At 35.7% G+C, this 60,948-nt stretch overlaps 1 protein-coding gene across 1 annotated transcript; it reads left to right on the top strand.

The window, feature by feature from the left end:
- The first annotated feature begins 290 nt into the window (after window positions 1–290).
- LOC131038918 (protein SUPPRESSOR OF GENE SILENCING 3 homolog) lies at window positions 291–38,143 on the top strand. The gene is made up of 4 exons (XM_057971501.2): window positions 291–1,107; window positions 37,003–37,303; window positions 37,440–37,678; window positions 37,877–38,143. The coding sequence occupies exons 1-4, from the start codon at window positions 592–594 to the stop codon at window positions 37,967–37,969; spliced, it is 1,149 nt and encodes a 382-aa protein (XP_057827484.1). The 5' UTR covers window positions 291–591; the 3' UTR covers window positions 37,970–38,143.
- Window positions 38,144–60,948: the final 22,805 nt, after the last annotated feature.

Genomic DNA, 60,948 nt, shown 5'->3' with positions numbered 1-60,948 from the left:
TTTTTACTTCCCTTATTACCATAGTTACTACTTAGCTGTAAAGTAGAATTCTTCTACTGTAGTGATTGAGGAATATAAGTAGACTTTTCTGCAACTCATTACAGTGACTGAAGAATATAATTTCAAAATCTCCTTAGTTTGTAGAATATTATTTCAAAATCTGCTTAGTTTGTAGAATATCTTAAAGACGAAGGCATTCATTGGAATAATATGCAAAGTGGATTTCATTGGACCACATGAGAGCAGGAGGAATCATACAGAAAGCAAGGCACCCAGATGAGGTTCCTAGAAATTGTCTTACAAAAATATAATAATATATAGTTTTTATTCGTTTATACAGTATATAAAAGCTGAAACCATTGTAACAGCTCCAGATTGCCTACATTTCTTATTTCTTGAAGTAGTCTCTGATTGAAGACGTTTAAGTATCTACAATCTATTAGATTTGGAAGAGCTGTTTCCGGATTAGATTGTGTAATAGTTTTTGGCAGTTTCCAGATTAGATTGTGTGGTAGTTTCTGGTAGTTTTCGAATTAGATTGTGTGATAATTTCTAGTAGTTTCCAGATTAGATTGTGTGGTAGTTCTCACCATGTCAAAGACCCTGCAAAAAAGAGGCTTTAGAGCATCCATGCCTGGTGTTAAGACCTCAAAAGGAAAGGGAAAAATAGTTTCCCAAACCTCTGGTTTGGAGGGGAAGAATGAGAATGAGGACACCCACCAAGTTATGAAGAATTTTAAGGTTTTTAAAAGCCTCTTTGAGTCCTTGGAGCCCTTGAGTTTGAGGAATATAAATAATAAGGAATGGGGTTGTCCTGCTTGTAAAGGAGGCGATTCAAAGGTCAAGGTTAGTGATCGTTATAAGGGTATACAAGGTCTTATAGAGCATGCCAAGGTTACAAAGTCTTGTAATGTCGGTTGGCACCAAAAACTCGTTAAGGTTTTGGAAGAAGAGGTAAAGAGAAGGAAAGTTGCATGTACCATGGCTCAGCATGTTTATGGCAAGTGGTTGGGTCTGGAGAACGCATGTGGTGAGTGCGAGATTGTATGGCCTCCTATCATAATTATTCAGAACACAAACCTTGATCTTTCAGACAATCAACAACGGGTACGTATCAATGTCTTAATGTGTACTCTATTTTTAGTTATTGTATACAATCTGAAATTTTAAGGATTAAAATTATTTCAGAATAAATTTATAGTTTAATTAAATAAACTAGAGCATTGTTTTCCATTATCTTTTTAGCTTGTCCAATAATTTTATGCATCAAATGTTCTAATTTAATAAAAGATATTCTGTTTAGTAATATTATTTGTCAAACATAATATCATTTTTTATGTCTTATTGAAAGAATTTAGTAAAATCCATGGATCAATACTTGATCATGACCTTCAACTTTATGTCTTATTAAATGATATTTTTTTCAATCTACTTACTTCTAACTTCATAAATCAATGATTCCTTTATCAAATACATTTAACGATTTTCAATTTTTTTAATTAAATATTCTACATTTTTAAAATTAAATAATGTCATTATTTATAAATTAAAAAATCAATGATTGTTTATCAATTACATTTTATGACTTCTCTTTTTAAACTAAATATCCTACATTTAAATAATGCCATGTCAAAATAAACACTCATTGTGCAAGGTTAAAAAGTAGTTTTCCTATAGAAGATGATACTTATATTGCTTTCTTGGTTAACAAAAATGTATAAAAATATAATTATTAATTTTGGAACACAAAGCCTTTATAGTGTTTGTTTAAAAGATGCATTCTCAAAAATCATAGGATAGGGAACATTTTTCTACCATCCGAAGTCATCAAATAAGTTATGCTATGCTATTATTTTGTCCTTATGACTCGTGGATATATATATAATTTTATATATTATTTTTTCAATTCATTCATATATCGCTATTATATAAAAAATATTATAAATTAAAAAATTAAAATATTCTTTTAATGTTTATATTTTTATATTTACATGATATTTTAATGTAATTGTGAATAGTGGTTTTAGTTCTACCTAAACTTCAAATTTAAAACAAGGTAAACATAAATCATTGAATTATCAACACATGAAGAATATATAATAAATAGTATGAGATAACATTTCATCATTCTAGTGTTGCCTGGATGGTTGTTTGTCATAGGCGGAAGGGAAAATCTGCACCCCTTCCCCAACTCCCCCTTCATCAAGTTTTGGATATTTCTCCCCTCTTGAGTTGGGTTGGGTTGTTGCAGGTTTGATAGGTTGGTTTGTTTGGCTTGTCCATCTTTGTTTGTTTGGGGTTTGCACCCTTGCTTGGCCTGTTTAATTTTGATAGCCTTTTGGCTTTGTAAAGGGTCAGCGCCCTAGTTAACACTGCTTTATTAATCAAAAACATTTCATCATTATAATCTTCCAATGCAATAAATTACAATGATCCCAAATAAAATATCAAGAACAAAAAGACTCTTTGCACATGCTAGTTGTAGCAACATAATGACTTTGCTTAGATTTTTTTGTCTCCCCTTATTCTGTCTATTGACCCCCTATTAACATTGACAAAAACATCAACCTAGATACTTAAAAGGCACATGAAGTAGTTATGGAAGTTGAATGGTTTGTCTCCTTTTTGTAATTGATCTAAATCAACATACGGACAATACTTCACATTACTTCTTTTGAAGTGTGGATGAGTATTAATGATCAAGCAAAGTATCGCCAACCAAGTGAGTATGCCATTATATGAGCTACCCAAACTTAGAGAGTCATGCAAGGCTCCAAGAATGCACAAGAATATTTTTTGTAGGTGACTTTTATTTTACATCCATCTATGCCTAGTGGGAAAACTCTAACCTTAGTGCAAGTCTTTACTGATACTAGACTACGTTATTATGCACGTGCAAGGTTTGTCCAAATTACTTATCATATAATCTATTTTGGGGTGATAAGAATTTTCTTGTGTGCGTAAATTCTCTTACATCAAACACCTTGAGTAAGTGAAATAAATCATCAACTCTAGCTTTCACATTTCAAGAGGTCTTTGATTGATGATTTGTCATGCTTATCAATTTTAGATGTGTACAACTACTTCATATTTTTAGGTCTATAACCAATCCTTTTGGGAAAATATTCCTTATGTCGTTCTTGCATGCCTTCTTGGTTCTAGTATCAATCACAATCATTTTAATATTTGTGATTATTTTTTTAGAGTTGGAATAATGTAAGATGGATTATATAATAAATATTAAACCATATTTTTCCTTATTTGACAAAGGCATCACATCAAGATGAGTCACGTGGAAGGCAAGGCACCTAGATGAGGTTCCAAAAAATTTAATTAAATAATAATAATAATATATGTTTTTTCCTTAAGATAGTATACAAAATCTAAAATCATTGTAACAACTCCACATTTCCAACATTTCTTTTCCCAAATTTATGACTCATTTGAGGTAGTTTCTAATTTATATCACCCATTTGTAACTTAAGATAAGCCCCTTGCTCTCACCATGTCAAAGCTTGTGCAAAATGGTGGCTTTAGAGGAGACATGCCTACTTTGGAGTGGAAGACTGAGATTAAAGATAATCACTAACTTATGAAAATTTTAAAGTTTTTCAAGGCCTTTTGATTCCATAGAATCCTTAGGTGTCAAGACTATAAATAATAAGGATTGGAGTTTTCCTATTTGCAAAGGAAGGAACTCAAAGATCAATGCCAATGACCATTATAAGGGTATACAAGACCTTATAGAGCATGCCAAGATCACAAAGTATTGTAAAGGTGGTTGGCACCAAAAAATTGTTACCAAAAAATTGTTAAGGTCTTTGAATAAGAGGTAAAAAGGAGGAGAGTTACATGTATTGTGGCCCAACATGTAATTGGCAAGTGGATGTGTCTAGAGAATGCATGTGGTGAGTACGAGATTGTTTGACCTACTATAGTAGTTATTCATAACACTAATTTTGATCTTTTAGATAATCAATAATAGATATATATTAAAATCCTAATTTTTTGAGTTTATTAACCTAATATATTTTTTAAGATTAAAATAATTAAAATCAATTTCAAAATAAATTTATATTTAAATTAAATAAACTATTCATTCTCCAAACTCTTGTTAGCTTGTCCATTAATTATATGTATCAAATGTTCTGATTTAATAGATATTATTTTTTTTGGTAAGATTATTGACAATCTCAAAAAACAAAAATAAAATCATTTTGTATGTTACTTAGAGGATTCAATAATTTTTTTAGATCAATAATCAACCAACACCGAAATTGAATTCAACATATATATAATTTTGTGTAGAATTTCTAATATGATAATGCTTTATTAAACAACGTTTCTTTAATCCTACACAAAATTTCGATAACAAATATAAGATATAAATTGGACCATTACAATTTTTGACACTACAGTTACCAATTTTTATTTTTTATTTGTCATTTCTGTTTATTTTGGTTTGGTTAGGTTGTTTGGAGGTAGTTTTTCACTTTTTGGTGGTAATTATGTGCGTTGGGGAAACGGTCTATAGAAAAATAATACAACATGTTTGGAAAGCGGAGAAAAAGAAACCAATCAGAGATCGATTGGGGGAAGGAAGGGGAAAATATGCACAAAGGAGAATCATAGAGGTGGCAGAGAGGTTGGACCGAACGGGATTAAGAGAACGACAAATGCGAGATATAGAGAGGATGAGGACAAAATGGGGGTAATAGAGAGATTGATCTCTGGAAGGTATTGAGTAGAACAAACCCAACAGACAAAGGATTGAGTGAATAGATTTTTGGTTTAGGCTATCTGAATAAAGACGAGCATCTATTGTTTGCAATCATCATTTCTTATGTTGCTGAAATAAGATGAACATATGGGCATTATGTTGTCTATTTGGTAGATGTACTTATGTTTGATTTCTTGCCCTCACATTACCATATAGTTCATTACTCTATTAATCTCATGTAGTTCCTATCACATCAGTAGTCATTTTGCAAGTTCCAGATGTTATTGAAGGCAACAATAGTTGGAATTTATTTAGTTGTGGAAATTGTCCATCGTTAGAATGCTATTAGAGCCGGAGGTTTTGAGTGTGTATGCCAAACGTCGAACAGGAGGCAGCCTATGCCAAGACTTATAAGTATAGGAGAGAAGAAGTGTGAGTGTAGATTGCTTAGTAGGTGCAAAGGAGAAGAAGTGTGAGTGTAGATTGCCAAGTAGGTACAAAGGATTGTAGCAATGAGAAGGATGGGGATTGGTGTAAGAAGACCCGTGGTATGGGTAGAGTAGAGCAAGTATTGAAAGAGGAAGATCTCCTTCATGATTATGAATATAAGTGCGAGGTCGGAAAAGTTGAAGGTAAGACAACATGAGAAGTTAGAAAAGAGTAATGAGAAGCTAGGGTGAGCAACATAAGAATTGTATGATAAAGGCATGAAGAGTGGAGAGGAAAAAGAAGGATCGATTGAAGAGGAAGAAGCAAAAGTTGTAGCTAAGGTAGAGGTTGTCGAAAGTGAAAAAAGATGTGACTGTGAGTGTATAAGATTCAATTGTTCTCGTAGTGAAAGAGTATGTTGATGTTGTCGTAAATGGTGAAGACAAAGATGGTTTGTTGTTGCGGATGTTGGCAATAGAAAAATAATGTCTAGAATTAAAGATGGATGATGAAGGTGAGTTTTTTAGTTTTGAGGTAGTTTTTTAGTTTTGGGCGGCAGTTATGTGTTGGGGAAATAGTCTACACAAGAAACAATGCATCATAGTTGGAAAGAGGAGAAAAATAAACCAATAAGAGATCGATTGGTGGGGGGGGGAGGAGTAAGGGGAAAATATGCAAAGAGGAGAGTCATAAACCACACACATTAATCCTAGAGAATATCAGTTAATTGTGAGTGTTTAACGCTTTTACATCTAGAAATCAAAGCTTAGTGTGTGTGATTTAAACCATTCAGAATCATAGAGGAGAGGTTGGACCGGACGAGATTGAAAGTACAACAAATGCAAGACAAAGAGGATGAGCATGGGTGATCCGGGAGTCACCTAGTAGAACAATGTGGTGGAGGAAGAGAGTATCAACGATTGGATAAAAGGAATCATGAAGAGTAAGGAGAGTTAGAATGGGTGTAGTAGAGAGAGATTGATCTCTAGAAGGTATCGAGTAAAAAACCCGACAGACAGATGATCAAGCGAATAGATTTCTGGTTTATGTTATTTGAATATAAAGATGGGTATCTATTGTTTGTAATCATCATTTCACATGTTGCTGAAATAAGATGAACATCTAGGTGTTATGATGTCTATTTGGTAGATGTACTTAACTTTGATGTCCCGTCCTCACATTAGTTCCAGTAGTAATTTTTGTGATTGTCACAAGTTCCTAATGCCGTTGAAGGCAAAAATAGTTGGCATTTGTTTGGTTGTGGAAATCACCCATCATCATTTTATCATATGTCTAGTTCATTAAAAGATCCTTACATTTTTAAAGTTGGACAAAAATTCAAATTTAGAAAGATGAAAATAAACCTAGATGTATCTATAATAATCATCAATAAAAGTGACACAATATCAAAATTTACCATTCATTAGATTAAAGACATTCAAACAATGGTTTCTTATAATTGCTTAGCTTTGTAATTTCCAAAGTGAAATCATTGAGGTTGATGATTAAACCTCTACAAATTCCCAAAGATAATTTATAATAAAATAAAATCTTTCACATAAGAATTAAGTAACCAATTTACTATAAATTTTATTATTTTATTAGATGCAAATGAATAATGATTGCTCATTATAATAAATAAATAATGAGTAATTTTGGTCATAAAGACAATTATGAAAAACTAGCTTTGAAAACATAGGTTAGGATATATATTATCATAAAATTTATATATATATATTTTTTGATCGGTAAAAGGCCGAGGCCAGAAAATTTTTATTATTCATTTTTGAAATTATACATAACTCCACTCATGCGGGCGCCGGTAGGAAAGAGTGGAGGCGAGAAAACCTCCGGCCTTGCCCGGGACCATAGTCCAGCAAATTTCTTATAAAAGTTACAGTATTGGTACATGAAAACCCCGGGCCAGGGTGATCAGGTGGGAGGGTTATTTATTTTCCCTTCCCTTACAAGCCCAAAAGTAATGTTTTCAATAGCCATTTAATCATATTCCTCTTTGATTATGGAGTTGTTCTTTAGTTATTTAGAGTCGCTCCTTAATTGCCCGTGATAACCTGTTAGGCCTGCATTGTCAGTTACTCAAACACTTGGCAATTTTGTTAGTGTCATCCGGACATTTATATCATTTGACAATTTATTGCTAGATACAAACCCTCAAGTCATTTCCAGAGCAGACATATCCACTAAGATTATAAAATAATAAAATTTAAGAGACGTAATTGAAGTGCCGCTTACGACTAGGATAGAACAAGATTGCCCAGAGGCCCGACCAACCAAATAATCCTCAGTTTTCCAACTCTTGTTTATGCTCCTCGACGTTATCCTTAATAAAGGGTAAAATCCAGGCTACAACAACAAGAGTAGGAAAAGGAGATTCAGCTAGTCCAGCCTGCCTTACCCTGTAGTTTTATAGCAAAAGGAGATGACGGAATGGATGGCTATTCACAGTTTGCATGGTAGCCACATAAAGTTCACCGATTTAAAAAATGACATGGAGATATCAAAATATAGAAAACATCAGCAGATGGCATTAAAACTTCAGCAGGTGGCATTCAAAATAAATCAAAATAAACCTTTCAAGTAAATACCACTGGTATTATGCAACCAGATACTTGTAAATATCTAGAGTATTTATTTAACTATTTCAATAGCTGGGTATTCAAAGCAAAATGCTGATGTATATCTATATAGTCAATATTCCTTCATGCCAATTAAGTCACAGTAATTTGTAGGATTAATATCATGCTAATTTAGTGTCTTATATGTTACTTAAGTTTGTTTTTAAAGATTCGATACTATTTGCTATCTAAACCCTAGTTTCTGTTAACTGTAGATTGAACCCTGTTTTACTTAGAAGTCTACAAAGATCACCCCTATGACCTGATACTTAAGTTTCAATTTAAGCCCAAGCCATATAGCTCTGTATTAATATCAAAAATGGAACCAAGCTTCCCCAGAAAGCAGAGCCACATCATTCCGCCCCAGAAGACGAAGAAGAGGCAATTTCCTCCTCCAGAACCAGACCCTCGGCTCTGAGGAAGTCCTCAAACCATGTAGGTTTAGGAGGGAGTCTCACATGGAATAAGAAAAGCAGAAAGTTAACATTTCTGTTGATTACCTCAATCCTTTCCGCAGATACAGACACACCATCCGTGGAAATGATAGGGAGTCGAGGCACCGACCTATTATTCTGAATGAGACTGTCATAATTCCTCGGCCGCGGAATAGTCCCTTCGTTGTCAAACTAAAACCCGCTCAAGATCGCCCAAAATAGAGGCCGAGAAGACCTCTCTACACAGAGCACTAGTATCTTCACGATTTTTGGTGGAACACATAGTCACAACGAGAAACATGGCGGCCACGTCCGTGTTGGCCTTGGTTCTGTCCAAATTTGTGAGAAAATCCGGGCCCATGATGTTCTCAACTGCATCAATCACCAAGGTGTGAGGGAGACGCATAATGCGCTTGAGGCGGTCTCGAGTGATGGCCCCTTCAAAGGTCATTTGTCTCTTTGAACTACAAAGTTTAATCGGGGTATCCATCGCCTGATAATTCACAACATGGGGTCTCAGGAAAAATGCAGAACATCAACTGTTGAAATTGAAGCTAAGGTTGGTAGCCGAATGATTTAAAAGAGCTAAGTTAGCTCATTCTAAAAACATTCACGCCAAGACCCCACTTTGGAAGGATTTCATTGGTTACAAAATAACACATATCCTTGAATGATGCACCGACTGAGGTGAAATCGTGTTGAAGAGCTCGAAATAATTTTGACAGAAGAGCAAGCGCGTACGCTTCATACTGAAGCTCTGACATATCATAATTATTAGGACTACATGTGGATCTTGCCATTTTATAATGTTAATTAATCCATAACTGTGGGTTATTTAATCCATATTCTGGGCATCATCGATCGCTCAATTAATGATCGACCTCTGATTTATGAGTAAAAGGACGTATAGGCCACTGATAGAGATACTCAAGATTTTAAATGTAGAACCCTAATCATTTGTATTTAACTGGAAATTTCTATATTTGTTTTTTGGTTAAGATAGAGTACATTTCTAGCAAGAAAATTGAGAGTTTTGGGTAATTTGGATAACCAAGTTAATATATATGGTAAATATACTTATATATATATATATATATATATATATATATATATATATATATATATATATATATATATATATATATATATATATATATATATATATATATATATATATATGCAGGTATCTATATAGTCCAAATGAGAGATTTAAAAATATATGTTTGTTATTATAATGTATAGTGAAAAATTATATATACCTATATACTTATTATATATATATATGTGTGCGTGTGTGCGTGCGTGTGTGTGTGTGTGTGTGTGTGTGTGTGTATTTATATATGTGTATATATATATATATATGTAAATAAATATAGATGTATATATAAGCATGAATAAGATGATGTTTATATGTGAGTATGAAAATATATGATTTTAATTGTATGTCTATATATATTAGTGTTTATATATATAAATGGATCTATATATATATACAAAGATTAATAGGTGTGTTTGATGACTCGTCATAGAGTTTGACTGCAGGCTTTAGAGATTGAGGAGGTTGTGGTGAAGCTATTAAGAAAGTTAGACGATGTCTGTTGAGTCATAGATACTTATAATCAGCTCCTGCTAATATGACAACCATTAGTTGTAATAATTTTTAAGGGTTAATGTTGGGAGTTACATGAATTATTGTCTTGCCATCAGCCCCCATATTGGCGAGGGAGTCAGCTCTTCTATTGCCTTCCCTGTAAATGTGGTTAAAGATGACCCTATCAAATGTTTTTATGTTTGTCATAATTTTAGCCAGGGAAGCATTTAGTCTCCAATCAGGCATAACCCCTTTTCTAAGGGCATTGATGATAATAGCCAAATCCCCTTCAATGACAATCCTCTTAATATTAAGTATAATGCCTAAGTTTATTCCTACATCAAGAGCTTGCATTTCTGCAACATTATTTGTGCATGATCCACAGGGAGAGCCATAAAGGTCACCTCGTCCCCATTTGAATTGTGGAGGCTGCAACCCAGACCCACCTTCCCAAGGTTACCCCGCGAGGCACCATCAACGTTTAATTTAAACCAACCACTGATAGGAGGGATCCATTTACACTCTTTGCGAGAAAGCCCATTTGATGGGGGACCTTTACCAATGAAGGGGGGAATCTTTAGACCTTTCCATCTTAGTCCCATTTTTTCATCCTAGTATGACATATTGATGTCTCTCTGATAATTTAGGGTTTGGTTATTTATTATTTCAACTATGGTGGCTTCAATTTTATTGATCAGTTGGTACCATTGCATTTTACTGTCTTTGAAAATCCTCCTATTTCTCTCCTTCTAAATTTCCCAGATCATTATAGATGGGGCAATGATCCATAAATTTTCAAACATGCAGCCAATGTTCCAGATTGGCCATGCGTGGAAAAGATCCAAAATATTATTAGGAATAGGGGAATACTAGATCAACTGCTTTCTTAACCAGCCCCAACAATTATGAGCGTAATCGCAGGTCACCAAAAGGTGATTAGAATTTTCTTCATCCTTTTCACATAAAGGACACCTGCTCGGTCCTTCATATCCAAGTTTCCTAAAAGTATCAGAAGTGAGGATTCAGTTTTGAATAGCCAACCATGCAAACAAACCTGCTTTCGGAAGGCACCTTTTATTCCCACACAAAGTTAAGGGTAGATTGGGGCGAGGGATATGATTTTTATTTAGCATGTGTTTGTAGCCCTCCTTTGTTTCATATCTTCCCTTTTTGGATCCAACCCATATCAATTTGTCAGAATCAGGAGCTAGGGTAATATTTCTTGAGGCCAGGATCTTAGATAGGAAGGATCTCTCCTGGGTCAGAATATCAAGATGCTTCATTGATTTCCATCTCCATTTTTTCAGACGACCTATGCTAAATTCTTCAATGTAATCTTTTACATGAGTACTCCAGAGACCTTCAAGGGTGGGTATGATTGAGTTGAAATTAGGAAGAGTGTTGAAGGGGGGGAAGGCTCCCCAAGAGTCTCTCCAAAACAGGGCATCCTGCCCATTGCCAATGCACCAAGTTAACTTATCAGATATGATGCTTCTGCAGTCTAACATGAAGTTCCAGATTCTAGAGCCCTTAGGGGGGTGAGCAGTCCTAAAGATGCATATAGGATCTAGGTTGTGCAGATATTTGTTAAAAAGGGCACGTGCCCATTTAGCGTTGGGGTTAGAATACATCCTCCATACTAACTTGGCCCCCAACGCTTTGCTCTAGATGAAAAGTTCTTTGATGCCTAAACCTCCCATTTCCTTGGGTAAGCAAATCTTGTCCCAAGTAATCAACGGAAGTCTAACCTTGTCTTTAGAACCTTGCCAGAAAAAAGTCCTTATATGTCTAGTAATCTCCTTCCTCTTGGATGCAGGGAGATCCATACATGAGAGTTGGAAAATAGGCATGGCCGGGAGGACCGCCTTGATCATAGTGGCCTTCCGTGTAGAGGAAAGACATTTACCTTTCCAAGAGGATATTCTGTTTGTAATCTTGTTCACAACCTGATTCCAGAGATTGGAGGATCTAGTACCTTTGTCTATGGGGAGACCCAAGTATTTACATGGCAATTCTCCTACTTTATATTTAATGATTTTCAGAATTTTTATTCGAAGTTCGTTATTTGTGTTAAAGAAGGTTATATTAGACTTCATAGTATTAATTTCTTGACCAGAGATGCTAGTGTAGTTATTCAAGATTTTTTTAATTGTTTTAGCCTCCATAGGGCTGCTTAACCCAAACAACATGGTATCATCAACAAATTGTTGATGGGTGATGGGCTCCATGTTAGAGGTGATTTTGATACCAACAAGCTGAGCCTTTTCTCTGGCCCAATTAATCATTCTCCCAAGAGATTCAACCATTATAATGAAGAGGAAGGGGGAGAGGGGATCCCCTTGTCTGAGGCCTCTAGAAATTTCAAAGAAGCCTTCCGAGGCCCCATTGACAAGGATTGAGATCCTTGGAGTAGCGATACATTCAAAGACCAAATTAATCCATTGCCTATTAAACCCAAAAGCATCCAGACATTTGCATAGAAAGTGCCAATCGACTTTATCATATGCTTTCTTGATGTCCAATTTAATCAACATACTAGGTGCTTTGTTGTTTTGTATTGTGTGAATAGCTTCCTGAGCAATGATTATACCATCATAAATGGATCTATTAGGCACAAAACCTGTCTGTTCCTCACTAATTATTATGGGGAGGAGGGTCAGTAATCTGTTTGCCATTGTTTTAGTGAGTAATTTATAGAGAGTGTTACATAAGGCTATTGGGCGATAGTCCTCAAAACTATCCATGATCTCCTTCTTTGGGATTAGGGCTATGAATGTATTGTTAAGTTCTCTGAGAATTTTCCCAGAGTTTCTTATCCCCTCTAAGGCCTCAATAATTTCCAAACCCATGAAGCCCCAACATTTTTGATAAAAATGAGCCGGGAACCCATCAGGACCGGGAGCCTTATCTAGACCCATTTGGAATAAGGCTGATTCTACTTCTTCTATTGTTAATTTTTTGTTAAGCATTAAGTTATGTTCTTTTGATATTAATTTCGAGATATTTTTTAAAAAGTCACTCTCCTTAGTCCATTTAGAGCCCTCCCTATTATTAAGGATAGTCTCAAAATACCCCACAGCAGCTTCAGCAATAAGCTCAGGGTTATCAGTAAAGTCCCCCGATGCCAATTTGATCTTGTTGATTCTGTTTATAGTTCTACGATGTTTAGTGCTATTATGAAAAAAACTCGTATTTCTGTCACCGGATTCAAGCCAGTTATCCCGTGATTTCTGTTTCCAATAAATTTCTTCACGAGCTAAAATTTCTTCATAACGAGCCAAATTGATTTTTTCCCTTTGATATAAGATATTGTTCATCCCATACTTGATCACCTCTTCATTGATAATCTCCATCTCCTTTTCAAACTCTGTTTTTTGTGAAAAGATATTTCCAAAGTGTTCTTTATTCCACAATGTTAATTGTTGCTTAATCTTTTTAAGTTTGGTTACTACTCTAAAAGTCTTGGAACCTAAGACTTTAGTGTCATTCCACCAATTTTCAATAAGTTGTAATAGATTTTCATCTCTGAGCCACATTTGTTCAAAGCGAAAGGGGGTTTTTGTCAGTTTTAGAGCTTCTGTTATTATTAGTTGGACTGGGAAATGATCTGATCCGGAGAGGGGGAGGACAGAGGTTTCAGTAGACTGTGATAGATTTCCAAATAGGAAGAATTTATCCAGTTTTTCTGCAATGTTGCAGTAGCCTTGTCTTCTGTTGTTCCAGGTAAAGGCTTCGCTCCTGGCTGTTAATTCCAGCAAGTTACATTTATGCATCCAATTCCTGAAATCTAAGCATGATTGAGTCATTTTGTTATTGCCACCCCACTTTTCCTTGGGATCCAAAATTGCATTGAAGTCCCCACCAATTAGGCAGGTTTGTTCAGTTTCGTTTAGAAGGAAATTCTCAATCTCATCCCAGACTTGTTTTTTTGCCTGTGTTTGTGTGGGGCCATAAACATTAATTAATGTGAAATTTAAGTTGCTTTTGATGCTTACAACCCTTCCACACATCCAATTCGGGGTCTTTCTTATAAGTTTGAAGGAAACTTGCCTCGGGTCCCAAATGATGGCCAGTCCACCAGATGCTCCAGAGGCAGTTTGCCCTTCAAGTTGTCTGATACCTATTTTTCTCTTTAAGTTTGTTAATTCACTGTTATTTAGTTTGGTTTCTTGTATTAAGAATAATTTTGGGTTGTATTTGGCAATGCATCATTTTACGATATACTGCTTGTTAGGAGCATTCATGCCCCTAACATTCCATGTAAGGAGTTTCATAGTTCATTGGGAAGGTTCTTCCCCTTCCCTACCTCAAAAAGATTAGTAATTTTAGTCTGACCCACCGCACTACCAGCCCTGGTGAGTAATTCAGAAATGGATTTCCTTCCACGCTTTTTTTGGTCAGCAGCAAAGTCAGGGGGGGGGAGCAGCGCTCCATAGTGTTAGCGATCCCCAGGCAATCCACATTTTCGCTTGCCACATCACAAAAGGGAGGGATGACCATATCCACAGAGATGTGTTTGCACAACTCTCTGGCTAACAATGTTTTCTGCAGTGCAAGTTCTTCCTCATCAGCTATTTTATTAATAAATAACTCAATAAGGTCATCTGTAACAGAGTTACCCACACACTCAAGTATGCATTTATCTTCAAGGGCTCTTCTTTCAACTACACCCATCACCATGGAACTATTATCTATTGTGTGATTTTTTCCCTTTTTGTTCTTTTGTTTTTTGTTTCTACCTTTGCCTTTTTTGTTCTTATTCTTTTTCTTTTCTTTTTTCTTTTTATTTTTATCCCTATCTTCCATACTTAGAGCCAGGTTGCTTAGTGTTTTATTTTCCTCCAATGTGATCTTATTTTGAGCTGATAAAGCTTCCTGGTGAATGGGGGTGGTTTCAAAGATAAGGGAGCCATTAGTTTCCCCTTCAATGTTTAAATCAATAAGAGCAATGTCGGCTGCTGGTGTGGAAATCGGCAATAAATTTTGTTTATTCTGAGGAGCTATCCTCCTTTGTTCCTCAACTGGTGCAGCAAGTGATATTTCATTTTCCTTACATTCTGATATCCTATGTGTGTTATTTGTTTCCATAGACCCAAGATATTCTTTGTTAAACATGAAATCTCCCATAGGGTTGAATTTAATGTTCAAATCCACCCCCATAGATGCCTTAATGCATGTTTTCTTAGACCCCTGAAAAGGGGAGATTCCAGTCCTTGGAGTGAAGTCTTTCGCGGGGATCTCTGGTTTGATTTCATAAATTGAGTGGTTTGTGATAATTTTGATGGGATCAAATATTGATTTACCTATCTCAATGTTGGCTAAAATTTTGATATCAGAGGATTCCAGATAGTTATCCTCCAAACTCTCAAAACCTCCTATAAAATTTCCTAATTTTTTAAGGACATTATTATGGATTAATTCAATCGGCATATTAGGAAATTGAATCCACTTTGGAACCCTAGTTTTATCAACATCTTTAGGGGAAAAATTAGGTTTCCAATTGAAAAATTTGAAGTAGTAGCCCTTAAAATATCTATGATTATTTTTAAGTAAATTGTTTTTAAGATCCACAGTATTGCAATTGATAAATAAAAAATCATTCTCTAAGCTTATGATACTTATCTGATTCCCGTGAAGGATTTCAGCCATTGCTGGATCTCCGAGGATGAAGCGCCAAAACCGAACCATTTGCCAAAGAGCCCACAAGCATTGTAACATTCCCACAATTCATTGGTATGATTATTACTTATAATCATAATATTATCTGTATTGAAGCCGGACGACTTTTGAAAGTTTAAAGGACCTTGCTTAGGGTAGAAATCCTCCCTTCTTCTGGTGTAAAAATTTGGGATATATGATGAGGGTTTTCTAACCCCAAGTTTGGTTCTGTTTGCTCCAGAAGCCACATTTACATGGTTCCTCGAGAGAGTCTCTGTCTGCAAGATAGGAGATCTTGTTTTGTTAGGGCATCCGGATGATAATATATCTCTTGAGTAATTGAGGGGAGCCTGCTACTTCTGAAATAAAGTAGTTTTCTGAGTTTTATAGGGAGGCTCTACCATTCTTGTAGTTTGTTGCCGTGTACTCACCACCGGAGAAGCTGAGGGAACTTCTGAATGAGTTAGGGCAGGGAAACGACCAAACAAAACCCCCAGGGCTCTTCTACTAATTTCATTGAGCTTTAGAGTTGTTAAATTAGTCCCTATAACTTTAGGGGTAAGGACATTAAGACAATTCTCTAGGCAGGTAGCACCATTTTGATCCTCCAGAGGAGAAAAACTGTTCTTCCATTGCCCGAGATGCTTCCAAACCCGGGTAGAAGTCGCTGGGGTTTCGCTAAAGAGATTCTGCTTTTCGCAGATGTATTCGTAGTTTTCATTTTTTTTTTCATAGTGTTCTTATAAAATTTATATTGATCCTATGAATTGAGACACAAATAAGTACATGATCTAAGTACGCTAGAGTGAATAGGATCTAATAAGAAATAATTAGGTGATATACCTTTTTCACACAAACATCCCCCTTAAGTGCAACTTAGGGAGTGTGATAGAATTCAAATATGCGTTGATGGCAAATGCATAGATAGGTATTGGCTATAATGATTGATGAGGAATGCTGGCAAATGTTGGCATTAATGTCAACTAGGTCAAGCAGTTATAGGTTGCAAAGGAACTGGTAAAGAGGCGGTTTCATGTTCTACATCATTGATGTGTGCAAGTTGCAGAATTGAAAAATGTCAAAATCCTTCTTTCTGCAGATGTCAACATGATAGGTTAAAGGTCTTGGCGAAATGGTCTTGAAGAAGCAATATCGGCGAGACTCCCGAGTTGTCTGGCCAATCTGAGTAGTGCTGGAGAAGTCCCTTTCAGTGATCTGATCGATGTAACTCTGGCTAATCTACGTAGTGATCCTAAATTTTCCTTGGTCAGTGTGGTCAATGAGACTCTGGCCGATGAGTTGATAGGATTTTTCATTGGGGTGTCTCAAGGTGTCGGTAAGTGTTTCACCAATAGAGCGTCTTTGGCCAATGGTGTATGTGGTTGGAGTGACTCTGGCTGATGATTGGCCAAAGGATGTCAATGGGCTGAAGCTGGATATCGACAAAGACATACTGATAGGAGGTCCTATTGTGGAAAATAAATTTGCATCGTCATCGAGAAGAGTCAGACCGATGCCATTGGAGCAGTTGTGAAAAGGCTATAGCGAAGTGTCTGGCCGATGGATGGTCATCGGAGTGAGTTATAAAAAATAGAGTGATATTCCAGGAGTCCGATCGATAGTTAAAGACATGTCGATGGAGCTATAAGGAGAAACATCAGGATGAGTCACCCTGATGCAAACAACATGACAAGCCAAGTTGATTGGCGAGACTGATACCGTCGGGATGAAATCATAATGGACATGCCGACTATGTATGTCACCCCAAAAAAGAAGAATGTGAATGACATTGGCAAGACATCCATTTATTATCTTGACAAGGTAGAACGAGAAATGTCCTCATCGGCCAGACTTGATCAAATCAAGAGGAAATATTTGATGTTAGCCTGATAACAGCAATGAAAGGATATCAACGTGACTCTCAGTGATGAATGTGAGGGAAGAAAAATCCAAGAGATAGAGGGGATTAGAGAGAGTTTCCCTGATGAGAAAACCTTCCAAAGCACAATGTCATCAAGCCAATCGACATGATCGCTAGTTTCCAGCCTGATGTGTATCTGCATAGCTGACTGACATAGATGTTTTTGATGCCACATTTGTAGCCCAATTGGCACAGAGATCTACGAGGTAGTTGACTGATGTTGATTAAGTGATTTGGACATCGATTGTGAAGACATGTGGTTCCCTGATGGTCAAAGAGGAAATCCGATTTAGAGATGTCAGTGATGAAAAGTTTGAACTGGGTTGTCATCGATCCAATTAGAACAGGAGGATGGAGAATGCATTAATGGCGACCTGAGTGTACTCTATTGTTGCGGCTTGAGATGTTCTATAGCGAGGAGATTAGATCTTTTCGGACAGTGGATGAAGATGGATGAATGGTCCATTTGGGTGGGTGTTAGAGCCTAATAACACGACATATCAATCTGATCTGGTTGTTGAGGCTGAAACTTTGAGGGAGTAACATTTAATACATGTAGGTGCAGAGAAAGTTGCAACTCACTTGCAAGACTTGAGAAGATCATCAAACAAGATCTCACACCTGAGATTACCAAAAATAGTAAGTCTAGAACATAGGATAATTTGATCACAGAAGAATTATGTGAAGATGCATTTAAGATGGATGGATCTCTGGCAAAAAGGAATGTTCAGAGAATCAAATCTTCTTGTACCACATGTTGCATATTCAATATTGCTCCTGACAAGCTGGTTGAGGAGAAGAAGGAAAAATAAAATGAGTTTATATGTAGTGCACTTGTTCAAATAGTAGGGTGCTGGAATAAAATGCAAGTTAGTGTGAGAAGAACAAAGAGATACTAAGTTCCTAAGATAGTGTTTATGCAAAAAAATAGAGTGTGTTGATGAGCAGTGTTAATTAGGCAGAATAAAGTCATCAAAGGTACAATATCTCATAGCAGCAGAGTATGTGTGATTCATAAGAGTTGCAAATCACATTTGCAACAAGGATCTCTATTGTATTTAATCTTAAACCACTGTATTTCTCTGAGTGGGTACTTAGAGAAGGGGTAGGTTCTCCCTTGAGTAGGTGCTAAAAAAGAATAAGGGGTTGGTGCTCCTTAGGTTGGTACCCTAAACATATTGTAATCAATTTTCTTATCGTGAGGATGGATTGGAGCAATAGACTCCAACAACTATTCTCACCGAGGTTTTTCCCACATTAGGTTTTCCTTGTACATCTTGTGTTGTGGTTTGACTTGTGTGTCTGTATTCTTAATTAGTTTACAATTTCAGTATTTGCACACATAGTTAAATTTTTTTAAATACACTGATTCACCCCTCTCAGTGTCCACTTGTGCTCTTCAATTAGTATCAGAGCCCAGGTTCCCTTGTGGTAAAAATCTTTCTCTAGCTTGGGTAGATCCTTCTTTGTGAAAACAATGGATAGGAATGAATCCTTCTCTAAAGCACCTATCTTTGATGGTACCAACTATGCCTTCTGGGGTAAAAAAATGGAAATCTACCTGTCTTCCGTTGGATTTGATGTTTGGATGTCAATAAAAAATGGTTATACTGTTCCTCAAGTTCCTCCTATCGACCCTGATGCTAAAAGAGAATATGAGATCAATGCTAAAGCTAAGAATGCAATCTTAAGTGGTTTGTCAGATACAAAGTTTGTCAAAGTCATGCATTGCACATCAAAAAAAGAAATTTAGGACAATATGCATAGTGTATATGAAGGAGATACCAAAGTGAAAGAATCCAAACTACAAAATCTAAGAGCTCAGTTTGAAAATATAAAAGTGAAATAAGAAGAAAAGATAGTCGATTATCTGCAAAAAGTGGATGAGACTATGAGTGCTATAAGAGGACTTGGAGAGGATGTCAAAGATGAAGTTACTGTCAAGAAGGTTTTGAGATCATTAACCTCAAAATATGACACAAAGGTCTCTTCTATTGAGGAAGCTAAAGACTTAAAAAATTTATGTATGGATGAATTATTAGGCTCCTTATTAGCATATGAAATGAGGAAAGTAGGCATTGAATCTTCAAAGAGAGAGGCTGCATTTACTTCGACAAAGAAAGGGAGAGATCAAGCTACCAATGAGGAAGAAAATGAATCAGATGCTGCTGAAGCTAACTTTGTTAGAAAGCTCAAGAAAGGATCAGGCAAGTATAGAGGAAAGCTACCTGTCAAATGTTTTGACTGTGGTAAAATAGGACATTTTGCTGCTAAGTGTCCCTATAAGAAGAAGGAAGATAATAATGTGGAAGGTGTCAAGGATAAGGGTAAAAGGTTTTATAAATCAAGAAGAAGAAACTTTCAAAAGAAGAAAGTTCTTTACTCAATTGATAGTGATGTCTCTAATGACGAAAGTGAGTCAGTTGAGGAATACAGTGAAGATGAAAAACAAACCAGTGTCTTCATGGCTCAAGAGATCCTTAATGAGAAACATAGTGGTGGTCAATCTGAAAATATAGATGACAATGCGGGAGAAGATGCAAATGATGTGGTTGACCTTGAAGGAGAATTGGTTTGTGCTCTTGAAGAACTTGACAAAGTAAGAAAAGAGTTCAAGAAATACAAGAAGTTTGTCATAAGGGAGCATGACTTACTAAACAAGGACATAGAAGAATCAAATAGCAATCTTGCTCCCATAACTACTCAGTTGGAAGAAACCAAAAGAATGTATGAAGTGACAAAATCAAATTTAGAGGCCAAGGAGAAAAAGTATCAATAGTTGGAGGAAGAAATTGTGTCTTAGGGAAGAACTTGAAAGTGCAAAGATGAAATCAAGATTAGTATCAAGTATGAGGGCATCACTGATGCATTGGACAAAATGTTGAACAAGCAAAAGCACTCAAAAGATATAGAAGGTGTTGGATTTGATGTTGGTCAATATTCTCCCAGTAAAGACTAAACAAATAAAGAGATATTTTTTGTCTCTTTAAGTGAAAATGGAAATGAACAAACTTTCACTATCAACAAGCCCATTGAGAAGAAGACATATGTTGCTGCTACAAAGAGCAGGCATTCTAATCCAAAAGGAAAAGCCAATATGGATGATGGAGGATTCACAAGGTCAAGGATATGATAAAGATCTCAAGAAGACTAAGTTATGCTGCTCCAAGAAGACAAATGAGAAATAAATTCAACAATGATTGGTATGCACCCCAATTCCATGGCTATTGCTACAAATGTGGTACATATGATCATAGAATTGTTGATTGTAGATTAATGCATAGGTCTCCTCCTAGTTTTGAAAGTAGAAATCCATTTGCTTCTCTTGTAGATGTAAATGGCATTTGTCATCATTGTAATGGGTATGGTCATAGAAGTTATGAGTGTAAAAGAAATACATTTTAGTCCTACAATAGTTTTTCAAATTCATCATTCAATGTGGATATAAAATGCTATGATTGTCAAAATTTGGGTCACATTGCAAAACATTTCAAGCTTAGGACAACTAAGCAAAAGAAGATAATGTCTGATGATATGATGAATCAATAAGGATCCAGACATCTACTGAGAGTGGGGGGGGGAGGGCGGTGAATCAGTAGATAGAATAACATACAAAACTTTCACCAAACTCAAAAACCCAACTCATAAATCAATCTCTAAACAAACTAGTTCAAACACTGAACTACAAACTGCAACTGCACTATCAAGTTAACCGGTTTACTGGCATAACAAAATAACAGTTTAACAACTCTGAAATTCTCAAACCATTTAACCAAAACATCAAACCACTTTACTAACAATAGTATAAGCACATTTTAGATTACTTCCGGTCATCTTAACACATCTAAGTGGAATTATCAGTTAATAAAATTAACCATATCAAAACATAACCACAAAAACCATTCACCACTTGACACAATGATTTTTGACGTGGAAACCCAAATGGGAAAAACCACGGTGGGGATGAATACCCACAAGTATTCTGAACTCTTTTGAATTTCGCCATGTTAGGAGCCAAGCCTTGTTAGAATCTTTACAAAAATGTCCCATTAGGAATAGATCCTATTAGGGACCACCCGGTTAAGGGATTGTCTATAATGCCCCGTTAAAAGCAATACTCTATTCGGAGTAACCTCGATAGAGGATTTGAAATACAAGCTAATGGATCATCTGGTTAGAGGATTTAGAAAGCACTAAGCATGTTAAAGCTTACCCAGTTAAGGGATTTAACTGTTGTAATTGTTAGAGAACAACATGGTTTTGCTAATTTGGTAAATAGCACTACTCTGCTCGATCAGATCCTTTTCATGCTCCTATATTCCTTCACACATACTGCAGATACTCCTTCTGGTTCGGCAATCAATCACAGTGACACTTAACCAAAATTGCCAACACTACAACAAAACAACTCATCGACCTTATAGGCAAAACAATAGGTTGGTAACACATCACAAACCTAAGATCTCATAGAGATTACAAACAAATCGGTTCAAACATGACTGTTGGATTACATAGCAATCATTCCACATTGTACAAGAGAACCTTGACCGCTCCTTGATCATCGCTTCATCGAATCCTGTAACTCATCACGTGGTTTCCTCTTCATGCAATGTAGTCGCTCATTCCCAAGATAAAATAGTTATCTCTACGCGCCAAAACAACTTTGAAACTCATCACATGCAACATGCATACGTGGCATAATCATCACCGATCACCGTTTATAATAAATCAACACAACTAATTTACCAAGCTCCATCGGTTAGGGTTTGGCACATCAACAGGTAGGGTTATCGGTTGATCTCATTGCTTCTAAAGTAATATCGGTTTCCTTCACTAACTCAACTACCGGTTGCATAACAAATCCATTACCCATTGCAATTGACATCAATGACAATACTTAAACTTCATTAATGCAATCTTCAATCAAATGCCAACAGTGTCAACCTTGGAACTTGAAGCAAAGTTAGATCAGAAAATAACAACATAAAAGAAGAAAGAAACCAACTGAGTTTGGGTTGAAAAGGGTAAGGACAAGGCTGAGTCTAGTTTGATTGTTGAAACTGCCCTGCATGTTGAAAGGAAAAACTTATGGGTAGTAGACAATGGGTGCTCCAACCACATGAATGGTGATAAGAAGAAATTAATTAAACTTAAAGATTGGAATGGTGGCTCAATGAGGTTTGGAGACAACTCGTCAATCAAGATAAAAGGCAAGGGTACACTAAACATTGATGGAAAGTTAAAAGCTCATGATGTATACTATGTGGAAGGTCTAAAACACAATCTATTGAGTGTGAGTCAAATGTGTGATAAAGGATGCATGTTCACTTTTGAGTCAATAGGATGTGAAATCAGAAAGGAAAGCACTGGTAAACTTTTTGATGAAGGCAAAAGGATAGATGGAAATGTATACAACTTGAAAGAATGCTTTGAATCTCAACGAATGATATGACAAGTTGTTGAAAGTTGGTTGTGGCATAGAAGGCTTGGTCACATTAATTTTGACAATATTGTTAAGGTGAGCAAGAGAGGGCATGTTAGGCACATACCTCAGATTATCAAACCAACAAGCACTTTTTATGATTAGTGTCAAAGAGGAAAACAAACTAAAGAGAGTTTCAAGACAAAGGAGTACTCAACTACATGACCTTTAGAGCTTTTGCATACTGATTTGTATAGACCAACCAGAACAAGAGCTCTCAATGGTGATAAATATTTCATGTTGCTTATTGATGATTTTTCAAGAATGACATGGGCCACCTTCTTGCAAGACAAGTCACAAACATTTGAAATATTCAAAATTTTTAGAATAATGGTTGAGAAGGAAAGTAGATATGTAGCTGAAGTGTTTAAGATTAGACCATGGAGGTGAGTTCACATCAAATGAATTTGAAGATCATTGTGAGAGACATGGAATCAGAAGACAAGTTTCAGCCCCCAGGACACCACAACAAAATGGTGTTGTGGAAAGGAAGAACAGGACAGTCAAGGAGATGGCAAGAACAATGTTAAATGAGGAAAATCTACTTGATACATACTGGAAGGAGGTAGTCCATACTACTATATACACATTAAATAGAGTTCAACTGAGAGTGAACAACATAATGACACCTTATAAGTTATGGCATGATAGGAAAATTTCAATCAAGTATTTCAAAGTGTTTGGTAGCAAATGCTTTATCAAAGAGATGAAGATGGATTGGGGAGATTTTATTAAAGAAGTGATGAAGGTATCTTCTTGGGGTACTCCACTCACAACAAGGCCTACATGTGTATCAACAAGAGGTTGAAGAAAGTGGTAGAAAGTGTTAATGTGAAAGTAGATGAGGATTTTCATAAAGGAAGAAAAACTGCAGTAAATCAGATTGAAGATTCACATATTGAAGATGAAGAGAAATCTAAAAGTGAACAAGAAGGGGGCACCTAACAAGACTCCAAATAGATTGTGTAGAAGAATCACCCCGAGGATCAGATTATTGGAAACATAAATGAGGGTGTACAAACAAGAAGAAGACTTACAAGAAATAATGAACAAGTAAACTTCTGCCTTATGAATGAGATGAAGCCCAAGACATATGATGAGGCCAACAAGAGTGATAATTGGATGAAGGCAATGCAAGAAGAGCTGCAATAGATAGAAATGAATAAGACTTGGGAATTAGTTCCTAGACCAGCAGATAAAAATGTCATTGGGACTAAATAGGTCTATAGGAACAAGATGAATGAAGAAGGGAAAGTAATAATAAACAAATCTATATTGGTATGCAAGGGATATGCTCAAGTAGAGGGCATATATTTTGAAGAGACTTTTGCTCTTGTTGCAAGAATTGTTCTTGGCATTTTTCAGCATATAAAGGATATAAGGCTTATCAAATGGATGTCAACTCTACATTATTGAATGGTAATATTGAGGAAGAAGTATACATTGAGAAACCTGAAGGTTTTCATCTTCATGAGGATGAAAAATTTGTATGCAGGTTGAAGAAGGCATTATATGGTCTAAAACAGGCCACTAGAGCATGGTATTCTAGGTTGGACACGTATCTACATCAACAAGGTTTCAAAAAGGGATGTGATGACAACAACTTGTACATAAAAACAAATGGTAATCATATGATCGTAGTTGTTGTGTATGTGGATTATATTATTTTTGCATGCAATAAATATATCCTATGCAAGGAATTCATTGATAAAATGCAGTTTGAGTTTGAGATGTCTTTACTTGGAGAGCTATCATACTTTCTTGGTTTGCAAATTTCTTAGTTACAAAAGGGCATATTTATATCACAAACCAAGTATGCAAAGGACATATTGAAATTTTTTCAAATGGAGGATGACAAGCTAGTTAGTACCCCCATTGTGACAGGATGTAAGTTAAACAAAGATGATAAGTCACCAAGTGTAGATCAGACCTTGTATAGATCCATGATTAATAGCCTATTGTACCTCATAGCTTCAAGGCCTGATATTTTGCAAGTAGTGTGCATGGTAGCTAGATTCCAATATTCTCCAAAGCAATCACATGTGAATGCAGTTAGAAGAATCTTCAAGTATCTTCAAGGAACACTTAGTTATGGCTTATGGTATCCAAAGAAAGGAGATTTCACATTACAAGCATATACTAATATTGTTTGGGCAGGTTGTGTAGATGACAGGAAGAACACCGGTGGTGGAGCTTTCTTCCTTGGAGACAAATTTGTTTCATGGCATAACAAGAAGCAAGATTCTATCTCTCTATCCACAACTGAAGCAGAGTATATAGCTGCCGCCACATGTTGCTCACAAATTTTGTGGATGAAACAGACCTTAAAGGATATCCAGGTATCATTTTCAGATCCTATTGTCATTATGTGTGACAACTCAAGTGCCATCAAAATTTCAAAGAATCCTATCATGCACTCAAGAACAAAGCATATTGCAATCAAATATCATTTTCTCAGGGAAAAGGTTGCAGAGAAAGAAGTACATATTGAATTTGTTCCCACAAATAAGTAGGTTGCAAACATTTTCACAAAATTTCTGCCTAAGGATACCTTTCAGTATCTCAAACACAAGCTGGGTGTTGTCTCACCCTCCTTCAACACTTAAGTGTATTTTTGAGGTCTATGGTTCAAGGGGAGCATACTGTTTTACTATTTTTCATTCTTGAACCTCACGTTTGTCTCAGGGGGGGTTCTGAAATTTTTGTAAGTAGTATTGGCATTGTTTTTTATATTGTAATAATGATTCATCTAGCCTTCAGGCGCAACTAGTAGTTCCAGTTTATGCACATTACTAGTAAGATATAAATATTTTTGTTTAGGGGGAGAAGAATGTCTATCAGGCCCTTTGCCATTGTTGTCAAAGGAGGAGAAGAACAAGTTTGTGTGTATTGACATCAATACCAAAGGGGGATATTGTTGGCAAATATTGTCATTGATGTCAACTAGGTCAAGCAATTGTAGGTTGCAGAGGAACTAGTAAAGAGGTGGTTTCATGTTCTACAACATTGATGTGTGCAAGTTGCAAAATTGAAAAATGTAAAAATCCTTCTTTCTACATATGTTGACATGATAGGTTAATGGTCTTGGCGAAATGGTTTTGAAGAAGAAATATCGGTGATACTCTTGAGTTGTCTGACTGATTTGAGCAGTGCTGGAGAAGTCCCTTTCGGTGACCTGATCGGTCTAACTCTGGCCAATCTGCATAGTGATCCTGAATTTTCCTTGGTCATTGTGATCGGGGAGACTTTGGCCAATGAGTTGATAGGAATTGTCATCGGGGTGTGTCAAGGTTTCGGTAAGTGTTTCACTGACAAAGCTTCTTTGGTCGATGGTGTATGTAGTTGGAGTGACTCTGGCCGATGATTGGCCAAGGGTGCTAATGGGCTGAAGCTAGACATCGACAAGAGACATATCGATAGGAGGTCCTATTGTGGAAAATAAATTTGCATCGTCATCGGGAAGAGTTAGGCCAATGCCATTGGAGTAGTTGTGAAAAGGATATCAAGAAGTGTCTGGCCAATGGATGATCATCGAGGTGAGTTATAAAAACAGAGTGATATTCCAGGAGTCTAGTTGATAGTTAAAGTCATGTCGATGGAGCTACAAGGAGAAACATCAGGATGAGTCACCTCGATGCGAACAACATGACAAGACAAGCTGATCGATGAGACTGAGACCATCAGATGAAATCGTAATGGACAGGCTGACTATGTATGTCACCCCAACAAAGAAGAATGTCTAGGACATCGGTAAGACATCCATTTGTCATCCCGAAAAGGTAGAACGAGAAATATCCTCGTTAGCTAGACTTGATCAAATCGGGAGGAAACATTTTATGTTAGCCCGACCATATGAGTCAAACCGATAATAACAATGAAAGGATATCAGTGTGACTCTCAATGATGACCGTGAGTGAAGCAAAATCCAAGAGATAGAGGGGATCAAAGAGAGTTTCCCCGATGAGAAAAACTTTCAAAGCACAAGGTCATCGAGCCAATCGACATGATCACTAGTTGTCAGCCTGATGTGTATCTGTAGAGTTTACTGACATAGATGTTTTTGATGCCACATCTGCATCCCGATTGACACAGAGATCTATGTGGTAGTTGAATGACAATGATTAAGTGATTTTGACACCTATTGTGAAGACATGTGGTTTCTGGATGGTCAAAGAGGAAATTTGATTCGTAGATGTCGGTGATGAAAAGTTTGAGTGAGGTTGTCATCGATCCAGTCAGAGTAGGAGGATGGAGAATGCATTAATGGCAACGTGAGTGTAGTCTGTTGTTGCGGCTTGAGATGTTCCATAGTGAGGAGATTAGATCTTTTTGAACAATGGATGCAAATGGATGAATGGTCCATGTGGGTGGCTATAAGAGCCTAATGACATGACATATCGATCCAATCTAGTTGTTGAGGCTGAAACTCTAAGGGAGAAATATTTAATGCCTGCAACTATAGAGCAAGTTGAAACTCACTTGCAAGACTCGAGACGATCATCAAACAAGATCTGAAACCTGAGATTACCAAAAAAAGGAAGTGTAGAACTGAGGATTATCTGATCAGAGAAGAATTCTGTGAAGATGGATTTTAGATGGATGGATCTCTGGCAAAAAAGAATGTTCAGAGAATCAAATCTTCTTGTACCACATGTTGCATATTCAATACTACTCCTGACAAGTTGGTTGAGGAGAAGGGAAAGAAAGATGAGTTTATATGTAGTGCACTTGTACAAATAGTAGGGTGCTAGAATTGGATGTGAGTTAGTGTGAGAAGAACATAGAGATACTAAGTTCCTGAGATGGTGTTTATGCAGAAAAATAGAGTGTGTTGATGAGCAGTGTTAATTAGGTAGAATAAAGTCATCAAAGGTACAATATCTCATAGCAACAGAGTATGTGTGATTCATAAGAGTTTTTTTTTGGCAAAAGGCAAGAAGCCTAGTGTATATTTATATTAATATTTAATAAATTTTTTACAATGTATTAAAAACGGGGGGGGGGGGGGGGGCTCTTATTAGCCATATTTTTTCTAACATTTTCAACAAAAAGTAACAAGTATTCTAGGCCTAAACAACTTCTAGGGTTATCTATGCATATCAGATTAGGCTGGCTTCCATAAGACAAAAAATGGAAGCCATAACACATGCTAAACTAGGATTACATATGGAGATTTTATATTACATCCTTGAGACAAAACTGGAAGTAGTATTCCAAAAAAACATACTGGATATCGTTCATTCTTCCATGGCTATTGGAGCAATAATGTTCATATCTCGATGCTCTTGAGCTCCTCCTGCAGGCATATCTCTATCATGTTTATCTGGTATTCATGAGGGATTATTAACATCATGATCAAATTGGGGATCCCCCATTCTTGGCATATCATTGATGTCCAAAACAACTTGTTACTGAGGTCAAGTTGCATCTCTGGTCCTTTCATTGCTTAGCAGTATTAGCAGATCATTGACTTTTTTCTTGACGCTGTCAATTAAATTGCGGCCAAAGGTTTTGTGGTACCTTTCTAGTGACATTTGGAGAAATCTAAAATTATGCATCTCCAGGGTGTTCTTAATGCTATCATATAGTGAAACATATGCACGACCATTTTGGAGTAAATACCTTGGAAAAAGACCCCCTATTTCAGCTTCACCCTCCCACATATCATACTTTTGAACAACAATAATTAACTTATTATTAGGAAGGTAAACATAACAAACCACTCTTTCAGCTATACTCTCCAGTAATTCCAATGACTGCAAAAAATCCAGTGCATTTGAGAGGAAAATTGAAACTAATTGGGAGGGGAAAATAAGCCTACTTTCTTGAGGAAAAAAAGGTTCCTCTCCTATGATCCTTTTCACACTTCTCCTTATATGGTTGCTTTGAACATTAAAGACTTGTCCAAGGATTTTGTCTATAATGTGGCCAGAATATGGGCACTCCCAGCCTTCCACCAATATCATGACTCTATAATTATGTGGCTTATAATCCATCTTGCATTGGTAATTCCTCTATATAATCTTCTTGTTGAGGTCACAAAAACTTTAAAATCTCTGTAAATTAGTTCTGCCAACTCAGTAAATCCTTTGTTATCCTTCTTCTATAGTTGCCACTGAATGCTCCTTAACTAGAGTTGTGCCTTCACATTCACTCGAGAACCTTTGCCTTCACACTAATTCTATTTGCATAATATTTCAACTAGCTCACCATCTGTTTGTTACTACTTTCAGCAGTTCTGTGAATACAATACCAGGTACCAATCCATATTTATCTTGGTAGTTGAGTGATGGCATGCTTATGAAGAACCCATCACATGTCTAAAAAATACTACATGTGGAAATGGCAGAGTATTTGGCATTCAATCTACACGAGTGGCCGTAGCTATGAAAAGAAAGCTCGCACGTGGGTAATAATGAGGCTTTTCGGTAAATGATATGATCCTAGGCTTCAAATCAAAAGCTATTATTCCTATCAGCTCACAATGATTATTTAATTGCCTTTATCATCATTTAGGATTTTCTAGAGGTGAGAGAATAAATTAACATCAATGCTCCCATTTAGTGATTCGACTTCCACACGGTCACATCCCATATTTGCCAGCCTGTCCACCAATTTGTTTCCCTCTCTATATGTATGTGATATGACATACATTTTAAAAGAATCCAGTATATCCCATATTTGGCTAAGAACATAGCTAATATTCCAACTACGGGACTTTTTGAATTTGCATGCATTGGTGATGAATGTGGAATCACCTTCAATATGTATTTTGGACATCCTTATATTTTTTGCTAGAGATAGCCTGTATAACAGAGCTTGGGCTTCTACAAGATTGTTTGTTCCTTGTGGTAGTGAAGATGATTTGAAAGCTAAAAACTCCCCTAAATGATTTATAATACACACTCCTGCCCCTGAATCACCTGGGTTACCCCTTGATGATCCATCAAAGTTGATCTTTGCAAAGTCGGGTTGAGGGGGTTTCTAGACTGTATATGCTCTAGTAATTCTTAGTTTACCTACTGAAGGATGGATACCATTGATTGGAAGACATATATCCTTCCATTTTTTTCATTAGCTCACCATCCCATGAAGTGAATAATGCACTACTCTTCTGATGTTTCTACACATAGGTGTTTACTAGCTCAGTAATTGATTTTTCTATTTCATAAAACACTTTTTCTATAGGTGAGGTATGTTGTCTGAAAATCCTCTTGTTTCGTTCCCACCATATTGACCACATGACTGTAGCTGGAATGATTGTCCATATACATGAGAAAAGAGAGGATTTCAAGAGAGTGGGCCAAGTCTAAAAGAACTCCCAAATTGTGTTTGGAAGAGGCATAGATAGCTCTAGTTATAGCATAACAAAACACCAACACTGTTGTGCAAATGGGCATTGGATAAATAGGTGATCCACATTTTCAAATTCCTGATCACACAGTACACATTTAAACTGTTGTGCTATTTGAAGCTTGTCAAGCTTGTCACTAGTAAGGATTCTTTTCTTTAGTGCCAACCAAGAGAAGCACCCTGCTTTCAACATTATTGCATTATTCCAACAAAAGGAAAATACTCTGTGAGTCTATTGGTGGTTCATCATGTGCTGAAGTGATGAATAGCCATTGTGGACTATATAATTTCCATTTGCAGATGGGGCCCATATGAGTTTGTCCTCATTATTTTTCAAGTAAACTATTTTCTATGAAAATACTAATCGAAGTAGCTTTTTTAGTTCTTCAATTTCAACATCATTGATATCCTTCCACAAGACTTCCCCTGAATAAAGAGTGACTCCACTTACATAATTTACTAGCTTATATCCCCATCGTGTGATGAATATCGATATCACTTGTTGTAGTTGATTATTCATGGGGGGTAACCATTCCACAAATCGAACCAAAAATTAATTGACTCCCCATTATGAACTTGCTAAGATATTTATTTTGTCGCTACATCCCTGGAGGATATCATAAAGTTCCACATTATTGAACCATCCAGAGGATTTGAGGTGGAAAAAATTCTAAGAGGATTGCTTGAATCTAGGTATTTGGCTTGCATGATTTGGCACCACTTTGATTCTAAGTTTGTATACATTCTCCATACTAGATTTCCTCCAAAAGCTCTGTTTCGCTTAACTAAATCATGCAACCCTACCTCACCCATTTCGCTTAACTTAATGAGGTTAATGAGATCTTTTTGTCTTCTGACAAGTTCCCTTTCCAGAGAAAGGTTCTAATGATCTTTTGAATTTGCATAATTACAAACTTCGAAGCTTTAAGAATTGAAATATAGTAGTTAGGAATGACAGTTAGGACATATTTAATAAGTAAAATCTGACCTGCAAGAGACAACTACCGAGCCTTGCATGATGATATACTATACTTAAACCTTTCAACCATAATTTTCCAATAGGAGATCTTATTAGCTCCCATGAATAAAGGTATACCCAATTATATACTTGGTAAGTCACCTACCTTAAAGCCAAGAATTTTAATGATCTTTTCCCTAATGAGAGCCTTGGTATTAAGAATGTATATTGTAGATTTATGAGTATTGACCTACTGACCTGATACTAATGTGTATAGCTCCAAAGCCTTCTTCATTTGATTTTCTTCTTGAACTGTCGACTTAGCATATAGAAATGTATCATCAACGAAGAGAGAATGTGTAACAGATATGGATGTTTTTGATAAGTGTATCCCTTGCCAAAGACCTCTATCATGATTGGATTTGATCAATCTACTGAAGGCTTCTGCCATAACGATAAACAAGAAAGGAGATAAACGATCTCCTTGCCTTGCTCCTTGGTTAGATGCAAAAAAACCTACTGGGGTTCCATTTATAATTACTGAAAAGTGAGCTCCTGAGATACATGCTTTTATCCATTTACACCATTTTTTAGAGAACCCAAACTTATGCAAGAATTTTACTAGAAAGTTCCATTTCACCTTATCAGAAGCTTTCATCATGTCAATCTTGACAATAAAGGATGGTAGGTGTGAAGTGTTGACTGAGTGCAGGACCTCATGTGCTATTAGTGCCCCTTCAATAGTTTCCTTTCCTGGGACAAAACCACCTTGTTCTGGAGAGACAATGTTTGGTATTAAATGTTGTAATCTCATATAGATGGCCTTGGTGATAATCTTGTAGATAGTATTGCACAAAGAGATTTGTCTAAGATCTGCAATATTTTTGGCTCTTTTCGGGAGAATAGAAATGTTTGTAACACTGAAATTCTTTAGAATTGTACTACTTTTTCTTGACTGTTCAATTGCAGCCAACAGATCAAAACCTAGTACATCCCAACACCTTTGAAAAAACAATGCAGTAAATCCATCAGGGCCTAGCGCTTTATCCACAACTAGTGAGAATACTACTTTCTTAACCTCTTCAATAGTGAATGGTTTCATTAGGTATTCATTGTCTTGTTGTGTAATAAGTTGTGGGATGACATCCAAAATTTCTATTTCATCTTGATTGGAGACTGAATTAGGTGCATTGGTGGGGGCTAAAAGATTTCTGAAAAAACTATCTCCTTCGTTTTGAATGTCTAAAGCATTGGTGATTTTGTTACCTGTATTAGCTTCATTAATGGTGTATATTATTGATGCTACATGCTTGGTATTATTGTCCCCTTCCTTTAGCCATTAACTCCTTGGATTTGTACCTCCAATAGATTTCCTCTCTCTTGCTCTGTTCTTCCCAAGTCTCTTGTAACTATTTTTGCTTTTCATATGTGACTGAATCCGGGCCATGTAGAATTATATCCTCCTGAATTTCTTCTAACTACTTTTCAATTGATCTTTTCTCAACAAAAATGTTTTTTAAAACTTCCACATTCCACACTTTTATTTTTCTCTTAACATATTGAATTTTCCTGTCTAACTGGAACATTTCTATACCCTTTTGATAAGGAGAACTTACCCACCATTGCCTTAGAAGTGGAAGAAAGTGTGGATGTCTGAACCACATTTTTTCAAACTTGAAAGAGGGGTGATGCACACAAGGTTTGTGACCATTCATAATTTGTAATGAAATGGCATAGTGGTCTAAACATACAAGAGGCAATATATCAGATTCCATTTTAACATTTTCAAGAAGCTATTGTTGGGATATGAGAAACCTGTCAAGTTGTTCTGCAATTTGTAAGAAGTTCTTTCTTCTATTTGTCCATGTAAACTGACCCTTTATAGGAATTACATCTTTTAGGTCATTATCAGAAATGAAGGATACAAATCTTGAATTATTTTTTTTTGGGGACAAATTCCACCTTTTTTCTCTAGGGAAGAAGTAATTGCATTAAAATCTCCTCCCAAGATGACATTATGGTTTGCATATTGTTGAATGAAGTTTGTTAGTATATACCATAGTCTTTTTTTCTCATGAGTAGGAGTCGGCCCATAAACATTGATCAACTTAAAAGACATCAAATCTTTGAATGCTAATAACCTGCCAATTATTTCCTTCATTTAGTGTCTCTGCAATTACTGTTTTTGGGTTCCACAAAGTAATAAGCCCCCCAGAGGCTCCTGTTGCTGGAACATGAGCTGATTTCAATTTTGACCATTTGCAGACTGTTTCTAGGGAAGTGTCATGAGAGATTTTTGTTTCTTGTAACATTACGATACCTGCCCCTGATGAGTCAATTTGTTTCTTGACTCTCTTCTCATGTTAGAGGCATTAATACCTGTGACATTCCATGAGATAATGTTCATTGTTATCGAGGAGAGCAACATGCCCTCCTTAGTCTTTTGGATATAGAGAATTTCCCATCAAGATTAGTTTGGATACCAACCTCTATTTCCTCCTTTGTTTTTGTCTTATTAGATTTCTTTCCCATGTGTTTTTTTTTTGGACTTTGACTTTGGATAGGGGATTGCATAATTAAAAGAGTTTGGGAGTAATCAAAAGTTGAATCTATTAACTTCTCATTGACATCTTGATGACCCTTATCTGGTATTAAGAATGTATATTGTAGATTTATGAGTATTGACCTTCTGACTTGATACTGATGTGTATAGCTCCAGAGCCTTCTTCATTTGATTTGCTTCTTGAACTGTTGACTTAGCATATATCAATGTATCATCAGCGAAGAGAGAATGTGTAATAGCTATGGATGTATTTGGTAAGTGTATCCCTTGCCAAAGACCTCTGTCATGATTGGATTTGATCAATATACTGAAGGCTTCTGCCATAATGATAAACAAGAAAGGAGATAAAGGATCTCCTTGCCTTACTCCTTGGGTAGCTACAAAAAAACCTACTAGGGTTCCATTTATAGTACTTTGAATATTTGATTTGTCATTTTTCTGATTGGAATCACATGTATGACCAGACATCAAACACATTATAGGATTAGAAGAATGATCTCCACAAACTATAACTATTTCATAATGACCTTCTTGACACTGAGAATTAGAATGATCCTATCTATTAGTGCAATTCATTTGTGAATCCATGTTTTCTTGACTTTGAATATCTGATTTGTCAATTTCCTGATTGGCTTCACATGTATGACCAGAAATCGAACGCATTAGAGGATCAGAAGAGGGATAATCACAAACTATAACTGTTTCACATTGACCTTCTTGACACTGAAAATTAAAATGACCCAAAGAATCTGATAGATGGTCCACTTCTACTGGCTTTTGAATAAGAATCTCTTGCTTCCATGTGCCAAATTTGGAAATAATAGATAAAGTACTGGGAAATGGCTTTGCTACTTCTAGCAGCAAGCGTACTTTAACTATAAGATGATTCAATTCATAAGGGATAAGATCATGTTGGATGCAAATTCCTATCTTATTTGCCAGGATTTCAATGAGATCCAAATCCCTAAACTCCAAAGGTAAAGTAGGGAAAGAGATCCAAAATGGGGCAGATTTGCAAATAACCTCATCCACCTTAAAATTTGGGATCCAAGGAATAGTAAAAAGACCATAATCTTTGCAGAACCACCCCTTAAATCTATGAGCAAGATCCCTATCTTCTTTTGAATGAAAAATAGTAATGAAGAAACCTACCCCATTATCAATATAAAAAATATCTTTAAGCCCTTTCCATTTTTCTGCTGCCCATGTTTGTAAATCTGAAAAAGAGGGGATAAAATTCCAAAACTTACCAATTAATGCTCTATCTCGAAGATGTGATACTTGTGGCATAATCAAGTGGTCTGAAATTGTAACCCTTGGCACAACATCATCTCAGTTTGCATTGCTCTTCTCCTGTTCATTTTTCTTCAAGACCATCTTTTGTTCTTTATTCCTCAAGACCATAAGCTTTACTCTCCCTATATCGTGAGCTTTTGGATTGAAGGCTACTCTATTTTCTTGTTGTATTTTTAGGTTGTTTGGGCCTAATAGGAATCTTGGGTTCTTTATCGTAACGATATTTGGCCAAGATACGTACAATGGAAGCCATCTACCATTATCTCCTTGGGTAGGTCACGTAAATTTTAAATCAACCTCTGAGTCTGTTAATAATTTTTCCAAGAAACCTCTATCTTTTTTTGGTTCACATTCATATTGGGGCACAGATTCATCACAAATGTCAAAAACTTCCTGCTTCTGTTTGCTTAGTCATCTAGGACAATGCCAATGAGTCTACATTCTATTGGTCAATATCTTTCCACCCCTCTGCAATTTCTTGTCAACATATGGCCCCCCATGGTACGTTTTCCTAGTCTAGAACCCCTGGCTTCTCTATCCTTTGTACCTAGTCTAGGAAAAGTTTTAAATTTTTTTTCCTGCCTAGGGCCATCCACCATATGCGGAGCTCATCCTCACTCCTTAACATCAAAAATATTCTTTTCGTGATTCATAAGAGTTGCAAAAGACATTTACAACAAGGATCTCTATTGTATTGAATCTTAAATTATTGTATTTCTCTGAGTGGGTACTCAAAGAAGTGGTAGGTGCTCCTTTGAGTAGGTGCTAAAAAAGAATTAGGGGTTAGTGCTCCTTGAGTTTGTTCTTAGAATCATTGGGGGTTGGTGCTCCTTGGGTTGGTGCCCTGAACATACTGTAAATAGTTTTCTTATTGTGAGGCTCGATTGGAGAAATAGACTCAATCAATTATTCTTGCTGAGGTTTTTCCCACATTGAGTTTTCCTCGTACATCTTGTGTTGTGGTTTGTCCTGTGTGTGTATTCTTAATTAGTTTACAGTTTCAATGTTTGTACACATAGTTAAAAAAATTTAAATACACTGATTCACCCTCCTCTGAGTGTCCACTTGTGTTCTTCAAGGAACTCATGTACAAATAAATAAATATCTCATAGTGGGAGAAAATGAGAAAACCTCATGGAAGAAAATTCTCCAAAAGAGAGAAAAAATGAAAACAATCACATACATGTGATGGAGGAAAGGAGGACTCAACATGACCCTCTAATTAGTACTTCTATCACAAATGTGCAATGTATTTACCTCCATAGGAGAAAAAAAAAAGATATTATGAATCTTTCTTGCAAAGATGTAGCTCCTATGCTAATGTTGAGAGCCTTAAGATAACAAATGATTATTACAATTCTACTCAAATATTTAACTTTAGATTTGGAAGATAATGAAGCAGTTATTGGGGTTGTATGCATATATTTTTGAGTTCGTTGATTTGTTTGCTTGTTAAAAACTCTATAACACTACAAGTTGCACACCAAGTATTGTTCTCCAGAGTTGTAATTCAAATCATAGCTGAATGCGGCACAATAAATAAAAATAAATTTATTTAATAGACTTTAAAAAAAAAATAAATAAATATCCTAAAAAGTATTTAAAAGTTTATGAAGCCCTTACATGCATTATTATCCTTATTCATCTCTTACCTTCAATATCTTTAATAGAATGCATTTAAAAAAAAATCAATTTGATTAGATTTTTAATGTCATTTATTCGAAAACCTTAAGAAATGTTAAATGGGATCATACACATTCTATCATCCAATTAATTTTATTTATGTTATCCTAAGTATATCTAAAATATATGACAACAATTATTACATTAAAAACAAACATATAGTGATGAAAATGAAAGTTGATGATGTATTTTCCTTTTGTTTATATAATTTATTTGATATGCTATGCATGAATCAAATATTTTTCACATAAATGTATTGATAATTAATTATGTTGCAGGCTATGGGCATGGGAAATAAAGAGTTATTAGATTGTTTTAAACAATATAAACCATCTAAGGCCAAGTTTGCATATGGTCAAAAGGGTCATTGTGGTGTTAGCCTCTTAATTTTTGAGGACTCAATAGATGGATATTTGGAGGCAGATTATTTGCATAGAAATTTCTTAAGGGAAAGAAGAGGAAGGGATAATTGGAATGAATATGGAATGCCTAATCAAAATTCAAGTGGAAAACGCATACTATATGGTTACATGGCGACAAGTGAGGATATGGAAGACTTCAACAAGCATTCAACTAAAGGTTTGCATCATGTTCAATGCTATAAAATATATATACCGAGTTTAGCTAAATTGTCATTTGATTTTTCTTCTTTTTCTTATATTAATCAAGTTTAATTGAAAATATTAATTTATTATAATTAATATTGATTTATTAGCAAAGGTGAAATATGATATGGTGCCATACCAGTTAAAGGTTATAGAGCCAGTTAAGAAAATGAAGGAAGAGAATGGAAGGATTACTTGGTTAGAGAAAAAGATTGATGAAGATAGAGAATCGACTAAATATTTGGAAGAGAAGGTTAATGATATGATTAAAAGGTTAGACATTCAACAACAAGAAATGAAGATACTAATGGCACATGCTTATGAGCGTGATGAGGATTGCAAGAAAGGAGTATGCCACAACCTTCTATAAAAATTACATTTCTTTATATTTTAGCATAGATATTTTATGTCTTCTAGAAACTTAAATATTTCATGGATTCTAGTTTTTGCAAACATTATGAGTTGATTTAGATAGAAACTAAAGAATTGGTTATGGATCAAATTAGTTTTTAAATGATTATATTAACTTTTTGTTTTGTTTGAGCAGTATGATTTTTTAGAGAATTTCTACAAACAACAAATTGATCAACTCAAGGAAGGTGGAAAGGAAAACATCCAAAAAGAGAAGATAGGAAATTAACATAATAACTAAATACATCTATCTATATTTCACTTCACTAGTAGAGAGACAAATATGTGTATCAAATAGTATTATCTGTAAGGAAAGACTAAATGTGTGCACACATGTACATACATGTTTGTCTATTTTTATACATTTCATAAAATTTTGCGATAAAAACCTCATATAAGATTCTAGATATGTTAAATGTCCATGCAAGATTTGTGATTTTATTTTAAATATATGTATTTAGTAAACACTTTTATTTAAAAGACTAAATTTGAGTGTTCTTTATGAAGTGAAATTTGTAAAACTTTTAATATGGAGATAGAATAATAATTTATAAAAACATTATATGTATAGATTTACAATTTTTCCTACAATTATATTTGAGAATAAATAGAGTAGAACTTATTTTATCCATGTTCTTATATAAATATAATTAAAATTCTAGTAGTTTTAGAGTGTTATTAAGTATTAGAAAAAGTTGAATGATAACAAATATAGATACATCCTTTTCTTAGTACTAATGAAAAAATATTAGAAGAGAAAAATGTAGGTGTCGACAAAAATTATTGAATATAGCTAGATCTCTTTTTTGTATCAACTTCTCAACTTACAAAGTACTCAAATATATTTTTTGTGATGCTCTTTAAAATACAAAAAATTCTTAATAATTAGAATGAAAAGAGACATCGAATCTTGATCTTTATAGGTTTTCTACATGAAATGAGAAAATATTCCATGAACATTATGGTAATCCATAAACAATTTCTAGGAAACATTTGGAATTTCCACACCCCTAGATAGATTTTCATCAAACTTCCAATAAAGGTAACCCCACCCAATTGTACCAATAATGTTTAAGTGTAAAGTGCTTCCTAATTATTTATTAATTTTTACCCTCTTGTAGTTGATATTTATCCTACATCCTTCATATTATACCCTCCCCTTTTATATAAGATTTAGTTGCACAAAATATTACATTTATAATATGTGGAAGGATGTATCTCTCCACCTCTTAGAAAGCTCAATGTAATTGCTTATGTTTCGGCCTTGATCTTGACCTACTAACTTCTTGGGCATCTACTTCAATTTTTATGCACTTATTCTATAGATCAGTATCTTAGTCACACATCCTTTGTTCATCCTTGTGTTTTCATTGTTCTTGTTTATTAGAAGGAAAGGTATACAAGATATTAGTAATTCAATCTTATTCCTCATTTAAATCATATTGCTCCTAAGTATTTATACATGCCTAAGAAATTATTATTATCATTATTTATGGTTGTGTCTCGTTCCCTCTCCTATACAACACTAGTATCAAATATTTTTGCCAAATATAATAGTACACAACTCTTCTTGTAGGATATAATTTAACTTTCCTCATTTGTAACATGTTTGCATCTTTTAGCTTGTTCTAGTAATACCACTTTTTTGTCTCATCGTTATTCTTCATCAAATGACATCCACTCTTGATTTTCCTATGATATATTCTTGTTTTTTTAGTTCATGTTTCTACCTTCCCTCTCTAACAGATGTGACTTGAAACATACATGTTAAAACATTGTTAAGAACCTAAACATGCTACAATAGATATTGCATTCAATTGCATCATTTTTCTTATTATGTATTAGTTCTATAAAAGAAGATGTATTATAGAATGCATTTTAATAGTTAATGTCATCATATATGCATATCGCATTATTGTCATACATAATTAAATATATAAATATATTGTTAAATGTTAAATATGTATAGAATAATTGAATATATATGCTTCAAATAAACATATCTATTATAAATATTTTATACATACAATACATGTTACATACATAAATAAATAATATTAAACAAATCAATATGATAATCATAACATGAGAAAACAAAATGCACATATATTTAAAAATAAATTATTTTTTAATCTTCAATAATGTGTATGTTACCCATAGTTTATCATAAATGTCATATTTTTATAGTAATGAAAAATAAGAACTTAATCGTTTTCCATTGTTTTGATTCTTCTCAATGCTATATTTTTTTCCCCAAACTATGTCATGGATTATGCATCTTATGGAGAGCTTATTTTTCTTCCCTTATTTCTATGCTAAAAAAGTGGTGAGTAAATGAACATTATATCTATTTAAGTATACAACATTTTTTATTTTATCCTTTGTTCTTAATGTTCTTTCTAAGTGTAATTGTCATTCTATATTCACCCATGATTATTGGAATAATCATGCTTAGCAATAAAAGTGTGTCAATTTTATAATTTGTTTATTAATAAATGGAAGCATTGTTTAGAATAATATAGTGAAAAATGCGAAGAATGTTCATATATATAATTGCAATTCAACGTACTAATATATACTATTCAAATTATTTAAATTATCAAACCGAAAATACATATACATATATTACTAGTTCTTTTTTATAATGGTGATGAAGATAGATTTGACAATATTTATCTCCTTTTATTTTATATACTTTTTTATGAATTAATTCTCACCTTTATTCTGGTTATCTATTATTTCTTTTATCAATAATAAGTTTATGAAATGATAAACTAACATTAATTTACACCATGTCCAATTTTATATTCTTATGAAATGATAAACTGGCATTAATTTACATGATGTCCTATGCTATATTCTTGCATATAATGTTAGGTTATCCAATTTCCTAATGCCTACTTTGATTTGGGTTTCCTAAATGGAATAACTAACACTTATAACTAGAATAATCTCATGCGATATCAACTCATAAGATCACACATCTTAATTTTCTTTATCATTTAAATCCCAATAAATTTATTTTTGATCTTGAGATATATTATTCATCACAATAGATTAGATCCACAAGTGTGGACTTGAGATAGGTCACTTCTACACTCATATATTTGAACCTTGTACTTTTAAAATTTAAAATTTAAATTCCTACTTGCCTTACACTTTACTAGCCATTAAGTTGACTAAGTGCATTTTATATTGATTCGTGTATTGGTTTGTTGTTCTTAAAGGAATTCATTCACTCATTTGAAATCTTTTAGGGCTTATCAAGGATCATGATATGGTTTTATTGGTATAACTTTTATGAGAGTACTCTATTAGCATTGGAGAATTATTATAGAAACTCATACTACGTCCATTGCATACTTTCTTGCTATCCTTGATCTTTTTCTCAAGTCCATAAAGTTGGTCCATTTAGGGTATAACCTTTCAAGAGAAAAATTTAGCGTTGCAATTCAATAAATTCTCATAATATATCAAGTCTTGCAAGTGTCCAAACATGAGTGAGCCTACATTATGAGTCTAACATGACCAAATATCCAAAAAAATAAGACTATATGGTATAAAATATAAAAATTATAAATTTTAGACAACATCTCTAGAGTAATACCCAATGTGTCGAGCTTTGAGGAAGTTCCGCATGTAACCCTCATGCTTGTTATTTGTTACTTGAGCTAATTGTTTGCATTTTAATTTGGCCCCAATTTTTTTTTTCTAACCTTAGTTCCAAATTCACCCCTTTTGTAATAATGAATACATGTTCATTATAGTAAATGATGTCTTTTTCATAGTGAACCATTTTCCTCTTACAATGATGAGCTCACTTTACTTGTCATTGCAAGTAATCTAATCTAAAAACACATAAATTTTCTTAAATTCTTGATCTTGTTCTACTTAATTTTAAGATATGCCAATCTGGTTTTTGACTCCAAGAAATTGATTATATTTCTACAAATAGGCTGTTTTTGATAATTCATAGGTCCAAATCATGAAAAATTCTTACACAACCCACCATGAAAAGTATATTATTTTTGAGACCATCTATTTTTGCAACCTTTGTTTAGCTTGAATGGAAGCTGAGCGTAGAATAACGCTTCCAATGCTAATCACATTGGAGAATGAATGCAAAGAAGTTTCTGTTGGCATTTGGCATTATAACAGACAAGGAGAGATTGTAGGCATTTCAATAAGGATATTGAGAAGGTTGTTGATGATTATGGATAAAACTGATCAAGGATGTTTACTGTCTTAATTTTGTCATTGATGTCAAGAAATTGATTTTCTAATTCAGTATGATGTTGCCATATCTTGAGAAGTATGATTTGATGAGTATAAAGATGTCGGTAAAAGACACAGAAAGAATATAATGGATAAGGGGAGAAATAAGTTATTCAATGGGCAACTATTACCGAGTTAGACAATGATGAGATCATGATGATTAGATTGTTTTGATATCCTACATATGTTATTGATTGAAAGGTTAATACTATACTATGTTACTGAGCAAAGAACCTAGTCGATAAACCCTAAGGAAACTAGTCGGTAAACCCTAAGGTTATTGCTATCGGTTAATGAAGGCAGAATGTCTATCGAGTGAAGTTTAGTATTTACGGAGTTGCAACCGAGTAATAAAAGAATACATTAAATGATTACATGCATTATTTAATGAAGGAAGCTGATGAGCTGGATATGATTAAATGATTGGTATGCCGTGAATGAAGTTTGTTAAAGAATCTATGGCAAAGGAAAATCGGCAGGGAGATCTACAACTCAGATTGAACCGCAATACCCTAGCACAAGTTCCAAGAAATGTATGCAAGTTCCAAGGCGGGGTAAAACATTATCAGATCGAAGGATACATTGAACTTGGTCAAAGTTTTAAGATCTAATGGCTATGATTGATCATGAGAAATGTGATCAAGGAGATTAAGCGGTTGGCAAATTGTTTATAAATAGGGAACTGTTGATAAACAATGTATGCGGGCAAGTGTATGCACAGGGATGCTACATAGTGATTACCGAGCACAAAAGCTTGAAGATCTGTTTTGAATAAACAGAGTATAGAGCCCAACATATGGACAAGATTAGTTCTATGTCTATATTGTATTGAGCAAATAAGAATCTGCTTTAGCATTTTAGATGTGAAGTTGCAGATAGATTTTTATTACTGTTATTTAGTGAAGTGACAAAATCTCTTAACCGAGTGGACTTAACAGTCTTATTTGTAAAACCCTCTAGCAAGGTGAAATTCTGATTGAGTGTTTGAAATCCTTTAACAAGGTCACTTCTAACAAGGTGAAGATCCCAACATATCTGAGGGAAATCCCTTAACCGAGTCACATCTAGCAATGTGTTTGTAATCTTTAACATGATTTTCTTTTAACCGAGCATACTCTAGAAGAGTATATTTCTTAGTGGGTCTGAAATCGCACAGTGGTTTTTCCCTATTTGGGTTTCCATGTTAAATCTAGTGTTATGAGTGTTATGATGTTTATATGCTTTTGAGTTTGCATGTTTAGCAGTTTTGGTTATATTACTGAAGTATATGTTATTGAGGTTGAATCTGATGTTTTTTTGGAAGATTAAGTTTGTATGATTCACCCCCCCCTTTCATCTTATTAGCTTGGCATCTGTACTTATCTTTAAGTATCAGAACTATCAATTGGTATCAAAGCATTGGACTCCGAAAGAAAAAGTTTAAAGGTACTTGAGGAAAAGATCCAAAGATGTATAAGAGGGATGCACCGAAGTTGAACAAGTCAAGTTTCTCTACATGGTAGAAAAGGATGAAGCTGCACCTATCAGGAGTTGGAGAATATACTGTATATTATCTGGAGAATGATTTCATCACACTGAGCACCTATCCATTAACAATGGAAGAGATAAAAGCAAAGCAAGAACATATCCAAGCAATGATTGAAATAACATCTGCATTGACTGATTCCAAGTTTAATGATCTAGAAGGCTGCAATGATGCAAAGGCAATGTGGGACAAGCTCATATCTGTGTATGGTGGAGATGAACATGTTCAAAGAGAAAAAGTGGATAGTTTAAGAGGACAACTTGAATCTATAAGGATGAATGAAGGTGAGAACATAACCCAGTACAGTATAAGACTAAAGGAGATTGTCAATCAAATCAAAGGAGCAGGTGGAACTATTGAAGAAAAGGATATAACAAGTAAGTTGTTAAGAACCCTTCTACCAGCTTATGCAATCCGAGTCTCTGCAATCAATGAATTGAGGTCTGTACCTAATATGCCAGTTTCTTTAGATGCTACTATTGGTAAGCTACATGCATTTGAGTTAAGTAACTTTGATAATAGTGGGTCATCGGTAAATAAAGTTGAATTTGCATTTAGTTCTTTTCATATTGGTGAATCTAATGATTACAATGATAGAATGAGTAAGTACACTAAAGGGGATCACAGTGGAGAAAGTGAAAGATTTCGCAAGAACATGGAGGAAGTACACAAACTATATGAGGAAATCAGAAAGCAAGAAGAGTTTGAAGCACTATTAGCTAGAAGGTTACCGAGAGGCAAAGGTAAGTATAAAGGAAAACTACCTTTGAAATGTTTCAACTGTGATAAGATAGGACATATGGCTTCTAACTATCCTGACAAAGATTCTACTGAAAAGAGAGATTACCGAGATGATAGACAGAAAGATAATTATTACAAAGGACACCGAGACTTCAGAAGAAGAGATAGAAAGTCATGCTTGATAGCCAATGAGGAATCCAATGATGATAAATCAGATGAAACTGATATAGAGGAAGTAGTTTATGTGGCTATCAAAGATGGATTAGATGAAGAAAGGTACGAAGAAAAAGCCCTTATATCTCACATAAATACTAACGATTCTTGGATCATAGATAGTGGATGCTCACATCACATGACAGGTGATAAACACAAGTTTGTTATGTTAGAAGACTATGATGGAGGCTATGTAAGATTTGGTAATGATGCCCCATGTCTAATAAGAGGTAAATGATCCATAACACTTCTTGACAATGCAAGATGCAATGATGTTTATTGGGTTGAAGGTTTGAAATACAATTTGTTGAGTGTAGAACAACTAAAAAATACAAGATACTGAATAGAATTTCAGAAAGGAATTGTCAAAGTTCATGACAAGCATGGAAAGTTAGCTTCTACCAGGACACAAACAAAAGGTAACACATATCACCTTGACTCAACTCGGAATAAATGTCTATATGCAAAGATAGATGATACCTGGCTATGGCATAAAAGGTTTTGTCATGTAAATTTTGATAATCTGATCAAAATAAGCAAGAAGCACCGAGTAAGAGGTCTATTGAGTTTGGAAAAGCCTAAGAATGCTAAGTGCCAAGGATGCCAGATGGGTAAAGTGACAAGATCAAGCTTTACAAGTAAGTCTTACACTTCTAAGGGAATTTTAGATCTTGTGCCCACTGATCTTTGTGGTCCTATGAAAGTTCAAAGTTATTATGGTGATAAATATTTCATATTATTTGTGGATGATTACTCAAGGATGATGTCAGTAATGTTTTTAAAAGAAAAATCAGAAGCTTTTCATATGTTTAAATGGTACAAGGCAAGAGTTGAAAATGAAACAGGAAGACAACTGAAATGTCTTAGATCAGATAGAGGAGGAGAGTTCACATCTGATGAGTTCAACTTATTCTGCAATGATCATGTTATTAAAAGACAAGTCTCTGCACTAAGAACTCCACAACAAAATGGAATAGCTGAGAGAAGAAACAAATCTATTGTGGATTGTGCCAGAACCTTGATGATTGAAAAGAAAGTGCCACAAACATTTTGGAGAGAAGCAATAAGCACAACAGTTTACACCCTGAACTGAGTACAACTGAAGAAAGGTACTTTGAAGACACCATATGAAATCTGGTATGACAAGAAACCTAATGTAAGTTATTTTAAAATCTTTGGAAGTAGATGCTATGTACACAAGGATGATAGAAATGACAAGTTTGATCAGAAAAGTGAAGAAGGAACATTTCTTGGTTATTCTTCTAAAAGTAAAGCATTTAAATGTCTGATCAAATCATTTAACAAAATAATAGAAAGTGCAAATGTGAAAATTGATGAATTTGCAGAAAGAAATGATGAAGGAAACTCCAAAGAACCAGAAGATTAAGCTGAATTTGTCTATGTTCAATCGACAAGTCCTACCGAGAAAACTGTAGAAGGAGATGAAGAGAATATCCAGTTACCGAGTGATGAAGAAGATCATATAGAGCCTACCGAGCTTGTATTAGCCAAATATATTAGAAGACATCATGCACCAAGTTAGATTATAGGAGATAAGGATGATCCAGTGATGACAAGGAACAAACTGAGATAGAACACATGTCTGATATCTGAATTTGATCCGAGAATAGTGAAAGAGGCATTCAACAGTGAAGATTGGATAAATGCTATGATAGGAGAGATTGATCAAATCAAGAAGAATGACACATGGATACTGGTCCCAAGACCGAAGGACAAAAATGTAATCGGTACAAAATGGATTTTCAAAAACAAGCTGAATGAAAAAGGAGAGGTCATTTGAAATAAAGCAAGACTAGTTTGCAAAGGTTATGCCCAAGAAGAAGGAATTGATTATGGTGAGACTTTTGCACCTGTAGCAAGACTTAAAGGAGTAAGAACATTGTTGGCATATGATGCTTACAAGAATTTCAAGGTATATCAAATGGATGTAAAATCTGCATTTTTGAATGGTATATTAGAAGAAGAAGTTTTTATTAAACAACCTGAAGGATTTGCTGAAGACAATAATAAAGATCAGGTATGTAAATTGAACAAAGCTTTATATGGTCTGAAACAAGTACCTAGAGCATGGTATGAAAGATTGCACTTTTATTTGATTATGATTGGTTTTATAAGAACAAGTGAAAATAACAATATTTACATGAAGACTCTATAGAATATCTTTTTAGGAGTTGATTCTGATTTACACACTTTAGGATGTTTTCTAAAGGTGTGCAGGAAACAATACATGAAATAATACAAGGAATAGGAATTGAAGACATAAATGCTTTGATTGAGACTAAGTTGACACATAACAGTTGGAAATCACTTCATACAGGAAGAAATTATGTTTTAGTTCTTTACTTTTTGGCATTGTTGTCAAAGGGGGAGAAGATTGAGGAAAAAGCAAGATTGAAGAGAAGAGGAGAAGACTAATGTATGGGGGAGAATTCTCATGACAGGGGGAGAGCATTTCAGCATTTCAGAATCTCACAGTAATCCGAATCAATTAGGTCAAATCAATTGGTTTTGCCATCAATGCCAAAGGGGGAGATTGTTTGCATTTGGCATTATAACAGACAAGGAGAGATTGTAGGCATTTCAATAAGGATATTGAGAAGGTTGTTGATTTTTATGGATAAAACTGATCAAGGATGTTTACTGTCTTAATTTTGTCATTGATGTCAAGAAATTGATTTTCTAATTTAGTATGATGTTGCCATATCTTGAGAAGTATGATTTGATGAGTATAAAGATGTCGGTAAAAGACACAGAAAGAATATGATGGATAAGGGGAGAAATAAGTTATTCAATGGGCAATTATTACTGAGTTAGACAATGATGAGATCATGATGATTAGATTGTTTTGATATCCTCCATATGTTATTGATTGAAAGGTTAATACTATACTATGTTACCGAGCAAAGAACCTAGTTGGTAAACCCTAAGGAACCTAGTCGGTAAACCCTAAGGTTATCGCTATCGGTTAATGAAGGCAGAATGTCTACCGAGTAAAGTTTAGTATTTACGGAGTTGCAACCGAGTAATAATAGAATACATTAAATGATTACATGCATTATTTAATGAAGGAAGCTGATGAGCTGGCTATGATTAAATGATTGGTATGCCGTGAATGAAGTTTGTTAAAGAATCTATGGCAAAGGAAAATCGACAGGGAGATCTACAACTCAGATTGAACCGCAATACCCTAGCACAAGTTCCAAGAAATGTATGCAAGTTCCAAGGCAGGGTAAAACATTATCAGATCGAAGGATACATTGAACCTAGTCAAAGTTTGAAGATCTGATGGCTATAATTGATCATGGGAAATGTGATCAAGGAGATTAAGCAGTTGGTGAATTGTTTATAAATAGGGAACTGTTGATAAACAATGTATGCGGGCAAGTGTATGCACAAGGATGCTACATAGTGATTACCGAGCACAGAAGCTTGAAGATTTGTTTTGAATAAACAGAGTATAGAGCCCAATAGATGGACAAGATTAGTTCTATGTCTATATTGTATTGAGCAAATAAGAATCTGCTTTAGCATTTTAGATGTGAAGTTGCAGATAGATTTTTATTACTGTTATTTAGTGAAGTGACAAAATCTCTTAACCGAGTGGACTTAACAGTCTTATTTGTAAAACCCTCTAGCAAGGTGAAATTCTGATTGAGTGTTTGAAATCCTTTAACAAGGTCACTTCTAACAAGGTGAAGATCCTAACAGATTTGAGGGAAATCCCTTAACTGGGTCACATCTAGCAATGTGTTTGTAATCTTTAACATGATTTACTTTTAACCGAGCATACTCTAGAAGAGTGTATTTCTTAGTGGGTCCGAAATCCCACAGTGGTTTTTCCCTATTTGGGTTTCCATGTTAAATCTGGTGTTATGAGTGTTATGATGTTTATATGCTTTTGAGTTTGCATGTTTAGTAGTTTTGATTATATTACTGAAGTATATGTTACCAAGGTTGAATTTGATGTTTTTATGGAAGATTAAGTTTGTATGATTCACCCCCCCTCTCATCTTATTAGCTTGGCATCTGTACTTATCTTTAAGTATCAGAACTATCAGTTTCTTTAATTTTCTTACAAACCCTTAAATAATTACATAATAGATGCACCTAAAATTCAGATTGAAATAAATAAAACCATAACACCATATTTATGTGGGAAAACACTTTCAAGAAAAAACCTACACTCCAAAATGCAGAGGTTGATTTAATTACAAAAAGGAGTTAAAATACAATGTACATATTCAATGCCCTACAAGATTAGTTACATCAACAAAAAATTCTAGAGTAATTTTGGCATCACAATGGCATCTTTGAAAAATAAAAAAGTGCCACTCTAAAACAACTAAAGCATCAACATATATATATAGGTCACATATGAAAGGTAGACACCCATAGTTTCTAAAATCATCTTCCTTACCTATGTTGTCAAGTGATGTCCAAAGTAACAAGTTTTCATATCCATGATATGTTGAAAATAGAAACTTCCAAACCACTCTTGCCTATCTCTTCCATAATGGTAAACTTTCCATATGCGTTACACCCAGTATATAGAAACTTCCAAAGTCATAATTTTGATATTTTACCACTCGTTACATGAGCATATACTCTAAAATATTTCATCGAGATCTTTTTACCAGATCATGCCTCCATGGGTGTTTTTTCAACAAGCACCAAAGTAGGAGATTTTTTTATCAGATAACATTTAGTGGCTATAGATTCAACCTAGAAATTTTGTTCAAGGTCAACACCAATTAGCATACTCTTATCCCTATCCATCATTTTTTTGTTCATCCTCTCTACAACATTTTTTTGTGGGGTGTTTGGAGTATTTATGCGTGTTTCAATCCCATGGTCATTATATAACGTGTTGAGTTTTGTTGAACAAAACTCACTAATATTATCAGTCCTCAAATACTTAATTTTTCTACTAGTCTAGTTTTCAACCAAGAATTTTGATGCCTTAAATCAACTAAATTTTTTAGATTCACTCCTAAGAAATACACAAATATCCTTCTACTATAATCATATATAAAAGATAAAAAATATACATATTTTAATAATGAAGTAACATCCACTAGACTAGACAAATCTACATGAATACAATCTAAAACCCTAGAAGACTTATGAGAACTAGACTAACAAGAAACATGGTGTTATTTTCTATAAACACAATGTTCACAAAAATCAAACTGAAGATTACAATCATTGAGGCCTTCAACCAGGCTCATATCTTTTAGGTCTCTAAGACCTTTTTCACCAATATGGTCGAGTCTTTGGTGCCATAACATCATTTTTTATATTGGAAGTTTCATCTTCAAAGAATTGGCACCCTTATGTACCCAAAAAGCATTACCATCAGATGTAGAAACCACAATTTTCTTCTCTGCTCAATCTGATGGTGAGGATGAAGAATCCAAAGTTCTTTTCTTGGTTTATCAAAATAACTATTATAGTGAACATTGCATGCATCCATCTTGTAAAAAGTGCCAATCCAAACACTCGTATCCAACACCATATCTCCTCATGTCATATTGCATCCTCCACTTGATAAAATAACCTACACACCTGCATCATTCAACTTACTCGCTGAAAGAAGGTTTTGTTTCAAACCAAGGATATGTAGGATACCATCAATCCCCTTCACTCTCCCATTAGGGAATCTAATTTTAAGTATCCCATGACCAAAAATCTTGAGATGAGAGTCATCACCCAAATACACCTTCCCACCATCATACTCTTCATACTTTGAGAACCAAACTTTATGAGAGGTCATATGGAAAGAGGCATCTAAGTCTATCAACCATACATCTTCTGATGCATGTGTTTTCATGGCCGCAATAAAAGCATCATAATAATCTTGAGAGGATTTATCAGAATCAAAATCAAAAGATTTATTTTTTTAATTTTTCTCCTTCTTGAAGTACTTTTAAAAATGACCAGATTTCCCACAGTTTCAACATTTCACCCTACACTAACTCATTTGGGTGTATTTTCTGACAAAGATTTCTGACGAACTATGGGTTTTCTTTTTCTTTGTCGGATTTTACAGCGCAATTTGTATCAAATTTCCCTTTTTTTTGAAACCTTGCTCGCGTTCATCGGAATTTTGGTGACAATGGTGTTCGTCGGAAGTCCTCATTGGAATTTCAACGAAAATGGGATATGTTTTTTAAAAAAAGTAATGTACGCGCCTTCATTATACGCGGGAACCGTGCAAAAATTGGGAGGAAGCGGGCACATGATGAGAACATGATGAGTGTTTTTGAAAGTTTTTGAGATCGGGTAAGTTATGATCTCTTTCCATTGCCATTGTGTTATCTATTTTTTCACTGCAAACCTGATTTATATTTTGCATTTTTTTACATTTACATTTTGCAAGTTGAGGCAATTCCAAGTGTCGACTTGGGTTTGATTCAAGTTTTAGAAAGTTCACCGTTGTTTTTCTCCTGGCTTAAATTGTACGTATACATTCTCAAATTCTTTTTTGCATATTAAAAACCCCAAATACTTGTTGCACAAAATAGTATGAATATTGAGAGGGCTTTTTCCTGTACATGATAGAGCTTTGCATGGTCTGTAATCCTTGATTCACAATATTCTTATATAATCCTAAAAGAGTGAAATAATGAAAGAGTTTACATTGAAAACTACCAACTCATGGTAGACTATACCATAGACCATTAGCCCCAGAATCCCCTCAAGAAGCACCAACACAACTATCAAATAGCCCGAAGAACCTTAGCAGCACTAGAAATCTATATACCCCCCATCTTAATACATACATGGACCATACATAATTCAAATCCAATTACATAAGCTACATGATGGTAGCTGCTCGATTACCCAGATCCACCAATTTTTTAATACTTGCATCTGACAGCCAATTTTCCTCAGTATTCATCATCCTCCTAAAGGGAGCCAAGTCACGATTGATTACCCCGATTCAGAATATCTCCCAAGACTTGGCTAGGAAGTTTTCCTTCCTCTTTCTTTCCACATTAAACCTTTTGATCTCCTCTTCCTCAACTTCAGGATCTTCTTCTTCGTCTGAAAAGAAAACTGCAGGGTTAAAGTAGGCCCTCAGAATACTAGACCATTCCTCCTCCAGTTCCATAACAACACTACCAACAATGTCTACATCAACTTATCTGACAAAGCCAATAAGTCACTTGACGCATTTTTCCTTTGAGGTGAGGATGTCCACCAGAATTGTGAGCACCACTTCATACACATAACTGTCACACCAATGCCTATTTTCAATCAGTTCCTCCACCACCAATCCCCTAATCACATCCTATCTCTCCACATCAATTTTGAAAAGCCTTTTGCATTGTTCCTCCAACGTTTCCTCCCTACACATACAACTCACACCAAAATAATGACCCATTCTAAAGCCAACTCCGTTCAGCTCCACAGTCAAGAAACATTTCCCCGCCTGCCTTAAATAGCCTTTCTTACCACTAAAATTTTCCTAGGAAATTCAAAGATATCTAATCCTTATTCAAATTTGACCTCCCCCAAGAAACCATGATCTATGTCTAGATCGGGTTGATTTCACCCCGCAACCAAAGAATCCACGTTAGTCTCATCCTCATATTTTCTCAGGATCTTCTTACAACGAATCTAATTATTGTACATTCCAGTCGATACACATTTTACTACTCCCTCTGGCAATTCATCTCTTCCAGTTGAAAGAGATGACAACACCAATGCATGGGACTGACAAGGCACCCATTCCAACAAAAGTTGCTACCTATATCTTATCCCAACAAAGCCCTTCGGTACCATTACTGTGACAAAGGACAAGATGCTATCAATCTTGATTTCTCTAAAAGGAATCTTGATACACACTTGATTACCCAATTCCTTTCTTGACTGCAGTCTCTACATCCCTAAAAAGAATATCCCTGAAAGATTGATCCTAATCGACGCTATTGTCTATTGTCTGATCCAAAACTGCTTCAACCCCCTTATTTGCAAGCCAATCCGCCACCCTATTTCCTTCTCTATATGTGTGTTGTATCCTATAATCCACTAAAGAATTCAATAGCTGTTCAATCTTGTGAGTCCACATTTGAAGTCTCCAATTAGGAAAACATCCTTTTGAAATCAGATTTTAATTACATTTATTTATAGGTAAATTCTCATCGTATGAGCCGCATCTAGAAAATTCTAGACTCTCAATAAACTCTCTCTTGGAGGGGATACAAACAATAGTTAATAGAGCATATGACTAAAGTCCTATCTCCATATACATGGATGTTCACTCCACTATAAACAATGCAAACTAATATAAATTTGTCAATCATTGAATAGATTTTCTTGCATGCGAAGTTACAACTTCAAGGTTGATTTCTAACTATAGTTTTCATGACATAGATTTTACAAACAAGAGAAAGGATAATCATATTAGTTTTAATGAATATACCTACATAACTATAAACATATATATGCATGTGTGGTGCCACAATTTTTGAATAGTAGTAAAAGCACATCTTTGGGGAATACCAAGGAAATTGAATGTTGTCTTTAAAATGTTTCATAATAGTATCTTCTTATTGTCTTTTCTTACACATAACAATTAATCTCCCTTTATAGAGAGTGAAACAGTTTGACACTGAAGGGACATGCCCTTTCAAAAACATAGCTAACTAACTGACAAACAACTATTGAATTCCTAACATAAACAAATTAAATAAACCAAGATGATGGATGTAATCTGTTGGAATACAATGAATCCAAGAACACTGAGAGGGGGGGTGAATCAGTGTTCTGCCGGTAATACAAGATTTTAACCTTTTATAACATACACATATAAACCAGTAAATGAATAAACATATAACATGAAGTAAATAAACCAGCCATGTGAATGAACACCATAACACACTGAATTTATACGTGGAAAAACTCAAAGAGGAAAAACCACGGTGGGATTTGTGACCCACAATATCAATTCACTGTCCATATGAAATATATTACATAGCATGGGGGCCTGCACATGCAGGAAGGTACACTGCATAGAGCACACTGCTCAACACAAAAGAGTCTCACTAACTATAAGCTTCTTTTGAGATAAAACAATATTGGTGAACTCACAAAATGCATCTGCAATGCCAAAAAGAGTTCCAGATAAAGCTCTGTTCTGTACTGGTTCATAAACCCTGAACCCTGAACCCTTCTACCGGTTCATAATTCATCTACTCATCATAACATGATATTACATTTGCATACAAATGATCTATATACATATCCTTCACATTACATTATTCTACTACCTTGTCATATCTCTCTATATCTCAAAATGACCTAATAGACTGACTTATATACCCTCTACAAACAATATGCCTTATGTTGGCTTACAATACAAAAGATATTCAATGTCGGCCATATACAATGATTACAAAATGATTTTACAAATAAAACCTTTCAGATCCAGATTGATGTCGGCTTCATTGAACTGCTGGATGCCGGTGCCGGTGATGACCTTGATTACTCCAAAGCCGGTATCTGCCGTTGTATGCCTCCAAATGTCAGTGTATGCTTTCAATAAAATTTTGTTTCCATCAATGACAACATATGAATCCAATGAGTGTCAATTGCCAACAATCTCCCCCTTTGGCATTGATTGCAACAGTCATGTGAAAATAGATTCCCTGCCGATTCAATTGAAACATGAAACATGCGCCCCTTAAGTTGATTGACCCTGTCTAAAATAAACTCTGTCGATATCCTCCCGCTAGGATTATATATACATATTTTCACATACATACACTCCCCCTTTGGCATCAATGCCAAAGACCGGTGAAAGAATTGAAAGAATAATTATAGATTACTTTACTAGAGATTGACCAATTTCAAAATTTTTGGGTAAGCTTTTTCTAGCAACTGTACATAGGTATCCTAGCCGGTTTTGAATGTTTCAGATATGGATACAAGTCCACTCAGTAAATGTGCTAGTGTTTCTTTCTCAGTGACTTCTGCCGGTGTGGGTTTTGCAAGAATATCTATACATTCCCTCTTATGTACACCATGTGAATCCAATCTTGGACTCACCAAACCTCTAAGACTCCTTGCTCTCCGAATAATCTTGTCTCTTTCCTTTACAAAAGAAAAAACTTGGTTCTCCAAAGTCAAAATTTGTTCGTCAATGGAAGTTGTAAGTGAAGTTAGTCCATCAAAATAAATAGCAATATTAGCAATCTGATCATGTAATTCCTTTATCCTCTTATCTACATTTGCTATAAGAATCTCTATATTACAACAGACCCTGTAGATGTTAGTACACTGTTTCAAATAATTTTCAATGAGTACAAGTTTCTCCTCAATCTTCCTCTTCTCTGTCTCAATAATCTGGTCAAAAGTAGCTTTCTTGGCCAGAGTAAATCTTTCAAGTTCTTTCTTGTTAGAAATCTCCTGTAATGATTGAAAGTTTTTAGATATGTGCTCTGTTAATACCTTAAGCTTGTTGGAAGGGCTTGCTTCATTTTCAATCATACAATCAGGAATCAATCTATGCAAAACTATTATTGATTGATCTATTATTCCTTTGTCTACAGATCCCTCCTTCATTAGCTTTTGAGTAGCCATCATCATTAGCTCTATGGGACTCATCTCAGTGATTGATTTCTTCTCAACTTGAGAAGTGTCAATTGCCAAAAGTTTTGTTGGGGAATCAACTGCTAGTTCAATCTCCTTTTCCTTATCCTCTCCCGGTGTATCTCTTTTCTCATCCACTATTGCACTGGTGGCTTCGCCACTTGGTGTAGTGTTTGTTACTTCTTGTGGAGTATTATCCACAATATTATCTGTAACCTGTACATTTTCTATATTACCTTGCCTAGACTGTACAAATGTAGTCTTTGTCGGTTTAGTCTGTACATTCTCATCATTTTTAGGTTTAACTACCGGTTCACTCAAAATTTGAACTAAACTTCCCAAAATTCCTTTCCCTTTAGATTTGTTTGGAATGGTGGGAGTTGTTGCCTTAGAAAATTCTTCTTGTGAAGTGAGAAAATCGCGATTATTTTGGAAGAATTTGGCCCAACCATTTTTGGTCTCATTTATTATCTCATTTACTCTACCCATCATTAAGCCTATTTGCCTGGTTTTGCTGCTAAAGATTATTCTTTTTGCAACATCTATACACCTTTTAATTTCCTCATTATTTGTAGAGCCACAAATATTCAAAAGTTCAACTTCCTTAATTTCTCCGTCCCTCCTGATTGCATGTAATCTCCTTGCATCTAACTTATTATACAATGATAAGGGTTTTCCTTCAAAATCTCTACCAAAGCCTTCTTATATATGTTTAAATATAACAAAATTGCTTCTTCTATTTCATTTTTCTCATTATCATCTAAATCTTCATAGAAATTTGACACATTCTCCAAAATTCCATCTTTAGTTACCTCATCAATTAACTCTACACAAGTCATTTTACCAGATTTAGTTGCTTCATCACTCTTTCTCTTCTTGTTGGGGGTTGCAGGAGTGGATGGAGCAAGCTGCCTCTTTTGAGTAGGTTTCTGTTGGTGTAAATAAATATTCATTATGGATATTATTACACTTACTTAAGTTAACTTAGGATAATGCATTTTATAGTAGTTTGGATATGAGACACTTGGGTGTTTGTGTCACATTGGGATAGTGTGTGTAGGAGAAATTCCACCTCTTATGGTGTTGATCTTGTTATTACACTATCATATCCACTTATTGAGGAGTGATAATTCCACCTTCGGTGGGTGATCCACCTCATGTGGAATATTATATTATTTCTCCTACCTACCCACACCTATTTCCTACCTACCCTTGTTTCTCATTGAGCCACATGTCATGTTTGTGTGCTCATACATCCATATGGCCTTGCCTATATAAGCAGGCCTCTATTCATTGTATTGGTTAATCCAGTTGATCATTTTTATATTGATGAGAATACAGTTTGTTCTTGTCATTCTATTGTCTCTTTTATGCTTTTCATTGTGCCCTTGATCTTGGCAAAATCCAACATGGTATCAGAGCTATTGGGGCTTCGTTGATCAGTTTTTGGAGACATCGTGGAAGGCTTCTATCTTCGGATTTGGGGATCTTCATTTTTTGGAGGCATCATACAGCGATTTGGACATCACCGTTGAATCCGGGAGGCCATTTCCATAAATTTCGACTATAAAGTCGACCTATTTTGGTGAGGAAATTTTTTTTCCCCAATTTTGCTACATAGTACGGATTTTTGAATTTATTGTCATTTTTCAAATATTTTTTTTCAAAAATTAGAAAAATAAAAAAATTTCGAAAAAAATCCAAAAGCCAAAAAAAAAAAAAAAAAAAAAATTATTGAGGGGTCCGAAGACCCCCGTACCAGGCCGTACCCTCGCTGCAGGTTGTGCAGGTTCCGCAGGCTGACGGTACCCGCAGAACCGTACAAAGTACCTGCTGTGCGCAGGTTTTGCAGGGCATCGTACCCCGAGCAGCCGCAGACCGCAGGTCCCGAACGCAGCGCCCGCGCTGTATTTCGCCACCGCGCCCCAGCTCCCGCGCCGCCGAAGCCGCCTCCCAAGCTCCCTCGCCTTCCGCTCCAGGCTCCGTAGCGCCGCTACTAGCAGCGCCTCCTCTCCGGCGCCGAACTCCTCCGCTCGTCGGCCGCCTCTCCGAGTAGCGCCCGTCCGAGCAGCGCCTCCTCCGCCATGCGACATCTAGGCCGGCGAATCCACGCCCGCCACGTGGCAGGAGGCCATTGGCCGGTGGACATACAAACTTGCCACGTCATATCCGTACGGAAACACGTCATCTGCCACGTCAACAGTACGGACTGTACAGTCAGCAGACCACGTAATCTGTCCGTACAGTACGGACATCCATTCAGCAGAGGCAAAGTTTTCGTGACGGTCATACGGCCATCAAATTTAACACAGTGTTTTGCTGACGTCAGCGCCACATCAGCATTTTTTGAAAATTTTTAACCCCTCTCCATTGGGCTTTTCAGTTTTGCAGTCCAACTTTGAAAGGCCATATCTTGCTCATTTTTGCTCCTTTTTTGGTGCAATTTTTTTTGAAATGGGCTAAAATTTCGTGCTCTTCGCAGTGGTTTGGTTATTTTCTGATTTTGATGCACAGGTTTTTCAGAATTTTTGGATTCTCTCAGCTGTACCTGTCCAATCCTCAATTCTACAACTTCAAAGGCCTCGTTTGAGCTCATACGACCTCCTTTTCAGGTGCCGTTTTTTTTGAAAGTGCTTATTTTTTCATCTACTTTCAGAATCTATGATCAGATTTTAGAGATTTTGAGTGAAAATTGTACTTTCAGATATTGGTCTTATTTGACCTAGTAGGTACTTGTAAATTGCTTGGATCTTAGTTAGATCTTTTGCATTATCAGTTTGAGTCTCTTTTGGCCTTCTTGAGGCAGTTGTAAAATTGTAAATCAGAAGTCCACTTTGCCATTTTTTGCAAGTGGCACATTGTATACGCACTCCTTATAAAGTGCCAAAATCATCACATTTGGGGGGGGTTCTTTGATTGAGTGAATTTGGGGGGGTGTCTTGTGTGATTGTGCCTCTCTTTGTGCTCTTTCCATTCTTGTTGCAATGAGTCCTAATAAGTTTCCACCATTAACTCCACATAATTATGCATCATGGAAAATTAAAGTATGGAGTAAACTAATGGAAAAGGGTCTCACACACTACATAGATGGAACAATAATAGCACCACCTGATCCTAAGGCTGATCCAAATGCTCAATTAGAATGGCTCACAAAGAACTGCATGGCTCTTGGAACATTACGCAAGTATGTATCAGATGACCTCATTTTCCACATTGAAAAGTGTAAAACAATTAAAGAGGCTTGGGATATGTTTCAGAAATTGTATGGACAAGTTGATGAAATCAGAGGCTATCAGATTGATAATGAGCTCACCAACTTAGATCCCAAGAATTTTGATACAATCCAAGATTATGTAACCAAAGCAAATGAGCTAAGAGCAAAGCTAAAGGATTGTGGAATTGACAAAAAGGATGCTCAATTGATATTCAACCTGTTGGACAAGCTTGCACCAGAATATGTAGCATTTGTATCTAGCTTCCAAACTCATCGTTTGACAGTGGGGAGTTCTTATGTTATGCCTTCTTTTGATGCTTTCACAGAAATGTTGATATTGGAACAATCTAAGTTGTTGAACATGGGGTTTCTCAAGTCTTCAAAGTCCAAGGCTTTGGTAGCAAATCAAGGAAATCAAGGAAATCAAGGAAGTCAAGGCAAAAATTCCAACAAGAAGAAGAAGCAATCTAAGTCTCAACCACACCAGGAAAAGGGACAATCATCCTCTCCACCACAAGGCAATCTTCAATCCTCTTCCAAGAAGGGGACACCACCTAAGAAGGATAAACCAACTTGTGCATATTGCAAAAAGTATGGTCATGATGAGCATCGATGCCACGCAAAGCAAGTTGATGAGTTAACCAATCTTCTCAAGAAAAACAACATCAACTTGCCATCCGCCTACACAAGAAGGATTCATCTTCTTCTTCTTCCTCACAGTCTAAGGGAAAAGGGCAAGCATTTGTGGCTACAATAGGTTCTTCACAGCAATGGATACTTGACTCGGGTGCCTCATATCACATGGGTTCTACAAAGGAGCAGTTTTCTTCATTGGAGCCATCTAAGGTACCTCACATTTACATAGGTGATGATACACAAGTAGAGGTTGAAGGGAAAGGTTCAGTTGACATGGATGATGGAACATTTGAGAATGTTCTCTATGTTCCTAACTTGTCTACCAACCTTCTCTCCATCTACCAAATCACTCACTATGGGAATGGGAAAAAGGTTGAGTTTACACCAGATTCAGTTGTGGTAAAGGAACTTGATGATGATGCCTTGGTAGCAGTGGGACAAGTCAATGACAACTCAAGGCTTTATTCATTTTCCCACTTTGTGCCACATTCACCTTCTAGGGCCTTGCTTACTCATTCAAATTCAGAAAGTAAGCTATGGCATGAGCGGTTTGGTCACCTCAACTACCGCTATCTTCAGGAGCTCAACACTAAAGACATGGTCACAGGTCTTCCTCGAATCAGCTTTTCAGAGGGTGTATGTTCAGGCTGTTCCATGGGCAAGCATCCCGAAGAGAAATTTGATAAAGAGAAAACTTGGAGCGCTTTGGAAGTTCTTCAACTTGTTCACAGTGATGTAGCAGGTCCATTTCCAGCACCTTCATTTAGTAAGGCCCGCTATGTTCTTATCTTCATTGATGACTACTCCCGCTTCACTTGGGTCTACTTTCTCATTCATAAGAGTGAAGTATTTGACAGATTTCAGGACTTTAAAACTCGTGTGGAGAAGCAATCAGGGAAAGTCGTCAAGATTCTTCGTACAGATAATGGCAGGGAATATGTGAACAAGAGACTTGAGGATTTTTGTACATTTGAGGGGATTGATCTTCAGCATTCTATTGCATACACTCCACAGCAGAACGGGGTTGCAGAATGCAAGAATCGAACTCTCAAAGAAATGGCTAGCTGTATGATTCATGCACGTTCTCTTGATCCCGCCTTTTGGGCAGAGGCTATCAGTTGTGCCACACACATCCAGAATCGGGTTCCTCACAAAGCTTTACAAGGTATTACTCCTTTTGAAGCTTGGGCTGGTAGGAAACCGATTGTGAGACATTTTAGAGTCTTTGGGTGTCCAGCATGGGCTCGCATACCTCCACAGAAACGCAAGGCATTGGAACCACAGAGTCGACCTTGCATATTTGTTGGATATCCTGAGGGTGTTAAGGCATACAGATTGATGGATCCAGAGACACATGAGGTATTCATTGAGAGGAGTGTTCACTTTGAGGAAAGCTCTCCTAGCTTGGCCTCTCTACCTCCTCCACCTTCCTCCATTGTGGATAGTGATGTTAGTGATTCAGATGATGAGACTCCCTCAACTCCGACTCGCAGGGTTACACCTCCACAGGGTCCACTTGCAGTTGAGGTGCCTCGTTCTCCACCTCCACCTAGACCTCGTTGGGCTCGACAGACACTTGAGTCCGTGGGTTCTCTTGTTGGGGATCCTTCGGATACACGGAGAACTCGATCACAACATCAGGATCTTCCACATGCATTTATTGCTACCGCTTCCGATCCATAGACATTTAGGGAAGCATCAGGGGTTCCTGAGTGGGACCAAGCTATGGAGGAAGAGTATAGTTCCTTGATGAGGAACAACACATGGGATCTCGTCCATCTCCCTAAGGGGAGAAAGATGGTTCAATGTAAGTGGATCTATCGGACCAAGTTCGCAGCGGATGGTAGTGTGGATAAGTATAAGGCTCGACTTGTTGCAAAAGGTTTCTCGCAGGTTGCAGGTGTTGACTATACTGAGACCTTTGCACCCGTAGCTAAGATGAACTCCATTCGTTTGACACTTGCTATTGCTGCAGCTCATGGTTGGG

The sequence above is a fragment of the Cryptomeria japonica genome, chromosome 3 (genome assembly GCF_030272615.1).
Source record: "Cryptomeria japonica chromosome 3, Sugi_1.0, whole genome shotgun sequence".
Taxonomy (NCBI): Eukaryota; Viridiplantae; Streptophyta; class Pinopsida; order Cupressales; family Cupressaceae; genus Cryptomeria; species Cryptomeria japonica.
Note: the sequence above shows the minus strand (reverse complement) of the source record. Positions and strands in the feature narration are given on the sequence as shown.

What these genes read in the sequence shown, in the direction of transcription:
- LOC131038918 (XM_057971501.2), top strand. Translation starts at nt 592, where the DNA reads ATGTCAAAGACCCTGCAAAAAAGAGGCTTTAGAGCATCCATGCCTGGT. An exon ending in TTTCAGACAATCAACAACGG is followed by an intron (nt 1,108 to 37,002) that starts GTACGTATCAAT and finishes ATTATGTTGCAG; the next exon opens with GCTATGGGCATGGGAAATAA. An exon ending in ATGAGGATTGCAAGAAAGGA is followed by an intron (nt 37,679 to 37,876) that starts GTATGCCACAAC and finishes TTGTTTGAGCAG; the next exon opens with TATGATTTTTTAGAGAATTT.